The sequence below is a fragment of the Nerophis ophidion genome, linkage group LG10 (assembly GCF_033978795.1).
Source record: "Nerophis ophidion isolate RoL-2023_Sa linkage group LG10, RoL_Noph_v1.0, whole genome shotgun sequence".
Lineage (NCBI taxonomy): Eukaryota > Metazoa > Chordata > Actinopteri > Syngnathiformes > Syngnathidae > Nerophis > Nerophis ophidion.
The window spans coordinates 12,387,835-12,458,588 of record NC_084620.1 but is presented as its reverse complement, the minus strand read 5'-3'; the positions used below and the strand labels follow the sequence as shown (position 1 = coordinate 12,458,588).

General features: G+C 40.6%; 7 protein-coding genes and 1 long non-coding RNA gene across 10 annotated transcripts in view; 5 read left to right on the top strand and 3 right to left on the bottom strand.

The window, feature by feature from the left end:
• The window catches only part of adam19a (ADAM metallopeptidase domain 19a), a 128,185-nt gene extending 125,365 nt beyond the window's left edge, over nucleotides 1-2,820 (top strand). For both annotated transcript variants that reach the window (XM_061912414.1, XM_061912415.1), the window contains 4 exons: nucleotides 1,718-1,820; nucleotides 1,899-2,126; nucleotides 2,189-2,385; nucleotides 2,459-2,820. In XM_061912414.1, the coding sequence (XP_061768398.1) occupies nucleotides 1,718-1,820; nucleotides 1,899-2,126; nucleotides 2,189-2,385; nucleotides 2,459-2,504 (574 nt within the window). In that variant the 3' untranslated portion in view covers nucleotides 2,505-2,820. The remainder of the gene's footprint in view (nucleotides 1-1,717; nucleotides 1,821-1,898; nucleotides 2,127-2,188; nucleotides 2,386-2,458) is intronic.
• Nucleotides 2,821-10,163: 7,343 nt separating this feature from the next.
• Nucleotides 10,164-22,776, top strand: rwdd (RWD domain containing 4). 2 transcript variants are annotated; one of them, XM_061912417.1, is made up of 6 exons: nucleotides 10,164-10,378; nucleotides 15,825-15,905; nucleotides 15,993-16,102; nucleotides 16,173-16,323; nucleotides 16,395-16,503; nucleotides 22,175-22,776. In XM_061912417.1, the coding sequence occupies exons 1-6, from the start codon at nucleotides 10,355-10,357 to the stop codon at nucleotides 22,234-22,236; spliced, it is 537 nt and encodes a 178-aa protein (XP_061768401.1). In that variant the 5' UTR covers nucleotides 10,164-10,354; the 3' UTR covers nucleotides 22,237-22,776. The 2 variants fall into 2 exon arrangements, with proteins under 2 accessions (XP_061768401.1, XP_061768402.1); XM_061912418.1 differs by having other exon boundaries at nucleotides 22,162-22,776.
• Nucleotides 22,777-22,955: 179 nt separating this feature from the next.
• LOC133560190 (uncharacterized) lies at nucleotides 22,956-26,817 on the bottom strand. The gene is made up of 2 exons (XM_061912413.1): nucleotides 25,899-26,817; nucleotides 22,956-25,781 (listed from the first exon to the last, which is right to left on the bottom strand). Exons 1-2 carry the CDS (start codon nucleotides 26,061-26,063, stop codon nucleotides 23,061-23,063), a joined length of 2,886 nt encoding a protein of 961 aa, XP_061768397.1. The 5' UTR covers nucleotides 26,064-26,817; the 3' UTR covers nucleotides 22,956-23,060.
• A 140-nt stretch (nucleotides 26,818-26,957) lies between these two features.
• Nucleotides 26,958-31,040, bottom strand: ing2 (inhibitor of growth family, member 2). The gene is made up of 2 exons (XM_061912416.1): nucleotides 30,763-31,040; nucleotides 26,958-27,846 (listed from the first exon to the last, which is right to left on the bottom strand). The coding sequence occupies exons 1-2, from the start codon at nucleotides 30,905-30,907 to the stop codon at nucleotides 27,146-27,148; spliced, it is 846 nt and encodes a 281-aa protein (XP_061768400.1). The 5' UTR covers nucleotides 30,908-31,040; the 3' UTR covers nucleotides 26,958-27,145.
• Nucleotides 31,041-32,969: 1,929 nt separating this feature from the next.
• LOC133560189 (uncharacterized) lies at nucleotides 32,970-40,088 on the bottom strand. The gene is made up of 3 exons (XR_009808399.1): nucleotides 40,001-40,088; nucleotides 33,939-34,021; nucleotides 32,970-33,296 (listed from the first exon to the last, which is right to left on the bottom strand). It is a non-coding gene; the product is annotated as an uncharacterized LOC133560189 (long non-coding RNA).
• A 684-nt stretch (nucleotides 40,089-40,772) lies between these two features.
• On the top strand, nucleotides 40,773-51,308 carry LOC133560188 (macrosialin-like). The gene is made up of 6 exons (XM_061912411.1): nucleotides 40,773-40,932; nucleotides 43,527-44,074; nucleotides 44,218-44,337; nucleotides 44,600-44,666; nucleotides 47,088-47,261; nucleotides 49,590-51,308. The coding sequence occupies exons 1-6, from the start codon at nucleotides 40,890-40,892 to the stop codon at nucleotides 49,727-49,729; spliced, it is 1,092 nt and encodes a 363-aa protein (XP_061768395.1). The 5' UTR covers nucleotides 40,773-40,889; the 3' UTR covers nucleotides 49,730-51,308.
• Nucleotides 51,309-52,653: 1,345 nt separating this feature from the next.
• On the top strand, nucleotides 52,654-61,383 carry LOC133560186 (menin-like). The gene is made up of 3 exons (XM_061912410.1): nucleotides 52,654-52,871; nucleotides 60,707-61,166; nucleotides 61,229-61,383. Exons 2-3 carry the CDS (start codon nucleotides 60,728-60,730, stop codon nucleotides 61,357-61,359), a joined length of 570 nt encoding a protein of 189 aa, XP_061768394.1. The 5' UTR covers nucleotides 52,654-52,871; nucleotides 60,707-60,727; the 3' UTR covers nucleotides 61,360-61,383.
• Nucleotides 61,384-69,210: 7,827 nt separating this feature from the next.
• Nucleotides 69,211-70,754, top strand: part of LOC133560184 (macrosialin-like) — a 10,359-nt gene continuing 8,815 nt past the window's right edge. Inside the window, exon 1 of the mRNA XM_061912409.1 lies at nucleotides 69,211-69,370. Within this exon, the coding sequence (XP_061768393.1) occupies nucleotides 69,328-69,370 (43 nt within the window). The 5' untranslated portion in view covers nucleotides 69,211-69,327. The remainder of the gene's footprint in view (nucleotides 69,371-70,754) is intronic.

Genomic DNA, 70,754 nt, shown 5'->3' with positions numbered 1-70,754 from the left:
GAGACGTCATGTCACGCGTCTTGTGCTGCCTGGGACTACGACAGATCAATACATTTTTGACGACCGCACCGGCTTGCCCCCGTCACACACAAACAAAATCCAAGTTCTTATTACCTCGAGAGCTTCTTTTACGAGTGCATCCCTCTACTTGAAGCTGCGTGACGTAGCGCCGTAAGGCAACCTCGGCTCCTCGCGTGCTGATTTACACCACAGAGAAGCTTCTGGAGACCATCCAGTCTTTTAACGAGCCCGGCTTTGCAAATGAAGATTACAGGAAATACAGTATATCCTGATAGTAGCAGATAGAAGCAAACACGACGACTGGCTTCTAATATGCCACCACATCCATCCATCCATTTTCTAACGCTTGTCCCTTTCAGTGTCGTGGAGAGTGCTGGAGCCTATCTCAGCCTCATTCGGGCAGAAGGCAGGGTACATCCTGGACAAGTCAGGACCAACACAGATAGACAGACAACATTCACACTCACACTTACAGTGGGGCAAAAAAGTATTTAGTCAGCCACCGATTGTGCAAGTTCTCCCACTTAAAATGATGACAGAGGTCTGTCATTTTCATCATAGGTACACTTCAACTGTGAGAGACAGAATGTGGAAAAAATCCAGGAATTCACATTGTAGGAATTTTAAAGAATGTATTTGTAAATTATGGTGGAAAATAAGTATTTGGTCAACCATTCAAAGCTCTCACTGATGGAAGGAGGTTTTGGCTCAAAATCTCACGATACATGGCCCCATTCATTCTTTCATTAACACGGATCAATCGTCCTGTCCCCTTAGCAGAAAAACAGCCCCAAAGCATGATGTTTCCACCCCCATGCTTCACTGTAGGTATGGTGTTCTTGGGATGCAACTCAGTATTCTTCTTCCTCCAAACACGACGAGTTGAGTTTATACCAAAATGGATACATGGATGATACAGCAGAGGATTTGGAGAATATCATGTGGTCAGATGAAACCAAAATAGAACTTTTTGGTATAAACTCAACTCGTCGTGTTTGGAGGAAGAAGAATACTGAGTTGCATCCCAAGAACACCACACCTACTGTGAAGCATGGGGGTGGAAACATCATGCTTTGGGGCTGTTTTTCTGCTAAGGGGACAGGACGATTGATCCGTGTTAAGAAAAGAATGAATGGGGCCATGTATCATGAGATTTTGAGTTAAAACCTCCATCCATCAGTGAGAGCTTTGAATGGTTGACCAAATACTTATTTTCCACCATAATTTACAAATAAATTCTTTAAAATTCCTACAAAGTGAATTCCTGGATTTTTTTTCACATTCTGTCTCTCACAGTTGAAGTGTACCTATGATGAAAATGACAGACCTCTGTCATCATTTTAAGTGGGAGAACTTGCACAATCGGTGGCTGACTAAAAACTTTTTTGCCCCACTGTACATACTAGGGACAATGTTTAGTGGTGCCAATCACACTGATCCAAATAGTCTTGAAAGCACAAGGCTGGCAATCAGGGCTGCCCAAAGTTGGACCAATTGGTGGCATGTAACTTGTTGTTTATTGGCCCTCATGGTATTCTAAAAATGGTTTTCAGCACATTATGACGGCGGATCACTGATAATCAAAAAAGTTTTTAGATAAAATAAAGTTTTTTCCACTTACCATGTTAATCAGAATAGCATCCAAAAGTTTTTTGATTTCAGTTCAATTCAATTAATGAATATTTTGTTTTGACAGGACGAATACGTCTGCGGAGAACGGGAAGAAGAACGGCCATCTAAATCCCGCCTTTCACTTAAAGGTTGTGGGACCAATCAACAAAGCCGGCGTCCATAAGGGGGTGCGTCGCATTTTTGAACTGCCATCATGACTCATCTTGTCAAAATGATTTCATTTGTTTGATTTATCGCTCCTGCAGCTTCCCGCCACCAGCAAAGAGGTCCTTCCTCTCCGACCGGCACCGCTTCCCACCGGCACCCAGCCGGTCAACGTTGTGCGACCCCTGCGACCGGTTCCAAAAGGGTCCCGCCCGCCTCTTCCGGCAGGCAAGCCGCCAGGAGTCACCCGGAAATCCCCACCACCACCACCACAGCGTCTTAGCCCTCCCAAGAAGCCACTCCCCCTTAACCCGACAAGATCCCCACTGGTGAGGCTGTCTTTTGCCTTTCTTTTTTTATACAAAATAATCAATACAATTGTTTTTTTTAGCTGCAGCCCAGACCGTCCCCCTTCCCACCTCAGAGGCCCCTGCCCCTCAGTCCTGCCAGGGGAGCCTCACCTACAGCAAGTCCAGTCCGAGTGATGACCTCAAAACCTCCTCCAAGGCTGCTGGTCGTGATGCCCCCAGCAGGAGGACTCAGACCTGTGGGAAAAGTCTCCGCCGTCCCACCTCTCAGAGCTCTTAGGTGGGCGCCCTTGGATTGTTTGTGACGGGAGTCCTGATGCTAGTATGAATTTTTGTTTTATTATCTCCTCCAGACCGGTCCCAGGTGTCAAACCAAACACGGCCTCACCGCCAACATGAAGATGACCTTCTCCCTGGCCCCTGCTCAGCCCTTCTCCACAAAGCCTATTTGCACTAAAGCAACATTGTCCTTTTGTTGGACCGCAGAGAAGCAGCAAGAGGAAGATGATGTCAGAAGAAACAAAAGCGGGCAAAAAAAAGAGGAGAGCGCTCTAAATTTAGCCACATTGACGCAGTTTTGCACGGAGGCCTTGCAGACTGAGACGTTTTGCCAAATCTGTTGTTCTTTTACAGTCATTTTTAAATGTGTAACTCTTGTCTTGTTTACAATTGTTTTTAGGATTTTGTGTCTGGTCCAAAGAGTCTCTCCATGCCGGGGTGGGTGTGTCCACAATTGCTTGAAAATGTCTCAAGATTTCGTTAATTTACCGCAAATCCACTGGATCGTCATAATTATTGTACGAAGTAGGCAATCAAGAGTGTAATATATGACACGACTGTTGTTAGCGACTGAACGGCGCACACCACCTTGCTGACTTTCATTTGAATGTCTTTTGTATGTCTTTTGTGTTGTCTTGAAACGTCACATAAAATATTTTTTACAAAACTGTCATTCGTGTCATTTTTAAAACCTTGCTGGAAAGAAAACTACATTTTTTTGTGCCGGAACAAAGATTTACGGAGCTGCGTCATGGTGATCCAAAGGTTCTTGAGGTTTCATATCATTAATCCATCCATCCATCCATTTATCACCGCTTGTGCCTTTCATATCAGCTGTTGGTAACGGATCCCACTCTGTTGGAAATGAGACGCCCGTTTCTCTCTGCGAAGCCTTATGCTTTTGCAAAGTACACTTGGAGTGGTTGTGTCAAGATGAATGCTCTAATGAAGCGATGGATTCATGGATATCTTTTCCTAGGCAATTACCAGAGTACCCAAACAAATTTGGTGCGAGACACTGGCTGTGATCACAATGACTGTAACAAGGAAGGTGTACACTGCACTACTTATGTATGCCAGGACAGTGGTTCTCAACCTTTTTTCAGTGATGTACCCCCTCTGAACATTTTTTTTAATTCAATCAATCAATCAATCAATGTTTACTTATATAGCCCTAAATCACTAGTGTCTCAAAGGGCTGCACAAACCACTACGACATCCTCGGTAGGCCCACATAAGGGCAAGGAAAAATTCACACCCAGTGGGACGTCGGTGACGATGATGACTATGAGAACCTTGGAGAGGAGGAAAGCAATGGATGTCGAGCGGGTCTAACATGATACTGTGAAAGTTCAATCCCTAATGGATCCAACACAGTCGCAAGAGTCCAGTCCAAAGCGGATCCAACACAGCAGCGAGAGTCCCGTTCACAGCGGAGCCAGCAGGAAACCATCCCAAGCGGAGGCGGATCAGCAGCGCAGAGATGTCCCCAGCCGATACACAGGCGAGCAGTACATGGCCACCGGATCGGACCGGACCCCCTCCACAAGGGAGAGTGGGACATAGGAGAAAAAGGAAAGAAACGGCAGATCAACTGGTCTAAAAAGGGAGTCTATTTAAAGGCTAGAGTATACAAATGAGTTTTAAGGTGAGACTTAAGAAGAAAGAGATGAAGAAGTAAAATACAGCACTATGTCATCAGTTTCTGATTTATTAAATTGTATAACAGTGCAAAATATTGCTCATTTGTAGTGGTCTTTCTTGAACTATTTGGAAAAAAATAAAAACTTGTTGAAAAATGAACAAGTGATTCAATTATAAATAAAGATTTCTACACAAAGAAGTAATCATCAACTTAAAGTGCCCTCTGGGATTGTAATAATTATCTTTAACGTCAATATTTATGGAACATGTCCACAAAAAATCTAGCTGTCAACAGTGAAGTTTGCATTGTTGTATTTTTTTTCACAGTTTATGAACTTACATTCATATTTTGTTAAAGTATTAATAAATAAATATATTTATAAAGGATTTTTAAATTGTTGCTAATTTTTAGAATATTTTTTAAAAATCTCACGTACCCCTTGGCATACCTTCAAGTACCCCCAGGTGTACGCGTACCCCCATTTGAGAACCACTGTGCTAGGAGAGTGCACTCGAATCAACTTGTCCTTGGGGGCCTAAAGGTCGGTGTATGTTTTGGTATATCAATTTTATTTTCATAAATAGAAATGGAAAAAAAAAAAAAAATTTAAAAACAAAGCGTTTTTAGTTATGGAAAGAAAAATTGAAGATCCCCAGTAAACAAAAACATGGGAAACAGACCAAAATTGATGGTTTTTCATGGTCTGACACCGCAAGTCTTAATTTTCAAAGTAAAAGCGGGGAACTACAGCACCTGTGTGTCTGTCTAAAATGTCTTTGGAGCCCTACACATAAAATAATTTAGACATTGCACAACGGGGTCTGACGTCTGCATACGCATATATCTATATGCACATATAATACGACAGTGAAGGCAAAAGGATTTGTATAGTTTCAGCAATACGGTACTGTAGGGCAGTGGTTCTCAACCTTTTTTCAGTGATGTACCCCCTGTGAACATATTTTTGATTCAAGTACCCCCTAATCAGAGCAAAGCATTTTTGGTTGAAAAAAACAGATAAAGAAGTAAAATACAGCACTATGTCATCAGTTTCTGATTTATTAAATTGTATACCAGAGCAAAATATTGCTCATTTGTAGTGGTCTTTCTTGAACTATTTGGAAAAAAGATATAAAAGTAAAAACTTGTTGAAAAAAAAAGTGATTCAATTATAAATAAAGATTTCTACACATAGAAGTAATCATCAACTTAAAGTGCCCTCTTTGGGGATTGTAATAGAGATCCATCTGGATTCATGAACTTCATTTATAAACATTTCTTCACAAAAAAATAAATCTTTAACATCAATATTTATGGAACATGTCCACAAAAAAATCTAGCTGTCAACATTGAATATTGCATTGTTGCATTTCTTTTCACAGTTTATGAACTTACATTCATATTTTGTTGAAGTATTATTCAACAAATATATTCATAAAGGATTTTTTAATTGTTGCTATTTTTAGAATATTTTTTAAAAATCTCACGTGCCCCTTGGCATACCTTCAAGTACCCCCATTTGAGAACCACTCTGGGAATTTGCTTTGTTATGTTTATGTCCTGTTGCGGTGCAAATATTCTCCAGAAATGTGTTTGTTATTGTTGTTTAGTGTGGTTTCACGATGTGGCACCAGTTTATATCAGTGTTGGCATTGTTTATACGGCCACTCTTAGTGTGACATGGATGCCTGTTGAATAAGTATGGCTTGTATTCACTTTCATTCTTTTCATCAAATTTAAAATGCGTGATTTATAACCGCAAGTTTTGTTTCCACTGTCGTAGTACGAAACAAGCAATTTTAGGTTATTTCTTAAATTATAAATTATAGATGGTTCTGTAGAAATCTGAAAGTAATGTGTGGTATGAAGCGGTAGATAGAAAATAGATTAGAAAGGGCAGATTAAAAAAAAAAACACATATATAGTATTTATTTTTTTAACTTGGGACTTCCCGCAGGCCGTAGTCTGGGGACCCGCACACTAGAACATGACTTTATTTTTCTAATGCTGGGACACACTAGATTTGGTATTAAAGTTTTGGGACAAAATTAGAGGACTTTATGGTAATATTAATAGTTGTGTTTTACTAGTCTGAGGCACAACCCCAGTTTCCTAATCAATGTGGGCATTCCTCAAGGATGTCTGTTATCACCGTATTTGAACCTACTGGCATGGAAGCAATGGTCAGTTAGCAGATGAAACAACTCTTTTTCTAAAACATGAAGAACAAATTCCAACTGCTATTGAAAATATTTAAGAATTATCTAATGCATCAGGACTTTGCCTGAATCTTTAAAAAAAAGTGTGAAATAAATAATTTTCAATGTCTCCGTAAAGTCGGCGGTGAAATATTTAGGAATGAACCTTCCATCCATCCATTTTCTACCGCTTATTCCCTTTCGGGGTCGCGGTAGGAATGAACCTATCAAATATAAATTAATATATATACAAACATTTTCAGGCATATCAAACTTGTTTTTGTTGAGGGCCACATTACAGTTATGACTGCCATCTGAGGGCCGCTTGTAACAGCAAATAATGTATGAATTGGCCTCTGGATTTTATTATTAATTATATCAATTGTTTTAAGTAGACTGTCAATTTTACAGTAAAAACTTTACATTTACAAAATGTTACTGTAAAATATAGTGGGGGTTTCTTTCAATTTCTACAACATTTAACGGTAAATGGAAAATTAGTACCACTGTTTATTTTTTGTGAGGGGGGGGTATTACGGAAAAAGCTAGTAGCTTAGTTGCCAGAATGTTCGTGTTAAATTTACATTGTTTTTTTACAACATATTGTTAATGGAAAAAAAAGTACAAGTTATCTTTTTATTCCGGCAATTTAGCTGCGAGATTTTCTACTGTAAAAACGAATGTGCCGTCTTTCCATTTTACAGCAATGCACCGTTAAAAACTACAACCGTCGATTTTATAGTCAAAAACTGGCAGCTTAGTCAACAGAATTTTTACGCAAAAAAAAATATATTTTTTTTCAATTCAAAGTAATTTGCTGTAAAGAAAAATTTACAATTTATTGTCATTTTTATGAATTTGATGGGTAGTTTGCTGTAAAGTTAAGTATTTTTATTTAGACAAAAACTTGTTTTAAAAGTATGATAATACACTGTAGTACTTGTTGCAATAATGGATACTAGTAAAGTTTAAAATGTATGCAATTTTAAGCAGTGCATATATTTTTTTTGTCAAAATGAAAAAAATAATTAGATTTATTGAGAAAATATTAAGTACACTCACAAACAAGGATGGGGTGAGGGTCACCACTTTGTTAACAAATGTGTGAGCAAATAGTCAAAAAGTTTAAGAACAACATTTCTAAACGAGCTATTGCGAGAAATTTAGGGATTTTACAATCTACGGTCCGTAATTTCATCAAAAGGTTCAGAGAATCTGGAGAAATCCCTGCACGTAAGCAGCAAGGCTGAAAACCAACATTGAATGCCCGTGACCTTCGATCCCTCGGACGGTACTGCATCAAAAAGTGACATCGGTGTGTAAAGGATATCACCACATGGGCTCCGGAATACTTTAGAAAACCACTGTCAGTAACCATAGTTTGTCACTACATCTGTAAGTGCAAGTTAAAACTCTACTATGCATAGTAAAAGCCATTTATCAACAACACCCAGCAAAGCTGTCGGCTTCGCTGGGCCCGAGCTAATCTAAGATGGACTGATGCAAAGTGGAAAAGTGTTCTGTGGTCTGATGAGTCCATATTTCAAATTGTTTTTGGAAACTATGGACGACATGTCCTCCGGACCAAAGAAGAAAATAACCATCCGGATTGTTATAGGTGCAAAGTTGAAAAGCCAGCACCTGTGATGGTATGTGGGTGTATCAGTGTCCAAGGCTGGCTAACTTACACATCTGTAAAGGCATCATTAACGCTGAAAGGTACATACCAGTTTTGGAGCAACATATGTTGCCATCCAAGCAACGTTATCATGGACGCCCCTGCTTACTTCAGCAAGACAATGTCAAGCCTCATTCTGCACATGTTACAACAGCGTAGCCTCAGAGTAAAAGAGTGCCGGTAATAGACTGGCCTGTCTGTAGTCCAGACATGTGTCCCATTAAAAATGGCGCAATATAAAGCCTGAAATACCACAACGGATACCCCAGACTGTTGAATAACTTAAGTTGTAAATCAAGCAAGAATTGGAAATAATTCCACCTGAAAAGCTTCAAAAGTTGGTCTCCTGTTGTTAAAAGGAAAGGCCATGAAACACAGTGGTAAAAATGCCCCTGTGCCAACTTTTTTGCAATGTGTTGCTGCCATTAAATCCTAAGTTAATGATTATTTGCACACACAAAAAATAGTTTCTCAGTTCGAACATTAAATATCTTGTCTCTGCAGTTTATTCGATAGAGTATAAGTTGAAAAGGATTTGCAAATCATTGTATTCTGTTTTTATTTACGAATTACACAACGTGCCAACTTGACTGGTTTTGGGTTCTGTAACAGGCAGTTATAATGACTACCTTACCGTGTCGTGTGCCTGTGACCCTGGCTAACATGGAAAGAAAATACTTTAGACCTGGCACAAAGTTCCCAGACTTCTGCAGAAATATCTACAAACATATCAACAGAAACTAAACCTAAGGCAGACCAAAATTGATGTGCTTTCATATTCCGACATTGGAACCGGAAGTTGTAATTTTGAAGACAGCACCGTGGACGGCAAGAAAATCAATACTATGATGCGCGATCGAATCAATTTTTGCCTCCACTTTCGTATTATATGTGCATATAGATATATATGTATATGCAGACGTCAGACCTCGTTGTGCCATGTCTAGAATATTTATGTGAAGGGCTCCAACGACATTTTAGCCAGACGCACGGGGGCTGTAGTTCTCCGCTTTTACTTTGGAAATTAAGACTTCCGGTGTCAGACTACGATAAAACATCCGTTTTGGTCCGCGTAACTTCCGTTCATTATATTTCCAATTCTGAAACACAAACCAAAAAACTAATTTATGGCCGTTTTTCAATTGTTACTCTATATGGCAGATTTTCAAACAAACAAAAAAGGCGTTGATTTTCATTATAATATTGCAATAAAATGTTATTTTGTGCTGTTTTCTTTTTATACATTTTAATTGTTCTAGATAAATACAAACATCAAATTCATGTTTATCCAAAATGCAAAAATGTGTGGTTATCTGTGTGATGACAAGTTGAACCGAAAGCAAAATTTTAGCTTTTCCTTTGCGTTTAGCATGTTTTTTTTTAGCATTAACGCTAAAATGTTTGTTCAACAGGTGTCCTATTGCCGTTTGAAAGGAGAAAAAAAAGTGTCAATAAATAGTTGTCCAACTTTTGGAAAAAATGGTCCGAAATTTGTTTTTTGATTTGCGTTTAAGAATTGAAAATATAATGAAAGGAAGGTACACGGACCCGATTTGGGCTGTTTTTCCATTTTTATTTACTTGGGAACTTCATTTTTCTTTTAAAAACCAAAAAAGAAAAGCACTTTGTATTTCCATTTTCGTTTTTGCGTTTTAAAACTAAATTCAAATAAACCAGTAGGGTCCGTGTATGTTTTGGTATCCCTTTATGAAAAGAAAATTGAATACCAAAACATACACAGACCTTTAAATATTATATAATAGCAATGTGTGTTATTTGTTAGTTAGTGGGATTAATGTGTTGTTCGCAAAAGATTAAAATAATGAGAAGTGGTCAGTGCCTGAAGAGCCGCGGCCTACCACCATGACCTTGAACTACCTTCCCTCTGTTGCTAGATATCTCGAGATGTATGTTGTAGTTAGTATACGTGCTTTGCTATGGAGTTTTATTCCCACTCCAGACTGGGCCCCCTTAGGAGCCCAGTCTAGATTGTGTTTTTTTACTCATCCTTCCCCAGCGTTTATCTTTTTCCCATCTTTTACGGGGCGCCTTATGGCTACCCATCAGCGTTCTTGTTCTGTAACCCTGTACACTGTTTGTTTGTCTAATCTTGAACAGGTTTGTGCTGAAAAACAAAGTTTCGTTGTACTTGTTGCAATGACAATAAAGACCTATCCTAACCTAAGTGACTACTGTACTTTTGTCCAGACAATATATGTCCAGCAGGTGGCAGTATTATTGTCAAACTCGTGTTGCTCGCCTCAAAAGAAGAAAACAATGCTTGACTACGCATGCGCTAATGTCATGGTGGAGCTTCTTCTTACTTCTGGTGAAATCTGGTTAAAGTGTTGCTTTTTAGTGACAGACATGGCGTGTTGGTAGCTCACTCCTCGCAAATATCATCAACCTTAGGAAGAAGACTACGTCATAGGGAAGGAAAAGCGGAATCATGACAACAAACGAGGATCAAGAGGTAGGAAGGAGTGAATAATGACGATGCTAGCTGCTGTTAGCCGTACAATGCTCATTTGTTCATACTAAAAAGCCGTCTATGTCGAACGAACACGGTTTTCTTATTGTCATAAAAAGTGCCCGTTTAAGTTAACATCGACCATGGCTAACCGCTATTTTCCACGTAAAATGCGGTCAAAGGGGGGTCATTGTGGTGACAATTGCTGTCCTAGTGCAGTACTGTTAACTTCATAATTTTGGCCAAGTCACAACATAACTAATGTCACGTTACATAGAATTCTGCATGCAGTAACTTCATGTTCAGTGCAAAATACGTTTCAAAATAAAAGTATGCCAGTATTGACCTGGATCAGGGGGTCACCAACCAAGAGCTACTTCTTGGGTACTGATTAATACGAAGGGCTACCAGTTTGATTCACACTTAAATATATTGCCAGAAATAGCCAATTTGCTCACTTTACCTTTAATAAATAAATCTATATATATTAAAAAAATGGGTATTTCTGTCTGTCATTCCGTCGTACATTTTATTTCCTTTTACGGAAGGTTTTTTGTAGGTAATAAATGATGAAAAAACACTTAACTGAACTTTTTAAAATCGGAGAAAAAACGAAAAAAATGAATATTAAATTTTGAAACATAGTTTATCTTCAATTTCGACTCTTTAAAATTCAAAATTCAAGCGAAAAAAATGAAGAGAAAAACTGGCTAATTTGAATCTTTTTGAAAAAATAATAATAATTTATGGAACATCATTAGTAATTTTTCCTGATTAAGATTAATTTTAGAATTTTGATTACATGTTTCAAGTAGGTTAAAATCCAATCTGCACTTTGTTATAATATATAACACATTGGGCCAAGCTATATTTCTAACAAAGACAAATCATTATTTCTTCTGGATTTTCCAGAACAAAAATTTTAAAGGAAATTCAAAAGACTTTGAAATAAGATTTAAATTTGATTCTACAGATTTTCTAGATTTGCCAGAATATTTTGGTGTCCCAATCTGGAGTGGGAAAAAAACTCCATAGCAAAGCACATATACTAATTACAACATACATCTCGAGATATCTAGCAACAGAGGGAAGGTAGTTCAAGATCATGGTGGTAGGTCGCAGCTCTTCAGGGGCGGCATAGCTCGGTTGGTAGAGTGGCCGTGCCAGCAACTCGAGGGTTGCATGTTCGATTCCTGCTTCCGCCATCCTAGTCACTGCCGTTGTGTCCTTGGGCAAGACTCTTTACCCACTTGCTCCCAGTGCCACCCACACTGCTTTAAATGTAACTTAGATATTGGGTTTCACTATATAAAGCGCTTTGAGTCACTCGAGAAAAGCGCTATATAAATATAATTCACTTCACTTTAATCATAGTAGGTTTAAAGAAATATTTCACAAATATTCTTTGTCGAAAAAACAGAAGCTAAAATGAATAATTACATTTAAAAAAATGTATTATTCTTTACAATAAAAATAATACATTTACTTGAACATTGATTTGAATTGTCAGGAAAGAAGAGGAAGGAATTCAAAAGGTAAAAAGGTATATGTGTTTAAAAATCCTAAAATAATTTTTAATGTTGTATTTTTTATTTTTATAATTGTCTTTCCGAAAGTTATAAGAAGCAAAGTAAAAAAATTTATGAATTTATTTAAACAAGTGAAGACCAAGTCTTTAAAATATTTTCTTGGATTTACAAATTCTATTTGAGTTTTGTCTTTCTTAGAATCATGTCGAGTAAAGCGAGACCAGCTTGCTAGTAAATAAATACAATTTAGAAAATAGAGGCAGCTCACTGGTATGTGCTGCTATTTGAGCTATTTTTAGAATAGGCCAACGGGCGACTCATCTGGTCCTCACGGGCTACCTGGTGCCCGCGGGCACCGTGTTGGTGACCCCTGACCTGGATTGTACACCCATTAGTACACCACCAAAATAAAGATTTGTGATTGTATGAAAGCTTTAATGTAATTGTAATTAAATGAAATTGCTGCTGCAAGTCTTTTAGATGATGGTATAAAATATTGTAATGTTAGCAGAATGGCGATAGGGAAGGATGACAGATAACTGTTTCGGTTGCGAATCTTTGGGTGTCCCACGATTCGATTCACTATCGATTCTTGGGGTCGCGATTCGATAATATATCGATTTTTTTTTTCGATTCAACACGATTCTCGATTCAAAAACGATATTTTTTCGATTCAAAATTATTCTGTATTCATTCAATACATAGGATTTCAGCAGGATCTACCCCAGTCTGCTGACATGCTAGCAGATTAGTAGATTTTTTTTTTAAAAGCTTTTATAATTGTAAAGGACAATGTTTTATCAACTGATTGCAATAATGTAAATTTGTTTTAACTATTAAACAAACCAAAAATATGACTTATTTTATCTTTGTGAAAACATTGGACACAGTGTGTTAAGTTTATGAGATGCGATCCAAGCCACTGTGACACTATTGTTCTTTTTTTATTTTTTTATAAAAGTCTAATGATAATTTCAATGGGGGATTTTTAATCACTGCTATGCTGAAATTATAACTAATATTGATACTGTTGTCGATAATATTCATTTTTGTTTCACTACTTTTGGTTTGTTCTGTGTCGTGTTTGTGTCTCCTCTCAATTGCTCTGTTTATTGCAGTTCTGAGTGTTGCTGGGTCAGGTTTAGTTTTGTAAATGGATTACATTGTTATGGTATTGCTGTTTAGTGGTTTGTTGGATTGATTAAAAAATGTTTCTTAAAAATAAAAAGTGAATCGAATTTGAATCGCACAACGTATTCTATTTGTATTTGAATCGATTTTTTCCCACACCCCTGCTGTTTACAAATCAGCCTTTCATTGGCCTCTATTAAAAGAAAAAAGTACTGTAAAACCTTACTATATAGCAAGACGCTCTCTTGACCAACCCCGTTTCAGGCAATCTCCTCAATGATTGGTCAAAAGGCACTCATGTGACTACAGAGCGCCATGTTTGCTACCAACTTTGAGCTGATGCTATAGATAGATAAATAGATGGATAGCACTTTATTGATTCCTTTAAGAGAGTTCCTATGTGTTTGTTGCGTTTCCTCATTTGTTTTTCCATGTGTAAAATTTCCCTGCTTTACCGGCAAGAATTCCGGAAAGTTTTTACATCACTTTTCCCACAACCCGAAAAGAAGACAAGTATGGGGCGGTATAGCTCGGTTGGTAGAGCGGCCGTGCCAGCAACTTGAGGGTTGCATGTTCGATCCCCGCTTCCACCATCCTAGTCAATGCTATTGTGTCCTTGGACTAGACACTTTACCCACGTGCTCCCAGTGCCACCCACACTGGTTTAATTGTAACTTAGATATTGGGTTTCACTATGTAAAGCGCTTTGAGTCACTTGAGGAAAAAGCCCTAGATAAATATAATTCACTTCACTTCACAAGAGTTTGCCGGTTCGCCGTCAACAATGGACACCGATTACAGTGTCTTGTGTGAGGTAAACACACAACATCTGCATTTTGTTCAGGCCAGAACATACATAATTAATAACAGAAGATATTAACTAATTAAAGCAATTAAATTAAATTACCATGAATTGATTAATGTGGACCCCGACTTAAACAAGTTGAAAAACTTACTCGGGTGTTACCATTTAGTGGTCAATTGTACGGAATATGTACTGAACTGTGCAATCTACTAATAAAAGTTTCAATCAATCAAATGGTTTGAAAAAACAGGCTATCCTTAGATCTCAGTCAAATTTTAAAAAAGCAATTTGGTAACAGTAGAAGAGAAAGTCAAAAACAAATACAAATAGATGGACATTGAAGGAGTAAAAGCAACCAAATGTTGGGTGTAATCATAGATGATAAAATGAACTGGAATGCTCATGAAAATATACTACATAAGGCGCCAAAAAATATATCGATAATGAATAAAGCAAAATATGTTATGGACCAAAAATCACTCTGTATTGTCTGGTGTAACCATATCTGAGTTATGTTTAAGAAATATGGGGAAAAGTAATTATTTCAAAGTGATTGTTAGTCCAAAGCTTATTAAAATTTTGGCAAAATGAGGATAATATTTATTTTTTGGGTCGTTCGGTGTATTTTTTTTTTACCTTTATTGATTGCACCGTCGAATAAGTGTTAGAGAACCTGCTGGTCACTAAACACTGCCTGAATTTAGCACCATACTGCATCAAATATGGCTGCATAATTGTACTTAAACTAAATAAAAGCATGTTTTATTGTAATTTCATAAGGTGGAGTATGTTTCGAAATATAATTAGACATATTATTTTGTTTTATTTCATCATGAAAACTAACGCCAAAACGACAGCATTTGCATGCTTCCAGGCACAGCCGCATACGGTAGAAAAACGTGGCACCTGTCGTTCAGTTGGCCATACTCTTTATACACGGCTATGTTAGCAGATTAAGGTTGCTGTCCCCTAGAGCTCAACCCCCAAATCACAGCTTAGAACAATATACAATACTCTTTTGCAAACACACCTTATAATAATAGAAAAGTACAAATATGCACAAATGGATATTGAATTAACTCAAGAATCTGAGGTATGTTAAAAACAGATCACCTGTTATCTGAGTAAATGTAAGCAATGGTTAGTTGTGGTTTTGATTTTGGCTACATCTACAACCATATATGTCAGGGGTTGGCAAGGCATTTTAGATTTATCAGTGAGTTATGTAGAATATCGCAATATCGTGTGATGATATGTATCGTGAAGTCATTGCCAATACCCTGGTCTAAACTGTATTCAGATGGGAGGGACATGACATCCTTACACCATCCATCCATCCATTTTCTACCGCATATTCCCTTTGGGGTCGCGGGGGGCGCTGGTGCCTATCTCCAGTTCTTCTCAAATGGTGGGGTAGGCCCCCCTGGGGTGGGGTGGTGCGTTGCCAGGGTGGGCGCTTGTGACCTCGGGAACATGCTTTTTTTGCCTTACCAGAATATGATTAAGCGTATATAGCACTTGACTTCAAAACCGGTGTGTTTTTTACTTAATATTAATAAGCGTACATTGTTATACAGAAGTATAGTTATAACAATTTTGTCGACAAATTATACTATTTATAGTCATGGTGGAGAGTCGGGGGGCGAAAAATATTTTCTTCTTCCATGGGGTGCGTACCAGAAAATATTTAAGAAGCACTGCTTTACACATCAACACATCACTTCTATTTGTTGTATTCAATGCTGTAATAGATAAAATAATATAAAAAGATTCTGACTTTCAAAACTTTAAACACTGTGTTAAGTTTTGCGCATCCAGGCTATTTTTCTTTAGTGTAAGAGAGGGCAAAACCTTTTGACAGTCAAGGTTGTCCACCCCTGCCCTGTGTTGATATCAGCCAGTCCCAGGGGCTAAACGGGTGCCACTATTATAAAGACCCTGCAAGGAAAAATAAATGATTGTTTTTCTTTGCTGAATATTTTAGATGGAGTTGGAAGCTCTTCGCTCTATCTATGAGGGCGATGAATGTTTTAAAGAGCTTAGTCCAGTTTCCTTTCAATTACGAGTAAGTACCCTGATTGTTTCTTACTGTAAATAGCCTAAAGCTGGACAAACTGGTAGTTTTCATGCCTTTCAATTCATGAATCCACAGATAGGAGACCTGGAGGACTCCAAAGCATTCATTCTGGATGTAACATGGCCAGAGACATACCCTGAGATTGGCCCACAAATCTCCCTTGATGGCTTTTTTAACAACAGACTGTAAGTTTCATTCTCAACATCTGGTTGTGAATTGTTTTTTAATTAAAATGTATTTTATTGTTCATGTCAGCGCTCCAGGCACAAAGCAGCTCATCCTATCCAAGCTGGAAGAGCAAGTGGAGGCCAACATGGGGACTGCAATGATGTACACACTGTTTGAGTGGGCCAAAGAGAACCAGGAAGCCCTGATGGAGAACCACACACCTGTAGTCACTGCTGTGGTCTGTATTGTTTCTCGCAGAAGTCTTTTTTAAAGATTACTTTGCTGTGACAGACTGCTTATGACCCTCAGACCTTAACGTCCAACAGTGAGGTGACATTGACCACGGCGACTGCCAAAAAGAAGGAGAAGAGGGAGCAGCTGACCAAAGCTCAGAAGAGGAGGATCATTAGTCGTACAGGTGTGGAATGATGCTTTATCACCTCTTGTTCTGACCATCACTCTTATGATAGTATGTTTATAGACAGTTGAAGGGCCCAACTAATTCCAAGAACATTGGCACTTATTTCATGGTTCTTCACTAGGGGTGTAAGGGTACGTGTATTCGTATTGAACCGTTTCGGTTCGGTTCAGAGGTGTACCGAACGAGTTTCCACACGGACATAATAAGTAGCGTACCGCACGTTGTGTAAACAATGCACACCGAGGCACAACACATGGCATGCTAGCAGCGACTGAGCTACGATCGAGAGACTGACCATACCTCTTCTTTTTACCGGATAAGTCCTCTTTCTGGGTGGAGTTTCTTAAATGCCTCAAATGTCCGGCATTTTAAGTTAGGGTTGCGTGTATTTTCAATGTACGTTCGGGGTTAAGAAGGGGTTAAAAACAAAACAAATTGTGCACGCAGCAGCATTCGTGAGGGAGGGGCAGAGACAGAGAGAGCGACAGACTTATGATAAACGCGCATGCGTCAACAGGCTCTGCTTTTCATCCATAGATTTATTAGATTTTATTTTTTATTATCTATAAGCAGGGGTGTCAAAAGTGTGCCCCTGAGGCCATTTGCGGCCCACAGCGAATGTTTTAAAGGCCCATGGTACATTCTAAAAATACTATTAAAATAAACAAAAACAACAAAAATGAAATAAAAAAAGCCTAGAAGTTAAATGTAATTTAGAAAAAGTTGCAATGTTGACTAATAAAACAAACCGTTTTTTTTCTTTCAAACTGTCATTGTTCAAAACATAATATTGAATCAAAATCAATGTTATTATGAATTATTGACCTATCCAAGGTTCCCATTACTTCACATCAAATATTCCACTAAGAAAAATATTTTTGGTGGAAGATTTTGCAAATTTGGTAAATAACCAAAAAATGTATATTTTGTTATTTTCTTACTGTACCGAAAATGAACCGAACCAAGATCTCGGAATCGAGGTACGTATCGAACCGAAATTTTTGTGTACCGTAACACCCCTATTCTTCACCTAAAAATTATGTCTACAAGTAAAGTAACCCCCAAAATAGGCACATTAGTGGTATTCGGCTTGTTTTCCTACACATTGTTTTAACACATTTTGGAACACCCATTTTTGACTCTAAAAGGTGGGCGGGCCTGTATTAGCCTGCTGATGTCACAAGCAGTAGCCCAGTGGCAATTTCATATTGGCTAGCAGGGTTTCCCCTAAACTGCTATGATGATATGATTTTCTTTAAAAAGGCTAAAAAAAAAATAATGTAAACATACATTTAAAACAAGTCTGTTATCATAAATTCGTATTAACGTTCAAATGTTACTGCTTTTTGTACGATGTACTTTAAGATTTTTTCAAGTGTTTCCAGACTTTTAATTACTTTTTTTAATTAAAAACTAGGAACTCATCTAGAATCTTCTTCTGGTGTTATTATGGAATGTACTCATGTTTAGAAAATCTTAACTAATGTCCCTTGATGTCCGTGACGAAAGAGGCTCGCTGCAGCAAGCATGACATCGCACTTGCTTGGCGCTGTTGCTCTCGTTGGACTTTTAGTTCTGAAAAGCCGCCACTGTCCTCTTAATATTTGCACATTTAGTAGACGGCTATCCGTGGGTATATCTGCAATATACATGAAGATCACAGTATTTTTCGAAGTATAAGTCGCTCCGAAAATGCATAATAAGAAGGAAAAAAACATATATAAGTCGCACTGGAGTATAAGTCACATTTTTGGGGGAAATTTATTTGATAAAACCCAACACCAAGAATAGACATTTGAAAGGCAATTTAGAATAAATAAAGAATAGTAAACAACAGGCTGAATAAGTGTAGGTTATATGACGCATAAATAACCAACTAAGAAGGTGCCTGGTATGTTAACGTAACATATTATGGTAAGAGTCATTCAAATAACTATAACATATAGAACATGCTATATGTTTACCAAACAATCTGTCACTCCTAAATACTAAATCCCATGAAATCTTATACATCTAGTCTCTTACATGAATGATGTAAATAATATAATTTGATATTTTACGGTAATGTCTTAATTTCACACATAAGTCGCTCCTGAGCAGAGGTGGGTAGAGTAGCCAGAAATTGTACTCAAGTAAGAGTACTGTTACTTTAGAGATTTATTACTCAAGTAAAAGTAAGGAGTAGTCATCCAAATATTTACTTGAGTAAAAGTAAAAAGTATGTTGTGAAAAAACTACTCAAGTACTGAGTAACTGATGAGTAACCTGTTTGTTTAATGATTACGGCAACAAATAATGCACAAAAACATAAAAATAGCAATGAGCAAATTCAGAGCCAGGAATATGTCTTAAGCAACTAAAACGACAATATATATTAAATAATAATACATTAAAATAAAAAAAATTAAGGTAAATTGAGCCACAATGACTTAACAGCACCATAGGCTCATTAGGCATTCATCGATTGATTGATTGAAACTTGTATTAGTAGATTGCACAGTACAGTACATATTCCGTACAATTGACCACTAAATGGTAACACCCCAATAAGTTTTTCAACGTTAATCAATTACTTAATAAATGACCAAGTCGAGGTGATCTACCTCATATATACATACACACACATATCATATATATATATATACAGTATATAATTTATAGTTATTTATTTTGCCGTTTTTGTTGACACGTTAAAGGTGTTTTAATGAATATACATGCATGTTTAACATATAGATTCTTATCTTTCATGAAGACAAGAATATAAGTTGGTGTATTACCTGATTCTTATGACTTGTATTGATTGGAATCAGACAGTAGTGCTGATAATGTCCACATTTTCAAATGGAGGAGAAAAAAAGTTCCTCCTTTCTGTCTAATAACACATGAAAGTCGTTGGTTTTTGGCATCTTATTTGTCCAGCTTCCAAATTCGTTTTTATCGACTTTACAAGAAATACATTGGCGGCAAAATCCGTAACTCGCTCGCTTGTTTGCGCTGGCTTTCGGAGACTCTTATTTTGTTAGCGCAGGCGCGATGGAGTGGCACTTTTAATGTGAAGACTTGAACTGTGCGATCAGTCTTTAGGCTTTTGACGGGAAGTACGGTTGAAATAAAGTGTCTTTTTTTCCTTTACACTTTTGATTGATTGAAACTTTTATTAATAAGTTGCACAGTACAGTACATATTCCGTACAGTTGACCACTAAATGGTAACACCCCAATAAGTTTTTCAACTTTTTTCGGTTGGATTCGACGTGTGACGGTCACGTGACCGCCTGGTTTTTTTTGATTGGTCCAACGTCACCAGTGACTGCATTTGATTGGTGAAACGCAGGCATGCGTAGATCCTTGAATGCGTGTCTGACAAAATCAAAACAAACAAAGCGTGCATTAACAGATCGATAAAAAAAATAGCGAGTAGCGAGCTGATTGTAGATAAATGGAGCGGAGTAAAAGTAGCGTTTCTTCTCTATAAATATACTCAAGTAAAAGTGTGTTGCATTAAAACTACTCTTAGAAGTACAATTTATCCCAAAAGTTACTCAAGCAGATGTAATGGAGTAAATGTAGCGCGTTACTACCCACCTCTGCTCCTGAGTATAAGTCGCACCCCTGGCCAAACTGTGAAAAAAACTGCGACTTATAGTCCGAAACATACGGTATGTCCACATTATAGACATGCTGACAATGCTCCAGACAGTCACAATGGCGTGCATTTTGTTCAAATCCGGTTTTGGTAGCGCGGTTTTCGGTGATCAGTCTTTTTTCCGGTGGTCAATTTTACGGTACAGGTACATCACTCGTCAATAGTGCAGAAATTATAGGATATATATATATATTTTACCCTGGGGAGGGGGTCACCCACATCTGCGGTCTTCTCCAAGGTTTCTCATAGTCATCCACATTGACGTCCATTATATATATATATATATCAATTCATACTGTTTTACTTGTGTTAATGTTTTATGTTTGTGTAGTTTGGATTTGATGTGAGTTTTTCCCATGGTCTCAAACACACCGTCCCTGCCTGAAAAGTGATTTGCGGAGAATGAGGAAGTATATGAGCCACACCCACTAATTTTTAGAAGAAAAAAATATTTTTACATATGTTACCTGTACCGTACTATAAGCCTCAGATACTGTATATACGTTGCGAAATTAGTAATTTACACAGATTTTGTAAATGTATATTTACATAACTTAATTTTTTCCAAACATTGACTCTCACGTGGCAGTTAAACGGTTGATCAAACAAAACAGAAGTCATTGTCATGGACCCACTAGCTGCGGAAGCTACTGTAGCTCTTCAATCAGCTAAATAGACTCAATAACTCCATGATGACGTCTTGGTGTATTTACTCAGGAATTTGTGAAACTGAAACTATACAAAAGTAATGCTATTGTATGTTAATAATACTAACACAATCATTAACTTGTTAGCATATTAGCTCATGCTAACAACGTTAGCTTGATAACATTTGGATAGCACACACGAAAACACTCCGACAGACATCACACCTCTGGTCTGTTTTTTTTAACGAATACTGAGGTTTACTAGGCTACTGTATTTTAATGTTGGTCATTATGGTGGTACTTGGAGAGCCAACTTTTTTTCCTGAGGTGGTACTAGGTGAAAAAAGATTTAGAGCCACCGCTCTAAAAGGAAGGGCACTAAAGCAGTTAGCAAACTCTTCCAAAAGATTGCAAAAACAATAACACACCTTTTTAGTTTAAATACTTGTTTTTTGTTTTTTTTTACTATTTGTATTATGGCCATCAGCGAAAACAAATCTGTAAATAGCCGCACCGTTTTACAGGCCACAGTGTTCAAAGCTTAGTAAAAAGTAGCGGCATATAGTACAGAAATTACAGTATGTTACAAGTTGATATGTAGAATTTTACAATCCTCTGTGATTCTGAAACTGTGGTACGTGTATGCTAAACAATCATTTAATTACATTTTCAAACAATGTTACTGTTCATTCAAACTGCGTGTGATGTTAGTGGCCAAAAATATTAAATATTCTTGCAAAATAAAACCCCTGCCTTATTTTTAATGAATTAATACTTAAGCATACTATGCTACTTTATTTCAATGTTGGTCATTATGGGTGTACTTGGATACCCAAGGGTTTTCTGAGGTGGTACTTGGTGAAAAATGTTTGAGAACCACTGCTATGAGTGATCTTTTCTTTGTAAAATCTAGCATCTGTATATGATTTGTAATTGGAGACTGTACTCGTGTTTAGAGTAGCTGAAAATGAGCTTCCCCCTACTTACATATATAAATACATATATTACACTAAATACATATAAATATTAAAATATATAATGTTATGCATATCATTTTAAGTAATAATGGGCCATGTCGGCAAAAACATGCAATTAAGTGATCAAAATGCTAGTTTTACATGCCTTTATCCACATTGTCTATGCGAGAAAATTGGCTCCACTTTTGCGAGTGATGTCACACCAAGAGGGGGCAGCATATCGACTCTGAGGATAGAAAAGAGGCATTCCAAATATGTATCTACCGATTTCTTAAAAATTCATTAATATTATGTTATGTAAAATGACTACCAGATTCATTTTCAGGAGCAAAAATACACAAGGAGAACTCTTTAGTGAAATTTCAGTCATCCTGACTAATGTATAGATTGTGTTTTCAGACCACAAAGGGGAATTGCCTAGAGGTTGGAACTGGATCGACGTCATCAAAGTATGTTTTTAAACCTTCCACCACAACATGGCACACATTTAACAAAGAGCACTATTGATTTTTGTCTTGTATGTTTTTCCTCTCTATGCTCACTGTACATCCAGCACGTAAGTGGATTAATATCTGAATCGAGACCGTGTGAGACTGGTGCACACTTCTGTTGCGGTAATTGTTGTTCTCCGCTGTGTTGTAGCTGAGTAAGACAGGAGGCAAAGATGACGATTAACCCCGAAGAGCTGCACTCTTGCTGCTGTCCAAGAAGGTTCTAGCAATGGCCGAATCCACCTTCCAAACTGAGGCAAACCGGACACGAGCTGTGCTCGTGAACATCAATAAGAGGTTCATGTATCGGCAGGATTGTCTGCTTCTTCAGAATTTCTCCAACATGAAGGTACTGAATCCCACTGCCTACACTTTGGTCTGAAAGTGCAAGTGTTACATGTTACAACGTGGTCATTTTAAAACACAATTTTACTCCTTTTGCTATTTTCTCATGATTTTGTTTGACCTGAAAATATCTTGTACATAAATAAAACATTTTGAGTACTTTAACGGATGACCGACTGTGTTAAATTTGTTAGGACACTACATCATGATTATGATGTGAAAATATTATATTAACTTTAAATGAATACATATTTTACCCCGAGTTTCCCTTGGACATTAGGTGGAAATAATATTCATTCCACTGCACATTGTAAATGAGCAAAAGTGAGAAAACATACCTGATGTATGGAAAGACATTTTTATTGTAGAAAGTGCCAAAGTTATATCAGGTTCTGTACACAAATATTGGAGAGTTAAAATCCTCCCCTATAACTGAGGGAAAGTTTTCTTTAAGGTCGGCTACGCCGAACGTTTGATTTGTCTCGATGTGCCGATGATCCTTTTTCGGGAATGGAATCATTGACTACATTAAAGAGACTCCTTTTAAGGGACTTCTCTAACTGTTTGGAAAACTCCTTCTTAAACATGTTTTCAAAGAAACTTGTCATGTCATGTGCATCCTCCACAAAATGTGAAGATTGTTCGTCAGTGCTTAAATCTTCATTGGTGCTGCTATCGCTCAGTGGTAACGTCACTGACACTTTGGACGAGTCAAAAGAATAAGACAAGTCTTCTTCTGTTTTGTTTTCTAAAATGATTGGATATGGTGTTCTCTCGCCTTTTCTGTCGCTCTTTGTTTTCACCCTCTTACTTTTCCTTCTGCCATAGTGGGTCTTCCACATGGATTTGACTTTTTTGAAAATTGGCCTGATAGCTGGTTTGGCTCCTATACAGTCCAGGATAGTACCAGGACAGTCCTCTAGAAGTGGGTGTATCTTTCGCGGCCGTCTTATGAGCCACCTCTTCCAAAGGGATGTCCTGGTGTGAAGTTCTAGAGATGGTGTCTCTTCAAGGTCTGTCGTATCAGATAAAATATTCTTGCCAACGCTGTCCTCTGACACTTTCTTGTCCATATCTTCGGGCTCTTTAGATGAAGACCTGCTGAATCCCCTGCCTTCTGACAACTTAGGGGTGTCTACAACCGCTTTTGATGAAGACCTCCTCGACTCGCAGCCTTCAGAAAATTTGCGTCCAGCCTCTACTTCTGCAACTGATGGACTCTGAGTGAGCCAGTCTTCTGGTGACTTGAGTTCAACATATGCACCTGCTTCTGTTGAAGACCTCTTGACTGTACTGACTTCATGCAATTTAAGTTCAGCATCTAACATTGCAACTGATGAAGGCCTCTTTGTTACCTGGTCTGCTGGAGATAGGGGATCAGCATATGCTCCTGATTCGGATGAAGGCCTTCTTGTGATCCAGTCTTCTGGAGACGTACAGACCGCATCTACTACAGCAACCGATGAAGACCTCTTTGGTACATAGTCCTCTGGGGACTTACAATCAGCATTTGCCAATGATTCCGAAGGCCTCCTTGCGATCCATTCTTCTGGAGACTTGCAGATCTCATCTACTCCAGCAACCGATGAAGACCTCTTTGGGACATAGTCCATTGGGGACTTGCAATCAGCATTTGCTAATGTTTCTGATGGCCTCTTTGTGACCCAGTCCTCAGGTGAGTAAAGATCACTATCAGCTGGTGCAACCGATGAAAGCTTCTTTGCAACCCGATCTTCTGATGACTCAAATTTAGCATATTCCTCAGCTTCTGATGAAGGTCTCTTTGTTACCCAATTCTCTGAGGTAAAATCACTCTCTACTGTTGCCTCAGAAGAAGGCCTCCTTTCCACCCAGTCTTCTAGTGATTTAACATAATCTACTGTTGTGTCAAATAAAGGCTGCTCTGTGGACCAACCTTTTGGAGACATAATTTTACTATCTGCTATAGCAACTGATGGAGGACTCGGCGGTTGCCAGACTTCTGGTGAATTGAGTTTATTAAATGCACCCTCTTCTGATGAAAGCCACCCTGCATCCATGTTTTCTGGCGACATGTAGCCAGTAGAAACAGAGTCTTGGGTGGAACCACACTCCAGCAGATCTGGCAAACATACTGCACCGGCAACCTGCTCATTGAGTCTACTGTTTTCCGTGCAAGCCAAGTTATGTGCTTTACTGATGCTCTCGATGGATTCTGTTGAAAACGTTTCGAGGTAATTACACGGGGTATGTGTAGGTTCCTCTAATCCGCTGGGAAAATTTAGAGACTGTAGTAATTTTATGTCAGCTGCTCCTGCATCCCTCTGTTGATATTCAATTGACCCTTCCAAAAAGTCAGGATAATTACAAGTATCCTCTTCTGCCTCTTGATCTAAGATGTCTGAGTCTCTCTCATATTTGCTGTCACTCATGATGGTTGAAGCACGTGAGCTTTGAGTCCGTGTAGAGGAAGGGCTGCAAATAGATTCCATCTCAGAGTTACAAGGCTCTTCCTCTTCGCTGGTTTTATTCTCATCAGGAGACATTAAGGTAGATTTCATTTTTTCTACTATTGTTTTGCTTGCAGTGTCGATGGTCTCAACAACAGGGTTAATCACATTTAATAGCAAATGCTTAGCCTGGTCGAGGATGGTAGTGGGTGAGGTGGAAGGAGAACCCAAGTCTGCCTCTTCAGATGGAGAAAGTGAACCATCTAATGTTTGGGAAAACGTGGAAGTCTCTTCTGTCTGCAGGTCATCAAAGGTATCTGGATTAATATATTGCTCATCTGTGTAGGCGCTCAGCTCCTCCTCAAAGATTCCAGTGTCGTCCTCTTCCTCAGGGTCCAAAGTATCGGAGTCTTGTGCTTTCTTGGTAATCACGGCGGGCGCCCTTGCAAATATTCCTATTGCTGAAGTGGCGCCGGAACACAAGTCTTCTTCCTCTCGTTCGGCGTATATGATGCGCTGAGAGAAAAAATCCTTGAGGTATTTCTTGATCTTCTGCTGGGTGACGACGCCATACGATGCTGTGTCTATGTTACAGTCCGACGTGGCCCGCTCTTCGGCGTCCCAGTGAGTGATGAGCTGCCGCAACTTGGCGATGTCGCCACTGCTTTTCTCCACAATGCTTTTGATGATACTGTTGATCTTGTCATCCCTTTCTTTGTCTTTCAGGCTTAAAAGTGTATTCTGGTGGAGAAATAAGCAACTGATTAGCGTGCAGATCCTCTACACCTTTCAAAGCTAATTGGCCGTACAATAAAAATTATTTATGTAAATAGGCTTGTTTGTAAGGTGTGTTATTACCTTGTTCTCCTGAGAACTTCTCACAGCTTCACCTAACAGCCCACGTTGTACAAAAAAATCTTTAATGTTCTGTTGAATCTTCTCAAGGGTAAGGACGCCATCTGCTGGCCCGTGTGTGGAAGCCTCCGTGCTCATCTCGGAGCAATTCTGTTGACCTCCGTTCATATCTGATGGCGCCCACCTTTTAAAAATTTATTTTTGGGGGTGCCGTGTTCATAAATTAGCCCTGTGAGTTGTTCCCTTCCGCTAGCGATTACAAACACTTTCTTTTACCGCTTCGATCTTAGCTGTCCAAAGGGCATCTGGATATGACATCAGAACTCTTTGTCATGAAGGGTTGACATCACACTCTGTCATCAAGGCATGCCATCAGCAGACTTTGTCATCAAGGTATGACACTCTGAGCATAATGATCTCCTGCCAGGCAGTCCTCAAAGCCAGTGGTCCCCAACCTTTTTGTTGCTGCAGACCGGTCAACGCTTGAAAATTTGTCCCACGGACCGGGGGGGGAGTTTCATAAAGAAATACAAACATGTGTTCTTACGGACTGTATCCCTGCAGACTGTATTGATCTATATTAATATTTAATGTATATATTGTTTTTTTTATGTTGATTTAATAAATAAAAAATAAAAAAAACGTTTTTTGTTTGTTATTTTAAATTTCTTGTGCGGCCTGGTACCAATCGGTCCCGGTGGTTGGGGACCACTGCTCAAAAGCCTGTCGTCCGAACTAACAAAGTTTCCTGATTGTTGTCTGATCAGTGCTACAAAGAGGTCTACTTGATCCTATAAAACAGTCACTTTATCTGCTAAGTTGACAAATTATATGTGACTGATTTGATTGTGGAGGAAGGCAGCTCTTTCATCAAATAAGAAGCATATTTTTTTAGTAAATCTTACCCTTTCACTAAATATTCCCAAAATCTATATGGATGTCAGGCCGGGGATTATTTACTTGAATAAACAGTTTGCATACTCTCTTTAGGATGCCTCATAAGTGTCCCTTCTTAATTTATGACTACATAAACTTGATACTTATTTTAATGAAAATACACGATGAGCTTGAAAAGAGATGTTTTAATTTGATTATTTAATGTCAAAATAAAGGATAACTCGACTAAAACAAATAGCTTCATGAAAATGGAAGCATGTTGCTTCCTCTGTTTGATTGTGCTCTTCTTCATGTACACTAATTGACTACAAGTGATAGTCTTGACACTGGGACTGAAACCAGAAAGTGGGTCACTACCTCGACCGACGGTCCTTTCTGTTTTTGTCCAGGCTTTTGTCCATGGTTTTTTCACTGTCCCCCCTGCATTTGGGACAGTACCATTTGCCCTTAGGCTTATAGGTCAGTGCCACACAGGAGAAGTGGAACCATTCAATGGGGCACTGGTCATTGTCACAGCCAATCATTTCCCCATAAGACACCTGCTCACACAGGCAGTAGGTGGGCTCATTGGGGTCAATAGCAAAGTCCACCGGTGAAGTGTCTCGCTCCTGCTTTGCCTTGCGCTTCTTCTTCTTGGCAGATTTGGACTTCTTCTCTCTGGGAGGCGGGATGGACAGTTCATCCATGGGGTCATCCACGAGAGACCCATTTGCTGACGGGTGGCTGGAGTCCCGGCTTTCACTGTTGCGTTGGCGTCGCGGGCGGCGGGCCGAGGTGCGTTCAGGAGCACAGGTCTCCTGTAGGTTGGGACGCCGCTCCGGCACCAGGTGCTCGAGGTCACAGGGTTCCTGGAGGCACAAGGAGTGGGAGTCCATTTGGCGTGAGCGGTTCTCTGCCAACTCATTCATCTGGGTCACCACGTGGATCTTCTCGTCACCCAGCTCCTGGATGACGATGAGCGCACGCTGCAACTGGACCTGCAGGCGCTTCCGCTGGGCAGCATCCTGCTCTCCTTTGTACTTCTCGAACACTTCATCCACCTCCTTTAACACTTCTGTAAGTTGCAACACACGTGTAATAGTCATATTATATCATACGGTTATTGAAAGTAAGACAAAAATAAGGTCTTTCAGCAACTTTATTCTGCTGACAATTGATGTGCAGTTCGATACCGAAAATTCGATACTGCCGATACCAGATCTTTATGCTCCAATATATATTCTCAAATCAAAATATCAATACTTTAGTTATTTGAAATGTATCATTAACAGGAACACAGTGTAATAAATTAACTAAACTTTGAATGAAGTGATGTCTAAATGTTGAATGGTGAAGTGTTTACATATTCAGTATTCTTACATAACTGAATTGTGACATACATTTCTTTCCAAATTGCTCTTGTTAATTTGTTGTAATGCTATCATTTTACTTATTTCATTTTCTATGGTTCGAAACACAATTGTGTTCTTTGTAGGATGTTGTCCTTTTTTTCCTGCATTGTATAATTTATGCTATGAGATACAAAGTAGTAGTAATTGTATTTCAGACCCAGGGGGATCAGTACCACAGAAAAATAAACGAGTAAACGATAAAACCCAGATAACAGAAGATATAAAATAAACTTGTATATATATAAAATAAATTATAAAAAAAAAACAATATTCAATGTCTATTGAATATAAATCGCACAACTTTTTAAATTTTAGCAGGCATATTAGATCATACTTGCCAACTTTGAGACCTTCGATTTCGGGAGGTGGGGGGTAGGGGGCATGGTCGCAGGGTGGGGCGGGGTTAAGAGGGGAGGAGTATAGATTCACCAAGTCAAGTATTTCATATATATATATATATATATATATAAGAAATACTTGAATTTCAGTGTTCATTTATACACACATAACACATAAGGGTTGAATTGTCCGTCCTTGTCTTTCTAACCAATTCCATGTACAGTAGATGGTAGTATTGTCCTGTTTAGGAATGTCTCAGCATTACTATTTGGCAGATGAACTGCTTTACGGTAGACTAAAACGGACTGCTGTTGTGTGTTGTTTTACCGCGCTGGGAGGACGTTAATGAAACTGCCTAACAATACACCCACATAAGAAACCAACAACTCGCCCTCGATCATTCTCAGTTATCACGTCATTGGGCAGACACGCTCTTTACACACGTCACTCAGGTCCGCATGGAGCTGGAGGCCACCCCCCCTCCAGCACCGCCTGAATTTCGGGGGGAAATTTGTCGCTGGATGTTTTCGGGAGAGGTGCTGAATTTCGCGAGATTCCTGGAAAATCCAGGAGGGTTGGCCAGTGTGCATTAGATCAATGTTTTTCAACCTTTTTTGAGTTGAGGCACATCTTTTGCGTTAAAAAAATGCAGAGGCACACCACCAGCAGAAATCATTAAAAAAATAAAACTCAGTTGAAAGGAAAAAGTCGTCACAATTGTTGGATATGACTTAAATCCATAACCAACCATGCATCACTATCACCATCTGTCACATCATGCCGTGACTTATTTTGAGTTTGTTGCTGTTTTCCTGCGTCGTGTTTTAGTTCTTGTTTTGCGCCCCTATTTTGGTGTATTTTTCTCTCTTTTTTTGTATTTTCCTGTAGCAGTTTAATGTCTTCCTTTGAGCGATATTTCCCGCATCTACTTTGTTTTAGCAATCAAGAATATTTCGGTTGTTTTCGTCCTTCTTTGTGGGGACATTGTTGATTGTCGTGTCATGTTCGGATGTATACATTGTTGACGGCGTCTTTGCTCCACAGTAAGTCTTTGCTGTCGTCCAGCATTCTATTTTTGTTTACTTTGTAGCCAGTTCAGTTTTAGTTTCGTTCTGCATAGCCTTCTCTAAGCTTCGATGCCTTTTCTTAGGGGGACTCTCTAGACAACATTTTACCTGCACCCTGCCCACCGCTGTTCCCGACGTTTACAAAGCAATTAGCTAGTGGCGGCCACCTACTGATATGGAAGAGTATTACACGATTACTCTGCCCAGCTCTAGACAGCATTGGCACTCAACAACAACAACACAAAATTTGCAGACTATAATTAGTGGTTTGGAAAAAATTTTAGGTGAAATTAGATAATCTCCCACGGCACACCGGCACAGTGGTTGAAAAACAATGCATTAGATATATTTGCATAAAGATTGTCAACGCCGACACCAGCCTGAATTTTACTCCGTATCGATCTGGAAAGAAAATGAGTGGTATCGCACATCACTGCTGAACACTGCTCCCCCTCGACCGGAAGTGACAACACAGCGAGAACACGTGACAGGGGCGGAGCCTAGAGAAGCTTAAGAGTCGACGGAGCAGCAGAGTGTCGAAAACAGCACACACAAATCACACCAAGACGGTCATCGCAACTCTTTAAATGTTCCAATGTGTATTGTGGCGGGTAGCAAAACATGCTAGCTTCTCCGCTGCTACCAACTAAAGTAACGATGAGGACGATTCTCTCCCCCCAAAAAGAACGCTTTAGTTTCGAGTAGAGCGATGCATGATCCAATACAGAAGTGTTGACTTGGCTTTCACTCTTTTTAAGATCCTGTGGTGACTTGTGTCAAATAACAGTTGATTTTTGTCATCGTATTGTGTTGACTTCGACACCATTATGTAGATGTCGAACGTACGAGAGGATTTATGACATTAGTCCGAGCTGCTGGGTAATGTAATAATGCATATGTATGCTTTTTACCAGGAATAAATATAAAATGTCCGCCTTTTCCAATGGGATTCGATGCCGGAGAGATCCAATACCGGGTTTAAGGAACGCGTTTCCTACTTGTTTCGTATTTGTTCGGTGTATATTGTGCTCATTGGCAAATTTGGAAAGCTGCGGATAGGGTTTGTGCAAAATGGGGAAACAAGACAGGCGACTTTACTCGACCATTGCAGCACTCTGCCGGTGAGGTCGTTGATGGTGGCTCAAAAAGTAAACATACGTTAAGACACATTACCTTGATACTTTGCATCAATTTCCCGTAGGAGGGAAACATTTCTTTGTACGTCCAAAGGCAGGGACTCCACACATTCCAGATAATCCTCCACATAATTGACCAGTTGTTGCGACTTGTCTGCATTGGGATAGTGATGACCTAACATGGTCTCCCCGATGCATAGAGAGCAAGGAAATGTACAAAATGTGGCGTTAAACTCAAATGTGGACGACTTTGCAGCTTGTAAGGGCAGTTCCAGGCAGCACTTCACTTCGAACAAAACTACAGCTACTGCGCATGCCCGAGTATTTTCCTTTTATGGTATTGGACCGTTTCCCTCGCCGCAGTCGTCATTGAAGGCGGGGCTAGTGAAAGTTACTCGGTCGCGATTGGCCGAAAGGACTATAATGTTTTCCCGGGAAATTACAGTTTCGATTAGATTCACTACGACTAAGCGAGTGTATCACACGTTTTAAAAAATATTTATTGTAGAGCAAAATCAATATATTCTGTGACACATTACGCCTGTACATCGGTATCGATCGGATACCCAGTAAATAGGGATATTGCCATTTTTATACATCCATCCATCCATTTTTCAGAATCAGATTCAGCTTTTTTTTCTACCGCTTGTCCCTTTTGGGGTCGCTGGAGCCTATCTCAGCTGCATTTGGGCGGATGGAGGCGTACACCCTGGACAGTTGACTTGAATGATAAAACCTTTACACAGGCCAATCATTTTAGGCAAAGAAAACATATTTTAGTAGAAAGACTGTATAGTATAGTACGGTAGTATAAGACAACGTAATAATATAAATATTATTATACAAGTATTTCCATTTATTATCAATCAATGTCAATCAATGTTTACTTATATAGCCCTAAATCACTAGTGTCTCAAAGGGCTGCACAAACCACTACGACATCCTCGGTAGGCCCACATAAGGGCAAGGAAAACTCACACCCAGTAGGACATCGGTGACAATAATGACCCAGTGGGACGTCGGTGACAATGATGACTATGAGAACCTTGGAGAGGAGGAAAGCAATGGATGTCGAGCGGGTCTAACATGATACTGTGAAAGTTCAATCCATAATGGATCCAACACAGTCGCGAGAGTCCAGTCCAAAGCGGATCCAACACAGCAGCGAGAGTCCCGTTCACAGCGGAGCCAGCAGGAAACCATCCCAAGCGGAGGCGGATCAGCAGCGCAGAGATGTCCCCAGCCGATACACAGGCAAGCAGTACATGGCCACGATCAAAACATTCAAATAAATCAATTGGAATCTTGCCCCTAAAACCCGCTTGATCCAACTATTTATTTAGTAGGTTTGTTAAAATAAATATGTAAATATCAATGTAACAATATAATCAACACAAAAAACATCAACATTTTTGAAAATAAGTATAGAAAAACTGAAAAAAATGTTTTCCATCACACTACTATTGATCCAATACTAATTTACCCCTTGGTATCAAAACTACTGCTAATCGTATCGATCGACCCACTCACTCCTGCTTTTTAGTAAATATTACTGTACAACTTGTCTGTCAGGAAATGATTTTTAGTAGTATTACTACCTCTGTTAAAGGCCTACTGAAATTAGATTTTCTTATTCAAACGGGGATAGCAGGTCCATTCTATGTGTCATACTTGATAATTTCTGGCGATATTGCCATATTTTTGCTGAAAGGATTTAGTAGAGAACATCGACGATAAAGTTCGCAACTTTTGGTCGCTAATAAAAAAGCCTTGCCTTTACCGGAAGTAGCAGACGATGTGCGTGTGACGTCACCGGTGTGAAGGCTCCTCACATCCTAACATTGTTTATAATGTGAGCCACCAGCAGCAAGAGCTATTCGGACCGAGAAAGCGACAATTTACCCATTAATTTGAGCGAGGATGAAAAATTTGTGGATGAAGAAAGTTAGAGTGAAGCACAAAAAAAGAAAAAGCGACGGCTCCAGGCAGCGGCAGTGGGACCGTTTTAGATGTAATTAGACACATTTACTAGGATAATTCTGGAAGATCCCTTATCTGCTTATTGCATACTTGCCAACCTTGAGACCTCCGTTTTCGGGAGGTGGGGGGTGGGGGTTTGAGGGGCGTGGTCAGGGTAGGGAGGAGGTGTGGTTGTGGGCGTGGTTGGGGCGGGGGGCGTGGTTAAGAGGGGTGGCGTATAATTCACCAACTCGAGTATTTCATACATATTTCATATAGATATATATATATGTATATATATATGCATATATATATATATATATATATATATATATGTATATGAAATACTTGACTTTCAGTGAATTCTAGCCATATATATTTATTTTATTATATATATAAATAAAAGAAATAGCTGAATTTCCGACGGCACCTATCAAATACACAGTAATAAAAACACAGTTGTTCTACTAATTGTACTGTGCTTGCTGGTTAGTAAAAAAAACAACAACAACACTTACCTTTCACTATTTCAGTAACCTTTGTTCTGCCATTTGTGTATTGGCGAGCGATCTCCGAATCCGGGAACATCTTTCACGGATTTGTTGTAGACATCTGCAAATGAGAACGGGATGTTGCTATCAGCTATTTGCATAGCCATCTTTGTCTCAGCATAAGATACCCCATCGGGTCTTCATTTTGCGAGGTGGCCCATAATACTGGGTTGTGAACGATGCTGCGCTGCGGACGCTTTGTGCTTCGTTGACCGTTAATGGCTGAATATCCGTTCGGCCGCCGTGTTCAATGGAGAAGTCTGTTCTACAAAATTTACAGGCAACATACCCCTTCCCCTTCGAACTCTCCTGGATAAACTGAAATTCTTGTTTCCAATCGTTCTGGAACTTGCAAGCGTATTTCTTCATTTTGCCCGTCGACGGTGTAATATATTGGGTTGGAGTCAATAACCAGGCGACGTGATGAAGTTACGTCTCTTTACTGTGGGCTTCAGGATAAATGTAGAATATATTTACATTCTATTCTATGTACAGCAGATAGCAGTATTGTCTTGTTTAAGAGGGTCACAACATTGAGTCAGGTCTGACTCAATGTAGGGGGGCGTGGCCTCCAGCTCCGCTTGAATTTTGGGAGATTTTCGGGAGAGGCGCTGAATTTCGGGAGTCTCCCGGAAAATCCGGGAGGGTTGGCAAGTATGGCTTATTGTTTTAATGGTGTTTTAGTGAGATTGTAAAGTCATACCTGAAAGTCGGATGGCTGCGGTGAACGCCAGTGTCTCTCAGAGAAGCCAATGCAGGAGCCAAGATCAGAGCTGCCTTTTTGATCTGCAGGAGGAAGTCGCATAATCCGCTGAAGTCTCCGGTAAGAGCCGACTTAATATCACAATTTTCCCATCCAAAAACTTGCTGGTTGACGTAGAGAAACATGTTCGCTTGACTGCTCTGTGTTAAAGCTTCACAACAAAGAAACACCGGCTGTGTTTCGGTGCTAAAGGCAGCTGCAATCCACCGCTTTCCACCAACAACATTCTTATTTGACGTCTCCATTATTAATTGAACAAATTGCAAAAGATTCAGCAACACAGATGTCCAAAATACTGAGTAATTGCGCGATGAAAAGAGACAACTATTAGCCGTAAGTGGTGCTGGGCTAAAATGTCCCCTCCAACCAATAACGTCACAAACACGCGTCATCATTCCGCGACGTTTTCAACAGGAAACTACGCGGGAAATTTAAAATTGTAATTTAGTAAACTAAACCGGCCGTATTGGCATGTGTTGCAATGTTAATATTTCATCATTGATATATAAACTATCAGACTGCGTGGTCGGTAGTAGTGGGTTTCAGTAGGCCTTTAATATTACCCTATAAACACAATGCCTATTTTTCCCTTCAATTTTTATTCAAACTGATATTACTGTATTTATTACGAAAGAACCGTTCAAAAGAATGGCTTGTTGACTCATACAAACCCCGTTTTCACATGAGTTGGAAAATTGTGTTAGGTGTAACTATAAACGGAATACAATGATTTGCAATTCCTTTTCAACCCATATTCAATTGAATGCACTACAAAGACAAGATATTTGATGTTCAAACTCAAACTTTTTTTTTTTTTTGCAAATAATAATTAATTTAGAATTTCATTGCTGCAACACGTGCAAAAGTAGTTGGGAAAGGACATGTTCACCACTGTGTTACATTACTTTTTCTTTTAACAACACTCAATAAACCTTTGGGAACTGAGGAAACTAATTGTTGAAGCTTTGAAAGTGGAATTCTTTCCCATTCTTGTTTTATGTAGTGGTTCAGTCGTTCAACAGTCCGGGGTCTCCGCTGTCGTATTTTACGCTTCATATTGTGCCACACATTTTCGATGGGACTGCAGGCGAGTAGGAAAGTAACTGCACTCTTTTTTACGAAGCCACGCTGTTGTAACACTTGTCTTGCTGAAATAAGCAGTGTCCATGATAACGTTGCTTGGATGACAGCATATGTTGCTCCAAAACCTGTATGGACCTTTCAGCATTAATGGTGCCTTCACAGATGTGTAAGTTACCCATGCCTTGGGCACTAATACACCCCCATACCATCACAAATGCTGGCTTTTGAACTTTGCGCCTATAACAATCCGAATGGTTATTTTCCTTTTTGATTTGGAGCACACCACGTTCTCTGTTTCCAAATATAGTTTGAAATGTGGACTCGTCAGACCAAAGACCACCTTTTCACTTTGCATCAGTCCATCTTAGATGAGCTCGGGCCCAGCCAAGCCGGCAGCGTTTCAGGATATTGTTGATAAATGGGTTTGGCTATGCATAGTAGAGTTTTACATTGCACTTACAGATGTAGCGACCAATTGTAGTTACTGACAGTGGTTTTATGAAGTGTTCCTGAGCCCATGTGGTGATATCCTTTACACACGGATGTCGGTTTTTTTATGCAGTACCGCCTGAGGAATCAAAGGTCCGTAATATCATCGCTTACGTGCGGTGATTTGTACAGATTCTCTGAACCTTTTGATGATTTTACAGACTGTAGATGGTAAAATCCCTAAATTCCTTGCACTAGCTTGTTGAGAAATGTTGTTCTAATACTGTTCGACAATTTGCTTACAAAGTGGTGACCCTCACCCCATCCTTGTTTGTGAATTACTTAGCATTTCATGGAAGCTGCTTTTATACCCAATCATGGCACCCACCTGTTCCCAATTAGCCTGCACACCTGTGGGATGTTCCATATAAGTGTTTGATGAGCATTCCTCAACTTTATCAGTATTTATTGCCCCCTTTCTAAACTTCTTTGTCTCGTGTTGCTGGCATCAAATTCTAAAGTTAATGATTATTTGCAAAAAAAAAGGTTAGCAGTTTGAACATCAAATATGTTGTCTTTGTAGCATATACAACTGAATATAGGTTGAAAATGATTTGCAAATCATTATTTTCCATTTATATTTACATCAAACACAATTTCCCAACTCATATGGAAACAGGGTTTGTATTTGACACACGCAGCTACGGTATATTAATAAAACATAGCTGCTTACTGTTCTTTTTAGCATAATAGTATTCAATAGCTTCGACCTTAAATCCAACTGAATAGCTCTTAATCTTCTTCCCTTTATGCGATTTCAAATTACCGGTATAGAACTCAGCCTCCTCCATTTTGAAAATGATGACAGGTGAAGAGTCACTCGTGACGTCACAAGTTTGACCCGGCGGTAATACTAAGCATGCGCTAATTATTTTGCGAAGCGAGTTTGACCCAACAGTAATTCAAGGCAGGCGCATACTATATGGCCGGCGGCAATTCAAGGAAATACGGTAACTTCAGCAAGACAATGCCAAGCCAAGTGTTACAACAGCATGACTTCATAGTAAAAGAGTACAGGTACTAGACTGGCTTGCCTGTGGTCCAGACCTGTCTCCCAGTGAAAATGTGTGGCACATTATGAAGTGTAAAATATGACAACGGAGACCACATGCTGTTGAACAACTTAAGCTGTACATCAAGCAAGACTGGCAAAGAATTCCACCTGAAAAGCTTCAAAAATTGGTCTCCTCGGTTCCCAAACATTTACTGAGTGTTGTTAAAAGGAAAGACCATGTAGCACAGTGGTCAAAATGCCCCTGTGCCAAATTTTTTGCAATGTCTTGTTGCCATTAAATTTAAAAAAAAAATACGTTTCTCAGTCTGAACCTTTCGTGGTTGATACAGATGCCAGTGATGTCGGTGTAGGGGTTGTGCTGTCACAGGAAGGGAATCACGGCGAGCAGGTGGTGGCCTTTTACAGTCGGGGGTTGAGCAAGCCAGAGCGGAACTACTGCGTCACTCGTCGGGAATTGTTGGCCATTGTCCTAGGCCTTCGCCATTTCCGTCGCTACCATTATGGTCAGAGGTTTGTGTTGCGGACTGATCACGCCTCCCTCACCTGGTTGCTGAACTTCAAGGAACCCGAGGGGCAGCTTGCCAGGTGGGTCGAGATCTTGCAGGAAAATGACTTCACGATTTCTCATCGACCAAGCCGCCTGCATGGCAACGCTGACGCATTGTCCAGACGGCCCTGTGAGGAGGCATGTTGTTTCTGCCGGCGGGCGGAGGAGCGGGGCATGCCACACCCGTCAGTTGCTGCAGTCAGGCAACATGACATCACTGTCGGGCAGGACAGCTTCACTCCCCAACAATTCATCGACCATCAAAGGCAAGACCCAGTGATTGAAAGAGCTCGCAGCTGGGTGGGGGCACAGCGGCGGCCGGAATGGGCCACAGTGGTGCACTTGGACACTGAGACCAAAGCACTGTACTCCCAGTGGACAGCCTCCTGTTGTCTCGCGACCTGCTGTATCGTCGCTGGGAAGCCCCGACAGGACAACATGCTGTCCTCCCACTCGTGGTGCCCCGTGTGCTTCGGCCTCAGGTCCTCGAAGTGATGTATGGCTTCCCAGGGACTGGCCATTTTAGAGTGACCAAGACCTTGCTCCGACTGAGGCAGCGTTTTTACTGGCTAGGCTGTCGCCGTGACGTAGAGATGCATGTCCACCTCTGTGATGCATGCACAGCAAAGAAAGGTCCCACGCGCCGCTCCCATGCTCCCTTACAGCAGTTCCAGGTGGGGGCCCCTATGGAACGAGTGGGTGTTGACATTCTAGGCCCGTTCCCGGTCACTGATAGCGGAAACCGCTACATCTTAGTGGCCATAAGCGTATGCGGTACCCGACCTGAGCGCTGCGACAACTGCAGAGAGATTGGTTTCGGAGATGTTCTGCCGATTCGGAGCTCCAGAGGAGCTGCATAGGGACGGGACTTCTAGTCCCAGGTATTCCAAGAGGTGTGCCATCGCCTGGGTGTGAAAAAGACTCGCACCACACCGCTGCATCCCCAGAGCGACGGGTTGGTGGAGCGTTTTAATAGGACTTTGGCCACACAACTTGCCATTCTCACTGACAAGTGGCAGAGAGACTGGGACTTACACCTCCCACTCATTCTTTGGGCCTACAGGACAGCGGTGCAGGAGTCAACACGCTGCACCCATCATTAATGTTTGCGCACGGCTGTTGATTTGTTCTTTGGCCCAGCCCCAGAACCAGAAGTGAGAGGAGCACCGGACCTGGACTACTACTACCACCTTGTGAAGCGGCTGCGGGAGGCCCACGAGTTTTCCCAGACCAGCCTAATGGAGGCTGGGGTCCAACAGAAGCGAGCATATGACCTCCGCAGTCGAGGCCTGTCCTTTGAACCCAGCGCACATGTCTGGGTCTACAACCCAGTGAGAAAGAAAGGACTCTCCCCAAAGCTCACTAGTCACTGGGTGGGACCCTGCAAGGTCCTCCAGAGGTTGTCCAACGTGGTCTATTGGATACGACTGACACCTCGGAACCGGCTGGTGGTGCTGCACCGGGACCGCTTGGCCCCATACCAGCTATTGGACCAGAGCCGGGGGCACTTGGACTCAAGCACCCTGCCAGAGAGGGAGATGCCCCCAGCGAGAAATGAGGATGCTGATACAACCCCCCCTTTCAACTTACCTGCAGACAGTGGTAGCAGCCAGCCGCCAACAGGGGGGCGTCGACGACACCGGTTACCTCAGCACCTACGGGACTTTGTGATGAACGCATGGGCTGTTGGGGACAACAAACCCAACTAGGCGGGGGCTGGGTGGCGTCCCGGAGGAGTTGGTGTTGCAAGGGGTTCTGGGTGTTTGTGTTGTTGTGTTTGTGTTGCCTTGCGGTGCTGATGTTCTTCCGAGGTGCGTTTGTTGTTCTTGTTTGGTGTGGGTTCACAATGGGGTGCGTGTTTGTGACAGTGTTGGTTTTTGTTTGTGCGGCCACCATCAGTATGACCTGTGGGGCTGTTGACTAGGTGCGCATTGCTTTCACTTGTGTGTGTGTGTTCAAAATTAACATGATCATTAAAGCTGGTAATGACCGTACAGCGTGTCAGCATTTCTTGACATCTTTGAGTAAAGACATTTAATGAAACCCGTCCAATGCTACAATATCTTATCTTTGTATTGTATTCATTTGATATATAAGTTGGAAAGGATTTGCAAATCATTGTGTTTTGTTTTTATCCACGAATTACACAACGTGCCAACTTCACTGGTTTTGTGTTTTGTACATCAAAATACCGAATGTGGAACACTGAATATTAATAACAGATTCCAAGACAACCTTCTTAATTTACACATTTTACAATCGAGCAAAACAAAGCGAATGTGTAACAAATACGGCGAAACATAGACACAAAGGTTAAAAAAAACAAAAAACACTTTGTTGCGATATGTGCTTCCGTCTCACGCTTATTTCAAACCACGCCCACTGTTGTGACGTCGTTTCTATGATAACCGTAGTAACCCGTATGCCATTTAGAAAGTGTAGATTCCATCCATTTCCTACCGCTTATTCCCTTTCGGGGTCGCGGGGGGCGCTGGCGCCTAACTCAGCTACAATCGGGCGGAAGGCGGGGTACACCCTGGACAAGTCGCTACCTCATCACAGGGCCGACACAGATAGACAGACAACATTCACACTCACATTCACACACTAGGGCCAATTTAGTGTTGCCAATCAACCTATCCCCAGGTGCATGTCTTTGGAAGTGGGAGGAAGCCGGAGTACCCGGAGGGAACCCACGCATTCACGGGGAGAACATGCAAACTCCACACAGAAAGATCCCGAGCCTGGATTTGAACCCAGGACTGCAGGACCTTCGTATTGTGAGGCAGACGCACTAACCCCTCTTCCACCGTGAAGCCAAAGTGTAGATTCCGACTTTCGGAATTATTTTCATACTTTAAAACTCACGTTAATTTGAAAACTGCACTAAACGTCATATTCCATCCATCCATTTCGTACCACTTGTCACTTTTGGGGTCGCGCAGGGTGCTGGTCATATTGCTAACAGCAGTTTCAATAGTAAAGGGTTGCTGCGTCACGTGACTGCAAACATCACACCTCATTGGTTGGTTCTGAGACACCATCGATCCTATCAACCGGAAGTGGGGTTGAGTTGCGTCGCAACGAAAACAAGTTCTACACCGAAATTGTCTGCACTGAATTTTAATAAATATAATTTCAAAACACTGTATTTCAACAAACCAGTTTTTTGAAAGGCACGCATTTTGATTAGTATTTTTTATTCAAAAAATTATCAGCGTATTTTGCCGTACAAATTCAGTTCACATAAATTCAGTCTCCAAAAAAGCTTTGACAATACAAACATTGAATAAATACAAACATTGACCTCCATGCCACCCACCACTACAGCAAGTCAAAGAAAACTGTTTCGTAATGAGACTCAAGTATGACTTAATTCCATAGGCCTGGACTTGTTTAGTTTCGTTTCCCAAACAGTCGCCGTCCGTTAATACAGTTGTGCGTATTGCGTGTGCGACTTGTTCTGCTTGTATCTTTCAAAATAAAAGAGAGTAAAGTGCCAAAAGTGTCACTAAAACGTGAAATGTATTCAATTAAAAAAGCAAAAATATAAACAGTAGGTTTATTCAAAACTCGAGGAATGTCATGTAGAAGTTATGTACACTTTAAAACGTATATTTCTGGTATGTTTACGTGTGCTTCTGGTGTTTCCGTGTGTAGTGTTGTTACCTAGACTGAGCTGTGACTGGACTAAGTGCAGATGTTTCATTATTGAGCGTCATTTCACGCCAATTGTCCGCTCTGCGAAATTGTCACCATGAAATCGTCTCTTCTGCTTCTACTGTGCTGTGCTTTTTCAGGTAATATTTCGTCCCACCAAAAGACACTTCTGCCTTCATGTGTTTTTTTTTAAACAATTTGTGAATATGTTGCTTTTTTACTCTAAATGTCTCCTCGGCTTATATGCTTAATGTTGTCCAGTTAAATGGTGTCATTCAGTAGATAAAGACTCAAAATGTCGGTGAGTGTGTGACTTCCTGGTACTTTCACACATTTCCACTGTGTTCCAGGTAGCTGGTTTGTGCCTCTGTTAAAAAATAAATAAAAAAACATTCAAACGAATGTGAATTTAATTGCGAAAAATCTGCTTTTAGCTTGAACAGCTTTCATCTTGTTTGCTTGGCGTTTCATGACACATGAGGATAGCTTTAACCACAAAGTTCGCCTCTAATGTGCCTAATGTCTGTTATTTCAGTCCTACGGGGAACTGGTAGTAACTACTAAAAAACTGAATTTAGACTCATAGATACACCCATGGACTTTTGTACTTGGATAAAGAGGACGTTATCAGTCCATGTCAACACAACAAGTAACTTTGCTCTCACCCTCCACCTCACGCTGATCTTACATTACAATGTCTACCTTTTGTTATTTGACAGATATGCTAACACGACACAAATAAAAATATTCTGTTGTTTTTTTTGCACTAAATGATAAGATTAATGCTGTCAAATGATATTTTTTTATATCCAATGAATCACACTTTTACATGTAAATTAATCCTGATTAATTACAGGTTATTACTTGCTTGCGTGATTTAAAATAACTTGAAAATTAGGACACCGCTGCAATTTTATTGTCCAAATGTCGCCAAGGAACATTCTGTAAATGTTCTTTGTACTTGCTACTTAAATGCATGTCATGCATTTGTAAGGAAGTCTCTTTTAAACCTAAAGTTAAAATACCACTGATAGTCATACACACACAAGGTGTGGTGAAATTACCCTCTGCATTTGACCCATCTCCTTGTTCCAACCCCTGGGAGGGGGAGGGGAGCAGTGAGCAGCAGCTGTGGGAAATAATTTTTGGGGATTTAAAGGCCTACTGAAATGAGATTTTCTTATTCAAACGGGGATAGCAGGTCTATTCTATGTGTCATACTTGATAATTTCGCAATATTGCCATATTTTTGCTGAAAGGATTTAGTAGAGAACATCCACGATAAATTCGCAACTTTCGGTGTTAAGAGAAATGCCCTGCCTCTACCGGAAGTCACAGACGATGACGTCACACGTGTGGGGGCTCCTCACATGTTCCCATTATTTTTAATGGTAGCCTCCAACAAAAAGTGCTATTCGGACAGAGAAAACGACAATTTCCCCATTAATTTGAGCGAGGATGAAAGATTCGTGTTTGAGGATATTGATAGCGACGGACTAGAAAAAAAAAAAGATTAAAAAAATAGGTTAAAAAAAAAACACGATTGCATTGGGATGGATTCCGATGTTTTTAGAGACATTTACTAGGATAATTATGGAAAATCCCTTTTCTTTATATTGTATTGCTAGTGTTTTAGTGAGTTAACTAGTACCTGATAGTCAAAAGGGTGTCTCCACGGGTGTGTTGACGCGCAGTGTCTCAGGGGAGTCGACGGCAGCTATGGATGGCACAAGCTCAGCTTTTCTCCGGTAAGAACTGACTTTTTAACCACAATTTTCGCACCGAAACCTGCTGGTTGACATTTGGTAGGGAGCCATGTTGTTCTTGACTGCGCTCTGATCCATAGGAAAGTTTCACCCCCAGGAATTTTAAACAAGGAATCACTGTGTGTTTGTATGGCTAAAGGCTAAATCTTCCCAACTCCATCTTTCTACTGTGACTTCTCCAATATTAATTGAACAAATTGCAAAAGATTCAGCAACACAGATCTCCAAAATACTGTGTAATTATGCCGTTAAAGCAGACGACTTTTAGCTGTGTGTGTGTGCAGCGCTCATATTTCCTTAAAACCTGTGAGGTCTTGCGTACACGTCATCATTACACGACGTTTTCAAGACGAAACTCCCGGGAAATTTAAAATTGTAATTTAGTAAACTAAAAAGGCCGTATTGGCATGTGTTGCAATGTTAATATTTCATCATTGATATATAAACTATCAGACTGCATGGTGGGTAGTAGTGGGTTTCAGTAGGCCTTTAAGCACCAATTCCAACCCTTGATGCTGAGTGCCGAGCAGGGAGGTAATGGGTCCCATTTTAATAGTCTTTGGTATGACTCGGCCGGTTTGCACTCACGACCTACCGATCTCAGGGCGGACACTCTAACCACATAGCGTATCTGTGGGTATTTTCGAGTGAAATTTACCAGTGAGCACACCGGTCGGAGTCTTTCATCTTTACACTGGCGTACGCATTGACCTGATCCCTGACCGTGTAACAACTGTGTAGCTTGTCAGGTAACCATCCACGGTGAGGGTAAAAAAGCATGTACAGTCATATCATTTGTGTGATTAACCCGTGCAAATACATGATTAATGCGCTATTTTTTGTGATTAACCACATGGTTCAACTCTTTATTTTTGACAGCCCTGATAAAAAGTGGGTTGAGTGACTTTTTCGATTTCTTGCTGCATTAAGTACTAAGAAAAAAAACGTTTGTCTTTTTTTGTATGAAGCACTGACGGTGGCTCAAGTGGACAAGGCTCCTGCAACTTTGACCCCTGCCAAAAAGTTTGTGACTGACCAAACAAGTGTTTCACCTGTTCCCTCCACCAAGGCTACAACGCCTGTTCCCTCCACCAAGGCTACAACGCCTGTTCCCTCCACCAAGGCCACAACGCCTGTTCCCTCCACCAAGGCTACAACGCCTGTTCCCTCCACCAAGGCTACAACGCCTGTTCCCTCCACCAAGGCTACAACGCCTGTTCCCTCCACCAAGGCTACAACGCCTGTTCCCTCCACCAAGGCTACAACGCCTGTTCCCTCCACCAAGGCTACAACGCCTGTGCCTTCCACTAACGCTACAACCAAAGCTGCACCCTCCACCAACGCTACAACGCCTATGCCTTTCACCAACACAACCACAACACCGACGTCGCCTCCTTCTCCTCCTGAACCCACGCCGCCCGCCAAATTGAACGTTGGGATCTACAGCCTGAAGAAGGGCAAGGTGGTCTGCCTGATGGCTCAAATGGCACTGCAGATCCGCCTGATGACACCAAAGGTAGGTTCTTGCAGTAAGATACACTTAATCACATCGCCAAGTGATGTGGCTGTAGACGTTTTGCGCACGTCTCTCTTTATAGAACATGCAGCTGTCAGCATTTTTTTTTTTTAGGAACTGAATATTTTTTGTTCCTTTCCCAGGCCAATGGGACCTTTGTGATTCAGCCTAATAAGACCAAAGCAGTCGGGGAGTGTCAGGAGAACATGGCTAACCTCACACTGGTCTTCCAGGAGGGTTTTATCACCTTTATGTTCAACAAGGTGTGTTTGCCCTTTATGATTTGTTTCCCAGATTGCTGATGGTAACAAGCTCACCGTGACTGTACCTTGTTTGCGCCATCATGTGATGTTGTCTGACTGGCGAGGAATTGTTAGAAAGGGGAAGTGGACTTGACAAGCTGGTTTTGTGTGTGTTTGTCACAGCATGTGACATGGATCACACACTGTCTCACCCGCGCATACAGAGTGACTCTAGTTGACTTTGTAATTAAGATCGTGTTCCAATTTTCTTTTAATTCCACAGAGCTTGGCTGAAAACAAGGTCTATGTGGATGCTCTGTCTTTTGTCCTGTCCTACCCTTTCAGTACAGGTAAGGCTCAGATAAAATATGTTCACTAGATCCCCACTATTTGCTGGGGTTACAATCCAAGACATTCCAAAGGACCCCTTGTGAATGGCCACAAACCACCTATAATGGACTCTCTTGTAAAAAAGTAACAAAATGCCTATTATCCAGGGGTTCATGGGATAATGGCACATTCTGAAAATACAATTAGAAAAACAAAGAAAGCTTGGGGCAAAAAGACATTTTGTAAAGAGGGGAAAATATAAACCTTGATGCTGGTAGCTCAAAGCAGTGTTGCCAGATGTCACAATAAAAAGATGCAACCAGCTTTATGTAAACAAGCCCAAAATGAAACCATCCACGTGCGGGTAAAACAGAGTCCGCTTAATGGAACAATATATGCAATTATATACATATATTACTATTTTATGCATACGAAATAGCAAAACTATACTAAGTACAACATAAAAACATTAAATTGATTGATTGAAACTTTTATTAGTAGATTGCACAGTTCAGTACATATTCCGTACAATTGACCACTAAATGGTAACACCCGAATAAGTTTTTCAACTTGTTTAAGTCGGGGTCCACATTAATCAATTCATGTTAATAAATAACTTAAATAACTTAAATTGTTCGAATTACCACATTTTGAAACTTCAATCCAAAGGTCATATGATATATTGCAAACTGACGGTTTGTGTTTCACTAAACCGAGTTAACTATTTTTGCAATGCATAATTAATACATGGGAGATTTTGATGTCATTGTTTGTTGATGTTTAGCAAGCTTTGTAAATTACTATTTTTAGCTCATTTGTCTTGTAGTACTTTTTGTGTATTTAATTATAATTGTTATTATTATTATTATTATTATTAGCAGCAGCAGCATGCTAAACTAACCTGTGAGCAGGTATCTCACACTTAATTGGTAGGACACCCTCAAGACTTCCTCAACCTAAGAGCCGAGCATATACATACATGTTTATGTGTGTATGTATGAATGTATGTATATGTATATACATGTGTGTGTGTGTGTGTGTATATATATATATATATATATATACATATATATATATTGCTGGGCGATATATAATATATCGATATTTCGCGGGTTTGTGTCTGTGCGATATAGAAAATGACTATATCGTATACGAGTATACGTTCTCACGCAGTTGCTTTTAGCTGTTGGCATTACACTACAGGCTCTCTTCGCTCTTTCTTGTCTCTCCTTCTCACAGACAGACAATAATTTCAACAATAAATTTCTTACATACGTCACATACTGTCACGTCATACATCACATACGTATACGCCTTCGCGGAGCAGAGAGGTAGCAGCATGGGTAATGGTAGCTGTAATGCTAGTGGTAATACGAGAGAGAGAAGGCGCGAATCTGGTAACAAATGATGGAATAATTAATTCCCCCAAAAAACAGCAGGGGGTCCATCGTCTGGCGGTGGTTTGGCTTCAAGTGGGAATATGTCGAACAGACAACCGTAATTTGTCAAGTGTGGGGCAAAAGCGTTGCTATAAAAAGTGGTATTACTGCTAATATGTATCATCATTTGAAAAGTCACTTGCTAGAGAATGAAGAGTGCTTACTCCGCATTTCAACATCTCCATTCGGTGCCACACGCCCACACCATCAAAATGCCGAGGCAAACATTTCCAGATCAACACCGTATGAAATAAATAGTGATTTTTTGAGTTGTGACATGAAAGTTTAAAAGTAGCATACATTAATGCAGTATGAAGAAGAATGTTTTAATGTAGACACATAGAATCATCATACTGCTGTGATTATATGTATCAAGTGTTAATTCAAGGCTAAGGCAAAATATCGAGATATATATCGTGCATATATGGCCTTAAAATATCACAATATTAAAAAAAGGCCATATCACCCAACCCTATATATATATATATATATATATATATATATATATATATATATATATATATATGTGTGTATGTGTGTGTGTGTGTGTGTGTGTATATATGTATGTATATATATATATATGTATATATATATATATATATATATATAGATATAGATATAGATATATCTATATATATACTGTAAATGTGTGTGTATGTATATATATATATATATGTATGTGTGTGTGTGTGTGTGTATATATATATATATATGTATGTATATATATATATATATATATATATATATATATATATATATATATATATATATATATATATATATATATATATATATATATATATATATATATATATATACTGTAAATGTGTGTATGTATCCATACATGCATGTGTACAAGTGTATATATGAATATATATGTATACTTGTACTTTTAGATGATGAATGTTTTTAGGTCATGCTGGCTAACCATTTTCTTTTGTGTGTTGCCTTTATCGCTATTGCATCTTGTTTACAATGCGATGCTATGTTTGACTGTTCCAGCCAACGGACATTACTCCGCCAGCAACCAGTCGATGAGAAGCTTTGCCGCAAAAATCGGCCACTCGTATTCCTGCAAGAGCGATTCGCTCTACATGGGGAATGGACTGTCTTTGGATGTCAAGCAAAACAGGATGCAGGCCTTCAATCTGACCAAGAGCAATGACTTTGGCATCAGTAAGCATATTCATTTACTCGGAATATGTAGAAGGTATTTTACTCGGTGACGTCTCCTCTGGCCAATAACTTTTTTTTTCATTCAAAGTGGACCTACACTGTACATTAGGGATGTACAAAGTGTGGCTCTGGCAGAATTTTTTGTGTCCCAAAACTTGTTTATTTGGCCAAATGACCAAATTAATTCCTTATTCATAAAATATATTATTAGATATGAAACTAAATTGCTTTGTCATCTTTTAAATTTAACATGTGAATGTTTAATTTAGATAGTTTATCATATATTGATTAAATTGATTGGATTAGTGTCTATGAATGTTGTCATTCATCCAGGTCATTGTAATCTCAGGGCACTCATCGATCGCAACTACATCTGACCAATCTAAGTCTATGACCACGAACTGATGAAGCTGACTCGGATGAGAGGCAAAACATCTTCTAAAACAAACTAAAGAGGCTAGTTGCAAGCGATTGAATGCTGTGAGATTACATTGAATTTGCATTTTTTTAATGCCTTTATAATGATTGGTCAAGTAGTATTTTTCAGCATTTTTGTTATCATTAAGGAACTAAAGTACAAGCCAACACATTGCTCAAAGCTAAATCTTTCTTAGAAAGTTAATGTCCGCTTTGGATTTTTGTACACAATTATGATGAGTACATGAAAAACAGGGTGGTGGTTCCTCTCCTTTAAAAGGGGAACCGGAGGGTGTGTTCCAACTATCGCAGGATCACACTCCTCAGCCTTCCCGGTAATGTCTATTCAGGTGTACTGGAGAGGAGGCCACGCCGAATAGTCAAACTTTGGATCAAGGATGAACAGTGTGGTTTTCGTCCTGGTCGTGGAATGGTAGATCAGCTCTATACTCTCAGCAGGGTCCTTGAGGGTGCATGGGAGTTTCCCCAACCAGTCTACATATACTTTGTGGACTTGGAGAAGGCATTCGACTGTGTCCCCCGGGAAGTCCTGTGGGGAGAGTTCAGAGAGTATGGGGTATCGGACTGTCTGATTGTGGCGGTCCGCTCCCTGTATGATCAGTGTCAGAGCTTGGTCCACATTGCCGGCAGTAAGTCGGACCCGTTTCCAGTGAGGGTTGGATTCCACTAAGACTGCCCTTTGTCACCGATTCTGTTCATAACTTTTATGGACAGAATTTCTAGGCGCAGTCAGGGCGTTGAGGTGATCCGGTTTGGTGGCTACAGGATTAGGTCTCTGCTTTTTGCAGATGATGTGGTCCTGATGGCTATAACTGGCCAGTATCTCCAGCTCTCACTGGATCGGTTCGCAGCCGAGTGTGCAGCGACTGGGATGAAAATCAGCACCTCCAAGTCTGAGTCCATGGTTCTCGCCCGGGAAAGGGTGGAGTGCTATCTCCAAGTTGGATCTTGCCCCAAGTGGAGGAGTTCAAGTACCTAGGAGTCTTGCTCACGAGTGGGGGAAGAGTGGATTGTGAGATCGACAGGCGGATCAGTGCGGCGTCTTCAGTAATGCGGACGCTGTATTGATCCGTTGTGGTGAAGAAGGAACTGAGCCGGAAGACAAAGCTCTTAATTTACCGGGCGATCTTTGTTCCTATCCTCACCTACGGTCATGAGCTTTGGGTTATGACCGAAAGGACAAGATAACGGGTAAAAGGCGGCCGAAATGAGAGTCCTTAGAGAGAGGGTGAGAAGTTCTGTCATACGGGAGGAACTCAGAGTGAAGCCGCTGCTCCTCCACATCGAGAGGAGCCAGATGAGGAGGTTTAGGCATCTGCTCAGGATGCCACCCAAACGCCTCCCTAGGGAGGTGTTTGGGGCACGTCCGACCGGAAGGAAGCCAAGGGAAAGACTCAGGACACGTTGGGAAGACTATGTCTCCCGACTGGCTTGGGAACGCCTCTGGATCCCCCGGGAGGAGCTGGATGAAGTGGCTGGGGAAAGGGAAGTCTGGGCTTCTCTGCTTGGGCTGCTCCCCCCCCCCCGACCCGACCTCGGATAAGCGGAAGAAATGGATGGATGGATGGACATGAAAAACAGCATTTTAACTATCACACTTTTTTTTTTCATCAATTTGATTTGGTGCTGCATTCTTTTTGATCCATTTTGCCAGAGGACATACAGCTCTTAAAATTGTACACAACTTTTTATATAAAGGTATTGATCACCTTAGCCTACACCCTCCCTTGTTACACTAATGCACATGAGCAGATATTTTTCCATTTGATATGCTTTATTCAGCTTGGACTTGGGAAAATCTGCATGTATACTTTTCTGATGAAGCATGGCTTTTCTGCAATGACTTAATGCAAACATTCATTGAACATATTGTGGGTTTTTTTTTTCCAGCTGATCTGTGTGCAGCCGACCAGCCAGATTATCGGGTGGCCATTGGAGTAGGGGTCACGCTGCTGGTGCTTATTTTGGTGGTAGTGGTGGTCTACCTGTTGGGCCGCAAGAGGAGGACCGATGGCTACCAGTCTCTGTGAGGCCAGCCATGCCCCAGGGGTGGCTGGGTAAGAAAGAGTGTGCTCTCAAGGGCACCAAAATGCATATTTTGCTCAAAATGTGTGACTGGAATTTCATTTGGTTCTTTTTTTTCCACTGTTGACATTTTGTTTTAGCATTTTGTTTTAGCATTTTGTTTTAAAGTGTTGTTTTTACTATGAGAATTGTACTAATGTAGCCCTCATACACTTAGATATGTGTTGCTTTTTTTTTTTTACCATGAATTAGCAAAAAGGGATGTTACTGCATGTGTTGATAATGACATGTGATGTACTGATCAATTATAATTGCACTAATAAGGGTTACAGCTGAGGTTGTACATATATGGTCATTTGAATAAAACCCTTGTTTCTAGCTTTATGGCTTCAGATAACAAAACATGCAAATTGTTTACATTCTTGCTTAACACAGCCAAAATTAAGTGGAACATAAAATACATATTAATAATATATTTGTGTTGTGCATGTTGCCATTGTGTACGGCGGTACAGTAACAATCAACATCGATGTTGATTGTTACTGTAGATGCATATTTTTCTCCCTTTGAATGCTTTTTGTGCCATTAAAGAACAATGTTTATTCCAATAATAACCAGTTGAGCCAATGGGTAACAACATGGCTTTTTTAACGTTGTAATGTACCTTTAAAAAACATGTATAAATTTAAACAGAATGGTAATATTATTATTACTGGATTTGACACCTCTTATTAAATTGTGGCTGTCATGCAACCTGGGCTTTCGTATCAATGATTTTAAATTGGACCGTCAGATTGGCACAGTGGTGAAAGCCAGCTTTTTTTATTTACGTCAGCTGGCCAAGGTTAAAAATCTTTCTAGGCAACAGTTTGAGACAGTAATCCATGCATTTATTACATCTCGGCTGGATTACTGTAACTCTTTGTATATTGGTATTACTCAATCCTCTCTCTCATGTCTGCAGCTGGCCCAAAATGCAGCTGTCCAAATTTTAACAAACACAAGAAAAAGAGAGCACAATACTCCTGTTTTAGCCTCCCTCCACTGGCTGCCTGTGTCTTTTAGAGTCCATTTTAAAATGATCTTACTCGTTTTTAAATCCTTACATGGTCTTGCCCCACCTTACCTCTCTGAGCTGCTCCACCTCTATTACCCTACCGGGTCCCTCAGGTCAGCTGATCAGCTGATCCTGGAGGTACCCAAATCAAAGCGCAATCAATGTTGCGGGTCCCAAACTCTGGAACGATCTCCCACTCCATGTGAGACAGGCCCCTTCTTTGGCTATTTTTAAGACCCTTCTTAAAACCCACTTTGATTCACTGGCTTTTCACCCAGCATGAGACTTTAAACTGTTTTTAACTTTTAACTTTTTTAATTGTTTTTAACTTTTTAACTGCTTTTTATCTAACAAATTGTTCTTAGGGTAATTTGGATTTGCTATTTCAATGTGTTTTTTATTTCTCTTTTAAATGTTATTTTTTTAGTCTGTCCTTTGCCTTTATTTTTTTGTAGTGTACAGCCCTTTGTTCTTCAACTGTGGTTGTTTTTAAAGGGCTTTATAAATAAAGTTGGTATGGTATGGTATACTTTCTCGCCGGATGTCCAAAGGAATTATATTTCTGAACGTAATACACACAGCCTTCTTTTATTAATAATGATAATAATAGATTAGATTTATACAGCGCTTTTCTATCGACTCGTTATGTGTTTTATTATATTGCAACTGTATGTATGTTCGAAATATACTTATTCCATAACCATACATAGTCATCCATCCATCCATTTTCTACCGCTTATTTCCTTTGGGGTCGCGGGGGGCGCTGGTGCCTATCTAAGCTACAATCGGGCGGAAGGCGGGGTACACCCTGGACAAGTCGCCACCTCATAGCAGGGCCGACACAGATAGACAGACAACATTCACACTCACATTCACACACTAGGGCCAATTTAGTGTTGCCAATCAACCTATCCCCAGGTGCATGTGTTTGGAGGTGGGAAGAAGCCGTAGTCCCGGAGTCCTACGCAGTCACGGGGAGGACATGCAAACTCCACACATCAATCAATCAATGTTTATTTATATAGCCCTAAATCATTAGTGTCTCAAAGGGCTGCACAAACCACAACGACATCCTCGGTAGAGCCCACATAAGGGCAAGGAAAACTCACCCCAGTGGGATGTCGGTGACAGTGACAATGATGACTATGAGAAACCTTGGAGAGGACCGTACCCCCCCCCCCCCCCCCCACTCCCCCTAGGGTACCGAAAGCAATGGATGTCGAGCAAGGTTTAACATGATACGGTAAAAGTTCAATTTTATAGTGGATGCAACACAACCGTGAGAGTCCAGTCCAAAGTGGATCCAATACAGTAGCGAGAGTCCCGTCCAAAGTGGAGCCGGCAGGAAACCATCCCAAGCGGAGGCGGATCAGCAGCGCAGAGATGTCCCCAGTCGATATACAGGCGAGCCGTCTGTCCTGCAGGGTCCCGACTCTGGACGAGCGGTCCATCCTGGGTCCCAACTCTGGACAGCCAGTACTTCATCCATGGCCACCGGACCGGACCCCCTCCACAAGGGATAGTAGGACAGAGGAGAAAAAGAAAAGAAACGGCAGATCAACTGGTCTAAAAAGGGGCTCTATTTAAAGGCTAGAGTATACAAATGAGTTTTAAGGTGAGACTTAAATGCTTCTACAGAGGTGGCATCTCGAAAGATCCCGAGATTGAACCCAGGACTACTCAGGACCTTCGTATTGTGAGGCAGACGCACTAACCCCCTTGTCACCGTGCTGCCCATACTAGTCATGTATTTGTTTAAATACTTTATGTACTTTGAAGAAATGTAGATGATTGATTTACGTGGACCCCGGCCAAGTTGAAAAACTTATTCGGGTGGTCGATTGTACGGAATATGTACTGTACTGTGCAATCTACTAATATCAATATCAATCAATCCATCAAAGATAATGAACGGCGACGAGTGTTCGAGTAACATTCAGTTTTCCGACTGCACTTGAAACACTCGCGAGTGACGTCATGTTACGTAAACGTGATGACGCACGCCGAGTGACTCTCGGGCAGCCTGAAGTGCGCGGCAAAAGAAGTGGGACACAAACAAAAAACATGTGGCTTCCACACTGAGGAACCGGGTACGTTGTTCTTTGCATACTAGCGTTATTAGGAGACCGGAGCGAGATATCCGGTAGTTAAACTACAGCAAGCAGTTTGACGAGACTTCCCGCTCGACAAGCGGTTATTGAAACTGGTCTAGTTTGAGCAGCTAGCCGCTATTAGCCAGCTAGCTGCACCTGATCGCCCGCTCATTCAAGCCAGCTTGCTCCCGCAGATGTTTCCTTAAAGCCTTTACCTAACGATAAGTTTGGCCTCCTCTCTTCACTTTACGCTGCTTATTTATTCAAATGAACGACGCTTTCATTCGGAGAACCAAGACACGTTTGGAGCAAATATTACTGACGCGTATTTTACCAAAGTTTGCAAAGTTAGCCGGTTAGCCACATGCTAACACATACAATAGCGAGATCACAATGCAATGGTCATGTATTATATCGATTCCTCTTGGCCTCGAAGCGATATCTTTCGGCATTGCCGATCACATTAAACTTGAAAAGGTGTCCATTAGTGTATTATTTATTGTATTTATTGTGCGTGTATTTGACGGGAGAGTGCCCCGCCCACTAGAGCGCTATGTAGCCCAGGTTAGCTGTACTGACGGAACATGTGACATCATACAATGACTCACACTTATCTATCTCTGGGGCTGCATTTACCAAGCGTCTTAGAGTGCCATTTTACACTTAAGTCCTCAGAATATGCAAAATTTAGTACTACTCTCAAATTTAAGAATAAAAGCTCATTATAAACTTTTTTAAGTCTAAGAAACACTCCTACTGTCCACGATATTTAAAGGCCTACTGAAATGAGATTTTCTTAATTCAAGCGGGGATAGCAGGTCCATTCTATGTGTCATACTTGATCATTTTGCGATATTGCCATATTTTTTTGCTGAACGGATTTAGTGGAGAACATCCACGGTAAAGTTCGCAACTTTCGGTGCTAAGACAAATGCCCTGCCTCTACCGGAAGTCGCAGACAATGACGTCGCAAGTGTGGGGGCTCTTCACATATTCACATTGTTTTTAATGGGAGCCTCCAACAAAAAGTGTTACTCGGACCGAGAAAACGACAATTTCCCCATAAATTTGAGTGAGGATGGAAGATTCGTGTTTGAGGATATTGATAGCGACAAATTAGAAAAAAAATTAAAAAGTAAAAAAAAAACGCGATTGCATTGGGACGGATTCCGATGTTTTTAGACACATTTAGTAGGATAATTCTGGGAAATCCCTTATCTTTCTATTGTGTTGCTAGTGTTTTAGTGAGTTAAATAGTACCTGATAGTCGGAAGGGTGTCTCCACGGGTGTCTCGACGCGCAGTGTCTCAGGGGAGTCGACGGCAGCTTTATGGACGGGGCAAGGTCAGCTTTTCTCCAGTAAGAAGCGACTTTTTACCACAATTTTCTCACCGAAACCTGCTGGTTGACATTCCGTCGTGTTTCATGTTCGCTTGACCGTGCTCTGATCCATAGTAAAGTTTCACCTCCAGGATTTTTAAACAAGGAATCACCATGTGTTTGTGTGGCTAGAGGCTAAAGCTTCCCAACTCCATCTTGCTACTTTGACTGCTCCATTATTAATTGAACAAATTGCAAAAGATTCAGCAACACAGTTCTCCAAAATACTGTGTAATTAAGCTGTTAAAGCAGACGACTTTTAGCTGTGTGTGTGCGTAGCGCTCATACTTATTAAAAACCTGTGACGTCTTGCGTACACCTCATCATTCCGCAAGGTTTTCAACAAGAAACTCTAGGGAAATTTAAAATTGCAATTTAGTAAACTAAAAAGGTCGTATTGGCATGTGTTGCAATGTTAATATTTCATCATTGATATATAAACTATCAGACTGCGTGGTGGGTAGTAGCGGGTTTCAGTAGGCCTTTAAAGTCCTACTGAAATTAGATTTTCTCATTTAAACGCGGATAGCAGGTCCATTCTATGTGTCATACTTGATCATTTCGCGATATTGCCATATTTTTGCTGAAAAGATTTAGTAGAGAACATCCACGATAAACTTTGCAACTTTCGGTCGCTAACAGAAAAGCCCTGCCTTTACCGGAAGTCGCAGACGATGACGTCACATGTTGATGGCTCCTCACATATTCACATTGTTTTTAATGGTAGCCTCCAACAAGAACAGCTATTCGGACCGAGAAAACGACAATTTCCCCATTTATTTGAGCGAGGATGAAATATTCGTGTTTGAGGATATTGATAGCGACGGACTAGAAAAAAAAAACAAGTTGAAAAAAAAATGCGATTGCATTGGGACGGATTCAGATGTTTTTAGACACATTTACTAGGGTAATTCTGGGAAATCCCTTATCTTTCTATTGTGTTGCTAGTGTTTTAGTGAGTTTAACAGTACCTGATAGTCGGAGGTGTTTGTCCACGGGTGTCTTGACGCAGTGTCTCAGGGAAGTCGACAGCAGCTTTATGGACGGGGCAAGCTCAGCTGATCTCCGGTAAGAAGCGACTTTTTACCACCATTTTCTCACAGAAACCTGCTGGTTAACATTCAGTCGGGATCCATTTTCGCTTGACCTCGCTCAAATCCAGAGGAAAGTTTCACCTCCGGGAATTTTAAACAATGAATCACCGTGGGTTTGTGTGGCTAAAGGCTAAAGCTTCCCAACTCCATCTTTCTACTTTGACTTCTCCAATATTAATTGAACAAATTGCAAAAGATTCAGCAACACAGATGTCCAAAATACAAATACTGTTTTATTATGCGGTTAAAGCAGACGACTTTCAGCTGTGTGTGTGTGCAGCGCTAATATATCATAACAGCCCGTGACGTCACGCGTACACGTCATCATTACGCGACGTTTTCAAGAAGAACCTCCCGAGAAATTTAAAATTGCAATTTAGTAAACTAAAAAGGCCGTATTGGCATGTGTTGCAATGTTAATATTTCATCATTGATACATAAACTATCAGACTGCGTGGGGGGTAGTAGTGGGTTTCAGTAGGCCTTTAAGAGACCTTCAGAGGTGTCCTAAGTGGTTTAGGAGTTGCCAGCGGGGGATGGCACTGAGGCGAGAGAGACATGCGCGAACGTTCAAGTAGCGGAAGGATATTTATATTTATAACAATATTTATACAAATATTCAACAATATAAAACATATCAAAAATAGTTAAAATATTCCACAACTTCAAAATTCAGTTGGAACATTTGAATGGACTGTTTTTGTATTGTGTGGCTTTTCAATCTAAGGTTGAACACTGACTTCTTCTAGGCACTGACATTTTAAGAGTTAAACGCACATGTTAAGTGGACCAATAAAGTGCACATGTTATGTGCACATACTGTATGTATAAGTGTATAAATATATAAGTGTGTACAATAAGTGCATTAATCAAGTGCACAAGTTATGTGTAAATACATAAGTGTGTTAAATAAGTCCACCAACAAAGTGCACAAGTTATGTGCACTTGTATAAATGTGTAAAATAGGTGCACCAATAAAGTGCACAGGTTAAAGTGCACAATTATTACTGTACAATAAGTGCATTAATAAATTGCAGAAGTCATGCGCACATATATAAGTGCACAAGTTGTGTGCTTATATATAAGTGTGTAAAATAGGTCAAACTCAAGCCAGCCCTGGGGGCCAAATCTGGCCCGCCTCATTATTTTTATGTGGCCTGCGAAAGCCTGGAAATAATATGCGTTAATAAAATGCTTAATCTTTTCTTACATAAATGTATTTGTTCTTTCGCTTTTGACAGTAAAAATCATGTACTGCATGCAATTGCATATCTTTTATAGTTCAATATTATCAAAATCAAAATATTGTATTCCAAAAAATTTTTTTTTAAATAGAGATAAATATTGTACATAAATATCTGCTTGACTTATGATTTCAAAACAAATTATCAATCAACTTGTAGACTGTGAAATTGACAATAGATTTCACGGTTAAATTCCGTCGACTGAGTTTTTTTTTTACCGTAAAATCAATTTTGGCACTTTTTTTTTCCATATACAGTGAGACACTAAAACATTAAAAAAAAACATTAAAACAAGATTTTACGTTCAAAACAAAACTGGCAGCTCTGTTGCTTGAATTTTACCACTAAAAACAGTGGTATTGCGTTATATGCATATTACAGCATATATGCTGTAAAAAAAAAAAACAAACGCTGCTTTTACCGTAAAATTCTGGTGACTGAACTGCCATTTTTTTAAATTAAAATTTAAATAATTTTACTCCAACTTTTGATAAAAAAAATATTGTTAATGTATTTATTCATACATTATTCATATATTACTCAGCGGCCCTCTGAGGACAACCATAACTGCGATGTGGAAACATTTTGTGTATTTTTTTTCTTTTGTTTCTGGATTTATATATTTTTTTTATTATTCCTACCTACCGGTCTGCCATTTCAGGCACCTCCTATCAAGAGCAGCAGAAAACTCTTTGGAAGTTAATTTAATGCCGAACCAGACAATTACAAATCTAAAAACAACAAATATTAATCAAGGCTGCATGTGTCTACCTAAAATTTGAATTTCAAATGTTTTTCTTAGATTTGGGAAAATCGTTATTCCCTATGATCATTTTTTCACATATTCCCACATACACACAGTCCATGTCTAAAGCCATGTGCTCTTTTGTCAAATTAACAGCTCTTTTTTGATTATTGTCTTTTGGGGACGGCGTGGCGCAGTGGTAGAGTGGCCGTGCGCAACCCGAGGGTCACTGGTTCAAATCCCACCTAGAACCAACCTCGTCACGTCCGTTGTGTCCTGAGCAAGACACTTCACCCTTGCTCCTGATGGGTGCTGGTTGGCGCCTTGCATGGCAGCTCCCTCCATCAGTGTGTGAATGTGTGTGTGAATGGGTAAATGTGGAAGTAGTGTCAAAGCGCTTTGAGTACCTTGAAGGTAGAAAAGCGCTATACAAGTACAACCCATTTATCATTTATTTTCTTTTTTAAAGAACCTTCCAACAATGTTTCTGCAGTTTATCATGATAGATTTGGCTTGCTCGGTTATTTTTTTTCATAGAAAGACAAAATCTATCAAGTCCAAATAATAGTACATTTATTCAAGACATAATACCAGGTCGAGAGAAAAGTCACTTATTAATGCAATTGCTTCTCCTGCAAGATGATAAAGGATTTCTTCACCAGCCAGAGCAGCAGCTTGCCCTGTGGCCAGAGGTGCTTACTGGGGGAAGGGGAGAGTGATGAGAAAGTTCAACCATCATGCTATCAGTGCAGCGCATGTTCTGGAGTAAAATGGCATTTGTTGCTTTATGTTGCTTGCGGTTTGTTAAGCACTTTTTTCATCGATTTTTATCAACTTGATCACATTTTAGTGTGAATCCAGGTTTTTTTTTTTTTTTTTCATTTTTTGTTTTTCTTTTCTTTTTTCTTTTTTGACCACCTGGGCGTCCGTCAGGCTTGTTGACTGTTTCCATGCGCTGCTTCAAACAAGTTTTCCAACAAAAGGATAATTTAAAGTCTGTTAAAAAGTATATTTCTCTTCTCAACAAAAGAAGAGAAATATAATCTTTGAGAAAAATGTAATTTAAAACATTTGCATGCACGTACAACACTAAAGACCTTCAGTATATCAGTATGTGAAATTAAATTATGGAATGGATTAAGCAAAGCAATCAAACAATGTACTAATATGATCCACTTCAAGAAACTCTTCAAACTGGAAGTGTTTACAAAGTACAAAAATGAAGAACCATGATAAACCTTCTGATTTTACTCACCCATTCATTCTCAAAATAATCTGACTTATCTCATCGTATGGAATAAAACTTACTTAAGCAATTATTTATTTATTTATTTATTTGTATGGTAATTACTTATTACTTATGGAGTATACATTGTGAATACATTGAGAACAGGAAGTGAACAAAAGTTTTAGCAACTGTTATGTAAAGAAAAGGGGTAGGATTAAATAAGCTCTGCTTCTTCCTCCTCCTTTTCAAACATGTTGAAAAGAGAAACTGGAAATTGTGATGTATCATGTTGTATGCTTGCATGTTCGAAATAAACTCAAACTCAAACTCAAAATAGGACCAGTAATCTGCATGGACTTTTATAGATCGACTCAAAAAAAGAGAGAGCGCTATTCTGATTGGGTGGAGGTATAGCCCTTCCTCCATAATGCACGTCATACCTTCAAGTATCATAAATCATGTGGTGTGGCTCTTACATTACCAAACCATTCTGTGGTTGATTGCTGATTCTGTCTGACCCCTAAGCGACCCCAAAATGTGCATGATTTTTACACGGGAGTTAGCTGCTGTACAAAGAGGGGTACTGACGGGGAAAATTATAAACGAACACACGTTCTATTATATTCTATCTTATTGTTGCATGCATTGGCCAGTGGCCATCATTGTATTCTACCGAAGTCAGAAAACGTTTTAGTACGTACGTATAAGACAGGGGTCTGCAACCCGCGGCTCTTTCATGCCTCTGCCGTGGCTCCCTTTGGCTTTGAAACCGAATGTCAACAAATAATGGTTACTTGATCTATTTCATTTCATTTTATTTACCTAGTTCATTTGAATTTAACAGTTGTTATTTTGGAGAGTTCTGGGATCTTGTCATAGGAAAATAAAACACATTTGAATATATTGTCGATGGAAATGTATGTCACAGCCCTTATGCGACATCTCTTGCTGCCATGCAATTGAATAGTTTTTAGTGGTCAACCCCTAGCAATGGACGGATCAAAGAGAAACATTTTATTTATTTACATTTTTATTAATTTGCTGTTTTTATTTATGACTAGGTAGTTGTTTTAAATGTTTTGTCAAATGAATATGCCGTAGTCGTATGCCTTCAGAATATTGGGATGAGTTGATTTTTATTTTTTTATTCATTAATAAGGGAAATAACTGTGTGTTTTGTTTCTAATGTTCAAAATAATTTGATGATTTGCTTTGTTATACCCAGAAATAAATCAGATAAGAGTACGATTTTATAAATCCTATAGCACACGTGTAAGGAAACTAAAAGTGGTGTTATCGTCATTTTAGGAATCTAACAGAGTTCGTGGCTCTAGGTGGGTTTTATTTGGGGGGAAATGAGCTCCAATGGCTCTTTGTATGCTGAAGGTTGCCAACCCCTGGTATAACACATTACAAAGAAAGTTAAAACACAGTTTATAAAAGATTAGCAAAAGATAGTCACAGTTTAGGGCTGGACGATTAATTGAAAACAAACATTTAGAGCTTTTAACCGACTGTAAACTGCTATGTCAATTATTTAGATTGTTGTGACTCTCTACTGTACATATACACCATCCCCTTAAACTACAGTACTGATTGTGTTGCAAAGCGGAACCAGGCAGAAGAAGCTGCAGCAACCAAGTAACACTTTCATCCAGTCCGCGACATGGAAGTGTCATAGAGGAAAACTGAAAAACAGAACCAACGGGACGTCATGAGCAGTTTGAAACTAAAATTAATTCTGTTTTAGTTGTTTAAACACTCTTTGACTACAATAAGGAGGAAGTTGACCAAAAACAATATTGTGAGTGTAGAGTAAAATAATTGCACGTTAACCAAAATCCAGGTAAAAGTTTCAATTAATCGTGATTTAGATTTTTGCCATGATTGCCCAGCAGCCCTAACACAGCCTTTAACATATATTGTTAAATCATTAACAAATATTATGCATTTGTATAATGAGTGCATTGACTGATTACAGCTGCAAAATTGTTTCTGATTTGAAATGAATTGTAACACGTTTGAAACATGCAGCTGTAATGATGTACTGGTGCTTTTTGGAGCTGTATTAATTTTTCTTCTAATAGTTGATAATAGTATATGTTGCCTAATAATTTCTTGCTTTTTGAATTGTCTTACAGCGCAGGTGAAGCTGAGAAGACATGATGGGGTTGCACACGTCCCAGAAGAAGCACTTTCCCCTGCGGGGGATAGACGGCGTTGTTCAGCTCTTCGACGCCGAACTCCGCAAGTCCGAGCCGGACTTAGCCCTCCTCTCGCTGGTCCTGGGCTTCGTCGAGCACTTCCTGGCCGTCAACCGTGTGGTGCCTGTCAACGTGCCCGGCGTGCGCTTTGAGCCACTGGAGCCAGACTGTCCTAACTCGTGCTTCCCTACTGTAGAGCTGGGTATGCTCTCGGCGCTGTATGAGCGCTTCACAGCGCAGATTCGCGGGGCAGTGGACCTGTCGCAGTACAGGAGGACATCGGCCGGCTCGAGTCGCGAGTTGGTGAAGAAAGTTTCTGACGTGATTTGGAACAGTCTGAGTCGCTCATACTTTAAAGATCGAGCTCATATCCAGTCTCTCTTTAGCCTCATCACTGGTAAGACAAGCTAGATTGTAGGTGTCTTGTTTCCTACCAAACCGATGTCATCTTTCATAAAGGGACCAAGCTGGATAGCTCAGGGGTGGCCTTTGCTGTGGTGGCAGCTTGCCAAGTTCTGGGTCTGAAGGACGTGGTCAGGGTAGGGAGGAGGTGTGGTTGTGGGCGTGGTTGGGGCGGGGGGCGTGGTTAAGAGGGGTGGCGTATAATTCACCAACTCGAGTATTTCATACATATTTCATATAGATATATATATATGTATATATATATGCATATATATATATATATATATATATATATATGTATATGAAATACTTGACTTTCAGTGAATTCTAGCCATATATATTTATTTTATTATATATATAAATAAAAGAAATAGCTGAATTTCCGACGGCACCTATCAAATACACAGTAATAAAAACACAGTTGTTCTACTAATTGTACTGTGCTTGCTGGTTAGTAAAAAAAACAACAACAACACTTACCTTTCACTATTTCAGTAACCTTTGTTCTGCCATTTGTGTATTGGCGAGCGATCTCCGAATCCGGGAACATCTTTCACGGATTTGTTGTAGACATCTGCAAATGAGAACGGGATGTTGCTATCAGCTATTTGCATAGCCATCTTTGTCTCAGCATAAGATACCCCATCGGGTCTTCATTTTGCGAGGTGGCCCATAATACTGGGTTGTGAACGATGCTGCGCTGCGGACGCTTTGTGCTTCGTTGACCGTTAATGGCTGAATATCCGTTCGGCCGCCGTGTTCAATGGAGAAGTCTGTTCTACAAAATTTACAGGCAACATACCCCTTCCCCTTCGAACTCTCCTGGATAAACTGAAATTCTTGTTTCCAATCGTTCTGGAACTTGCAAGCGTATTTCTTCATTTTGCCCGTCGACGGTGTAATATATTGGGTTGGAGTCAATAACCAGGCGACGTGATGAAGTTACGTCTCTTTACTGTGGGCTTCAGGATAAATGTAGAATATATTTACATTCTATTCTATGTACAGCAGATAGCAGTATTGTCTTGTTTAAGAGGGTCACAACATTGAGTCAGGTCTGACTCAATGTAGGGGGGCGTGGCCTCCAGCTCCGCTTGAATTTTGGGAGATTTTCGGGAGAGGCGCTGAATTTCGGGAGTCTCCCGGAAAATCCGGGAGGGTTGGCAAGTATGGCTTATTGTTTTAATGGTGTTTTAGTGAGATTGTAAAGTCATACCTGAAAGTCGGATGGCTGCGGTGAACGCCAGTGTCTCTCAGAGAAGCCAATGCAGGAGCCAAGATCAGAGCTGCCTTTTTGATCTGCAGGAGGAAGTCGCATAATCCGCTGAAGTCTCCGGTAAGAGCCGACTTAATATCACAATTTTCCCATCCAAAAACTTGCTGGTTGACGTAGAGAAACATGTTCGCTTGACTGCTCTGTGTTAAAGCTTCACAACAAAGAAACACCGGCTGTGTTTCGGTGCTAAAGGCAGCTGCAATCCACCGCTTTCCACCAACAACATTCTTATTTGACGTCTCCATTATTAATTGAACAAATTGCAAAAGATTCAGCAACACAGATGTCCAAAATACTGAGTAATTGCGCGATGAAAAGAGACAACTATTAGCCGTAAGTGGTGCTGGGCTAAAATGTCCCCTCCAACCAATAACGTCACAAACACGCGTCATCATTCCGCGACGTTTTCAACAGGAAACTACGCGGGAAATTTAAAATTGTAATTTAGTAAACTAAACCGGCCGTATTGGCATGTGTTGCAATGTTAATATTTCATCATTGATATATAAACTATCAGACTGCGTGGTCGGTAGTAGTGGGTTTCAGTAGGCCTTTAATATTACCCTATAAACACAATGCCTATTTTTCCCTTCAATTTTTATTCAAACTGATATTACTGTATTTATTACGAAAGAACCGTTCAAAAGAATGGCTTGTTGACTCATACAAACCCCGTTTTCACATGAGTTGGAAAATTGTGTTAGGTGTAACTATAAACGGAATACAATGATTTGCAATTCCTTTTCAACCCATATTCAATTGAATGCACTACAAAGACAAGATATTTGATGTTCAAACTCAAACTTTTTTTTTTTTTTGCAAATAATAATTAATTTAGAATTTCATTGCTGCAACACGTGCAAAAGTAGTTGGGAAAGGACATGTTCACCACTGTGTTACATTACTTTTTCTTTTAACAACACTCAATAAACCTTTGGGAACTGAGGAAACTAATTGTTGAAGCTTTGAAAGTGGAATTCTTTCCCATTCTTGTTTTATGTAGTGGTTCAGTCGTTCAACAGTCCGGGGTCTCCGCTGTCGTATTTTACGCTTCATATTGTGCCACACATTTTCGATGGGACTGCAGGCGAGTAGGAAAGTAACTGCACTCTTTTTTACGAAGCCACGCTGTTGTAACACTTGTCTTGCTGAAATAAGCAGTGTCCATGATAACGTTGCTTGGATGACAGCATATGTTGCTCCAAAACCTGTATGGACCTTTCAGCATTAATGGTGCCTTCACAGATGTGTAAGTTACCCATGCCTTGGGCACTAATACACCCCCATACCATCACAAATGCTGGCTTTTGAACTTTGCGCCTATAACAATCCGAATGGTTATTTTCCTTTTTGATTTGGAGCACACCACGTTCTCTGTTTCCAAATATAGTTTGAAATGTGGACTCGTCAGACCAAAGACCACCTTTTCACTTTGCATCAGTCCATCTTAGATGAGCTCGGGCCCAGCCAAGCCGGCAGCGTTTCAGGATATTGTTGATAAATGGGTTTGGCTATGCATAGTAGAGTTTTACATTGCACTTACAGATGTAGCGACCAATTGTAGTTACTGACAGTGGTTTTATGAAGTGTTCCTGAGCCCATGTGGTGATATCCTTTACACACGGATGTCGGTTTTTTTATGCAGTACCGCCTGAGGAATCAAAGGTCCGTAATATCATCGCTTACGTGCGGTGATTTGTACAGATTCTCTGAACCTTTTGATGATTTTACAGACTGTAGATGGTAAAATCCCTAAATTCCTTGCACTAGCTTGTTGAGAAATGTTGTTCTAATACTGTTCGACAATTTGCTTACAAAGTGGTGACCCTCACCCCATCCTTGTTTGTGAATTACTTAGCATTTCATGGAAGCTGCTTTTATACCCAATCATGGCACCCACCTGTTCCCAATTAGCCTGCACACCTGTGGGATGTTCCATATAAGTGTTTGATGAGCATTCCTCAACTTTATCAGTATTTATTGCCCCCTTTCTAAACTTCTTTGTCTCGTGTTGCTGGCATCAAATTCTAAAGTTAATGATTATTTGCAAAAAAAAAGGTTAGCAGTTTGAACATCAAATATGTTGTCTTTGTAGCATATACAACTGAATATAGGTTGAAAATGATTTGCAAATCATTATTTTCCATTTATATTTACATCAAACACAATTTCCCAACTCATATGGAAACAGGGTTTGTATTTGACACACGCAGCTACGGTATATTAATAAAACATAGCTGCTTACTGTTCTTTTTAGCATAATAGTATTCAATAGCTTCGACCTTAAATCCAACTGAATAGCTCTTAATCTTCTTCCCTTTATGCGATTTCAAATTACCGGTATAGAACTCAGCCTCCTCCATTTTGAAAATGATGACAGGTGAAGAGTCACTCGTGACGTCACAAGTTTGACCCGGCGGTAATACTAAGCATGCGCTAATTATTTTGCGAAGCGAGTTTGACCCAACAGTAATTCAAGGCAGGCGCATACTATATGGCCGGCGGCAATTCAAGGAAATACGGTAACTTCAGCAAGACAATGCCAAGCCAAGTGTTACAACAGCATGACTTCATAGTAAAAGAGTACAGGTACTAGACTGGCTTGCCTGTGGTCCAGACCTGTCTCCCAGTGAAAATGTGTGGCACATTATGAAGTGTAAAATATGACAACGGAGACCACATGCTGTTGAACAACTTAAGCTGTACATCAAGCAAGACTGGCAAAGAATTCCACCTGAAAAGCTTCAAAAATTGGTCTCCTCGGTTCCCAAACATTTACTGAGTGTTGTTAAAAGGAAAGACCATGTAGCACAGTGGTCAAAATGCCCCTGTGCCAAATTTTTTGCAATGTCTTGTTGCCATTAAATTTAAAAAAAAAATACGTTTCTCAGTCTGAACCTTTCGTGGTTGATACAGATGCCAGTGATGTCGGTGTAGGGGTTGTGCTGTCACAGGAAGGGAATCACGGCGAGCAGGTGGTGGCCTTTTACAGTCGGGGGTTGAGCAAGCCAGAGCGGAACTACTGCGTCACTCGTCGGGAATTGTTGGCCATTGTCCTAGGCCTTCGCCATTTCCGTCGCTACCATTATGGTCAGAGGTTTGTGTTGCGGACTGATCACGCCTCCCTCACCTGGTTGCTGAACTTCAAGGAACCCGAGGGGCAGCTTGCCAGGTGGGTCGAGATCTTGCAGGAAAATGACTTCACGATTTCTCATCGACCAAGCCGCCTGCATGGCAACGCTGACGCATTGTCCAGACGGCCCTGTGAGGAGGCATGTTGTTTCTGCCGGCGGGCGGAGGAGCGGGGCATGCCACACCCGTCAGTTGCTGCAGTCAGGCAACATGACATCACTGTCGGGCAGGACAGCTTCACTCCCCAACAATTCATCGACCATCAAAGGCAAGACCCAGTGATTGAAAGAGCTCGCAGCTGGGTGGGGGCACAGCGGCGGCCGGAATGGGCCACAGTGGTGCACTTGGACACTGAGACCAAAGCACTGTACTCCCAGTGGACAGCCTCCTGTTGTCTCGCGACCTGCTGTATCGTCGCTGGGAAGCCCCGACAGGACAACATGCTGTCCTCCCACTCGTGGTGCCCCGTGTGCTTCGGCCTCAGGTCCTCGAAGTGATGTATGGCTTCCCAGGGACTGGCCATTTTAGAGTGACCAAGACCTTGCTCCGACTGAGGCAGCGTTTTTACTGGCTAGGCTGTCGCCGTGACGTAGAGATGCATGTCCACCTCTGTGATGCATGCACAGCAAAGAAAGGTCCCACGCGCCGCTCCCATGCTCCCTTACAGCAGTTCCAGGTGGGGGCCCCTATGGAACGAGTGGGTGTTGACATTCTAGGCCCGTTCCCGGTCACTGATAGCGGAAACCGCTACATCTTAGTGGCCATAAGCGTATGCGGTACCCGACCTGAGCGCTGCGACAACTGCAGAGAGATTGGTTTCGGAGATGTTCTGCCGATTCGGAGCTCCAGAGGAGCTGCATAGGGACGGGACTTCTAGTCCCAGGTATTCCAAGAGGTGTGCCATCGCCTGGGTGTGAAAAAGACTCGCACCACACCGCTGCATCCCCAGAGCGACGGGTTGGTGGAGCGTTTTAATAGGACTTTGGCCACACAACTTGCCATTCTCACTGACAAGTGGCAGAGAGACTGGGACTTACACCTCCCACTCATTCTTTGGGCCTACAGGACAGCGGTGCAGGAGTCAACACGCTGCACCCATCATTAATGTTTGCGCACGGCTGTTGATTTGTTCTTTGGCCCAGCCCCAGAACCAGAAGTGAGAGGAGCACCGGACCTGGACTACTACTACCACCTTGTGAAGCGGCTGCGGGAGGCCCACGAGTTTTCCCAGACCAGCCTAATGGAGGCTGGGGTCCAACAGAAGCGAGCATATGACCTCCGCAGTCGAGGCCTGTCCTTTGAACCCAGCGCACATGTCTGGGTCTACAACCCAGTGAGAAAGAAAGGACTCTCCCCAAAGCTCACTAGTCACTGGGTGGGACCCTGCAAGGTCCTCCAGAGGTTGTCCAACGTGGTCTATTGGATACGACTGACACCTCGGAACCGGCTGGTGGTGCTGCACCGGGACCGCTTGGCCCCATACCAGCTATTGGACCAGAGCCGGGGGCACTTGGACTCAAGCACCCTGCCAGAGAGGGAGATGCCCCCAGCGAGAAATGAGGATGCTGATACAACCCCCCCTTTCAACTTACCTGCAGACAGTGGTAGCAGCCAGCCGCCAACAGGGGGGCGTCGACGACACCGGTTACCTCAGCACCTACGGGACTTTGTGATGAACGCATGGGCTGTTGGGGACAACAAACCCAACTAGGCGGGGGCTGGGTGGCGTCCCGGAGGAGTTGGTGTTGCAAGGGGTTCTGGGTGTTTGTGTTGTTGTGTTTGTGTTGCCTTGCGGTGCTGATGTTCTTCCGAGGTGCGTTTGTTGTTCTTGTTTGGTGTGGGTTCACAATGGGGTGCGTGTTTGTGACAGTGTTGGTTTTTGTTTGTGCGGCCACCATCAGTATGACCTGTGGGGCTGTTGACTAGGTGCGCATTGCTTTCACTTGTGTGTGTGTGTTCAAAATTAACATGATCATTAAAGCTGGTAATGACCGTACAGCGTGTCAGCATTTCTTGACATCTTTGAGTAAAGACATTTAATGAAACCCGTCCAATGCTACAATATCTTATCTTTGTATTGTATTCATTTGATATATAAGTTGGAAAGGATTTGCAAATCATTGTGTTTTGTTTTTATCCACGAATTACACAACGTGCCAACTTCACTGGTTTTGTGTTTTGTACATCAAAATACCGAATGTGGAACACTGAGTATCAATAACAGATTCCAAGACAACCTTCTTAATTTACACATTTTACAATCGAGCAAAACAAAGCGAATGTGTAACAAATACGGCGAAACATAGACACAAAGGTTAAAAAAAACAAAACACTTTGTTGCGATATGTGCTTCAGTCTCACGCTTATTTCAAACCACGCCCACTGCTGTGACGTCGTTTCTATGATAACCGTAGTAACCCGTATGCCATTTAGAAAGTGTAGATTCCATCCATATTCTACCGCTTATTCCCTTTCGGGGTCGCGGGGGGCGCCGGCGCCTATCTCAGCTACAATCGGGCGGAAGGCGGGGTACACCCTGGACAAGTCGCAACCTCATCGCAGAGTCAACACAGATAGACAGACAACATTCACACTCACATTCACACACTAGGGCCAATTTAGTGTTGCCAATCAACCTATCCCCAGGTGCATGTCTTTGGAAGTGGGAGGAAGCCGGAGTACCCGGAGGGAACCCACGCATTCACGGGGAGAACATGCAAACTCCACACAGAAAGATCCCGAGCCTGGATTTGAACCCAGGACTGCAGGACCTTCGTATTGTGAGGCAGACGCACTAACCCCTCTGCCACCGTGAAGCCAAAGTGTAGATTCCGACTTTCGGAATTATTTTCATACTTTAAAACTCACGTTAATTTGAAAACTGCACTAAACGTCATATTCCATCCATCCATTTCCTACCACTTGTCACTTTTGGAGTCGCGCAGGGTGCTGGTCATATTGCTAACAGCAGTTTCAATAGTAAAGGGTTGCTGCGTCACGTAACTGCAAACATCACACCTCATTGGTTGGTTCTGAGACACCATCGATCCTATCAACCGGAAGTGGGATTGAGTTGCGTCGCAACGAAAACAAGTTCTACACCGAAATTGTCTGCACTGAATTTTAATAAATATAATTTCAAAACACTGTATTTCAACAAACCAGTTTTTTGAAAGGCACGCATTTTGATTAGTATTTTTTATTCAAAAAATTATCAGCGTATTTTGCCGTACAAATTCAGTTCACATAAATTCAGTGTCCAAAAAAGCTTTGACAATACAAACATTGAATAAATACAAACATTGACCTCCACCGCTACAGCAAGTCAAAGAAAACTGTTTCGTAATGAGACTCAAGTATGACTTAATTCCATAGGCCTGGACTTGTTTAGTTTCGTTTCCCAAACAGTCGCCGTCCGTTAATACAGTTGGGCGTATTGCGTATGCGACTTGTTCTGCTTGTATCTTTCAAAATAAAAGAGAGTAAAGTGCCAAAAGTGTCACTAAAACGTGAAATGTATTCAATTAAAAAAGCAAAAATATAAACAGTAAGTTTATTCAAAACTCGAGGAATGTCATGTAGAAGTTATGTACACTTTGAAACGTATATTTCTGGTATGTTTGCGTGTGCTTCTGGTGTTTCCGTGTGTAGTGTTGTTACCTAGACTGAGCTGTGACTGGACTAAGTGCAGATGTTTCATTATTGAGCGTCATTTCACGCCAATTGTCCGCTCTGCGAAATTGTCACCATGAAATCGTCTCTTCTGCTTCTACTGTGCTGTGCTTTTTCAGGTAATATTTCGTCCCACCAAAAGACACTTCTGCCTTCATGTGTTTTTTTTTTAAACAATTTGTGAATATGTTGCTTTTTTACTCTAAATGTCTCCTCGGCTTATATGCTTAATGTTGTCCAGTTAAATGGTGTCATTCAGTAGATAAAGACTCAAAATGTCGGTGAGTGTGTGTGTGAGTGTGTGACTTCCTGGTACTTTCACACATTTCCACGGTGTTCCAGGTAGCTGGTTTGTGCCTCTGTTAAAAAATAAATAAAAAAACATTCAAACGAATGTGAATTTAATTGCGAAAAATCTGCTTTTAGCTTGAACAGCTTTCATCTTGTTTGCTTGGCGTTTCATGACACAGGAGGATAGCTTTAACCACAAAGTTCGCCTCTAATGTGCCTAATGTCTGTTATTTCAGTCCTACGGGGAACTGGTAGTAACTACTAAAAAACTGAATTTAGACTCATAGATACACCCATGGACTTTTGCACTTGGATAAATAGGACGTTATCAGTCCATGTCAACACAACAAGTAACTTTGCTCTCACCCTCCACCTCACGCTGATCTTACATTACAATGTCTACCTTTTGTTATTTGACAGATATGCTAACACGACACAAATAAAAATATACTGTTGTTTTTTTTGCACTAAATGATAACATTAATGCTGTCAAATGATATTTTTTATATCCAATGAATCACACTTTTACATGTAAATTAATCCTGATTAATTACAGGTTATTACTTGCTTGCGTGATTTAAAATAACTTGAAAATTAGGACACCGCTGCAATTTTATTGTCCAAATGTCGCCAAGGAACATTCTGTAAATGTTCTTTGTACTTGCTACTTAAATGCATGTCATGCATTTGTAAGGAAGTCTCTTTTAAACCTAAAGTTAAAATACCACTGATAGTCAGACACACACCAGGTGTGGTGAAATTACCCTCTGCATTTGACCCATCCCCTTGTTCCAACCCCTGGGAGGGGGAGGGGAGCAGTGAGCAGCAGCTGTGGCCGTGCTGGGGAAATAATTTTGGGGGATTTAAAGGCCTACTGAAATGAGATTTTCTTATTCAAACGGGGATAGCAGGTCCATTCTGTGTGTCATACTTGATCATTTCGCGATATTGCCATATTTTTGCTGAAAGGATTTAGTAGAGAACATCCACGATAAATTCGCAACTTTCGGCGTTAATAGAAATCCCCTGCCTCTACCGGAAGTCACAGACGATGACGTCACACGTGTGGGGGCTCCTCACATGTTCCCATTATTTTTAATGGTAGCCTCCAACAAAAAGTGCTATTCGGACAGAGAAAACGACAATTTCCCCATTAATTTGAGCGAGGATGAAAGATTCGTGTTTGAGGATATTGATAGAGACGGACTAGAA

Excerpts from the sequence above, each read along its gene's own strand:
- LOC133560186 (XM_061912410.1), top strand. The coding sequence starts at position 60,728 with ATGATGGGGTTGCACACGTCCCAGAAGAAGCACTTTCCCCTGCGGGGG. Across the intron at positions 61,167-61,228 it reads TCTCTTTAGCCTCATCACTG|GGACCAAGCTGGATAGCTCA; the intron begins GTAAGACAAGCT and ends TCTTTCATAAAG.
- ing2 (XM_061912416.1), bottom strand. The coding sequence starts at position 30,907 with ATGTTAGGTCATCACTATCCCAATGCAGACAAGTCGCAACAACTGGTC. Across the intron at positions 27,847-30,762 it reads AATTGATGCAAAGTATCAAG|AAGTGTTAAAGGAGGTGGAT; the intron begins GTAATGTGTCTT and ends TGCAACTTACAG.
- rwdd (XM_061912417.1), top strand. The coding sequence starts at position 10,355 with ATGACAACAAACGAGGATCAAGAG. Across the intron at positions 16,324-16,394 it reads CACCTGTAGTCACTGCTGTG|ACCTTAACGTCCAACAGTGA; the intron begins GTCTGTATTGTT and ends TATGACCCTCAG. Across the intron at positions 16,504-22,174 it reads GAGGATCATTAGTCGTACAG|ACCACAAAGGGGAATTGCCT; the intron begins GTGTGGAATGAT and ends TTGTGTTTTCAG.
- LOC133560188 (XM_061912411.1), top strand. The coding sequence starts at position 40,890 with ATGAAATCGTCTCTTCTGCTTCTACTGTGCTGTGCTTTTTCAG. Across the intron at positions 40,933-43,526 it reads ACTGTGCTGTGCTTTTTCAG|CACTGACGGTGGCTCAAGTG; the intron begins GTAATATTTCGT and ends TTTTGTATGAAG. Across the intron at positions 44,667-47,087 it reads GTCCTACCCTTTCAGTACAG|CCAACGGACATTACTCCGCC; the intron begins GTAAGGCTCAGA and ends TGACTGTTCCAG.
- LOC133560190 (XM_061912413.1), bottom strand. The coding sequence starts at position 26,063 with ATGAACGGAGGTCAACAGAATTGCTCCGAGATGAGCACGGAGGCTTCC. Across the intron at positions 25,782-25,898 it reads GAAGTTCTCAGGAGAACAAG|AATACACTTTTAAGCCTGAA; the intron begins GTAATAACACAC and ends TTTCTCCACCAG.